Genomic DNA, 72,089 nt, shown 5'->3' with positions numbered 1-72,089 from the left:
GTATATAGTAGTATGTACAATACAATTTGGTTTAATATTGTATTGTCAAGCAGTACTGCTTTCCTTGGTTTAATTAGCTTAATTGAGTGATGGTAGGCAGCTTCTTTGTGTGAAAAAAATATGGTCCCTTTCATTTGAGTGATTGTAGGCATCAGGCAGTGCTGTTAAATGCAAAAATAGATGTTAAATCTGCCAAAGTTCATTTAGTTAAGATGATAGTGGTTTAATGTTATTATCTTTTGATTATTCATGTTGGAATTGAGGATGGTTTGCATGGTTGATCAGTAATCTTATTATTCTTTGATTATATCCTTCGAATATGTGAATATAGGAGGTTGCAGCTGAAAAAAAAAAAACAAACTCAACCTGAGCTTGGAGATTCAAATGTATGGTTTGAGGCAACCGGTGGTCTCAAGAAAGGAGGGAACGTTTTTGGATTCGGATCGGACACCCCACACTACTTTCCTGAGGTTGTGAGGCAAAAGAATTCCAAATCTGGGCAATCATCATCTCATGTAGCTTGTGAGGAAAAAATTAATCAACTACAAGAAGAGAACAAGCAGTTGAAGGATAGATTTGCATTGATGGAAGCTCAAATTGCTGCACTTTGTGGTTCAAATCAGTTGTGTTTCCAATCTATAGATCCAGTCGGTAGCCATGAAAGTAGTGGTGTTGGGCTAGATGATCTTGGAATGAATGATGGCATGCAATCTCCTATGCAAGAACAATAGGTCAAGATTCTAACTTGTTTTTTATGCTACTTGTGATGTAGGAAATATTTTGATTTGTAAAGTAGCATTTTAGAATTGGAAACTAACTTGTTTTTTATGCTACTTGTGATGTAGGAAATATTTTGATTTGTAAAGTAGCATTTTAGAATTGGAAACTAGTGTTTTGAAAGTGAATGTTAGAATTGAAACATTATGTGTAACTAAATTTGTTATTTAAATATATAATATTTGTAGTGTTATGAATTTATTACTTGTTTTAAAATTGGTAAACCAGTGAAAAAATTGTAGAAAAAAAAAAATAAATGTATATTTCTAAAAAAAATATTTACTGGTTGCTGGAAAAACAAATTCTTGGTTCCAAATTTCCGACCATGGGGTGGACGGAAATTTGGAACACAATCTTGGATCCGGATTTTTCGACCACCACGGTGGTCGGAAATCACAGGGATCTGTCCAATTCCAAGCTCGTCGTTGTGTTCCGACGACTCTATATAAGATGGTCTCTACTTCCGACCACTAAACAAGGTGGTCGGAAGTACCGACAAGGCATTTTCCGAACCCCCCAAATGATCGGAAAAGTGGTCGGAAGAGACATTTTCGACCGGATTTAGTCTATTTCCGACCACTTTCGGGTGGTCGGAATTTTGTTGTTTTCCAGCAGTGTATGATGATATTAATCACCATGATCTTTGAGAGAATGAATATTTGGAATGTCAAAACCAATGTATTTTAGGAAATGCCTCCTAAACATAATGAGTAATAAAGAAGGAAGGGCGAAATCCCAGATAAAAAGGCAAAAATAAGGACATTCTTATTACTCATTATGTTTTTTTTTTTTTTTTTTATTACTCATTATGTAAAAAAACATAATGACTAATAAGAATGTCCTTAAGGGTATAAACTAATCATGAAAAAGTCTTCTTTCCAATTAAATGTCATCCATCATCGAATTGCAGCCATTATCAAGTTGAAAGGAAACGGAACACGTTCACATCACACAGCTAGAGGGATAATTGGTGGCGGCAATAATAGTACCATGAGGAGATGTGGAGATGTATTTGCCACAAAAATTCCCTTATTGAGTGGAATTATATTGGATCATTTCAAATTTGCATTTTTTATTTATTTATAAATTATAAGCAAAGGCCATACTTGTTTCAAATTTTAAGTTAGAGATATGATCTTTTTTTTTTCTTTTTTTTTTAGAGATGAGAAAAACTCGCAGATTTGGATAAATATCGTCTTATGATCCTATCCAACAAAGAACTACATGGAGATAAACCAACTTAGGGTGTGTTTGGTTGATGAGTTTTGCCCATAGGAATGGGTATGAAAGTGATTGTTATTCTTTGGTTGATAGATTTTTAGAACACTATTATGGGTTTCGAATACCCCATGAATTGAAAAACTCATACCCAAATAAAATAAGGGTTTCATTCCCTTATTCATTCTCAAGCACTACTATTAGTAACTATTCCCATTCCACCCTACTACCAAATATGTTAAATACTTTCACCAAAACCCATTACCATTACCAAGTATTTAATATTCATTCCGACTCCGATTCCCATGTGCGAACCAAACACACCCTTAGATTGTTTATAAATGACTTACTCAAACCAAGAAGGCCAATAATTCACTTTGAAAGTCAACTTATAACCCAAGCTAATAGTAGGTTAGTTGCCCTCATCATATCATCTCTTTTAGCTAACTCATCATAAATTGTATTATTGTAATACGTACAAGTCACACTTTTAATTGTTTCTTTAACAATTTTGTTAAAATATATCATTCTTCTCCCTAAATCATATCTTAATTCTATGATTTAATGGTTTGAAATGCATAAAGTTAAAAAAAAAAAAAAAAAGAAACTTTGTGATATAACGGCACCAAGTTACTCTCCGATATGAGAGATTGTGGGTTTGAGCCTCAAATGGAGGTGGTATTGGTTTTTTATGGTTCAATAGGTTGAGAAAGTAGTTATGAGTAAATACAATATTGTAACAAAGTCAACAATACTAAAAAAAAAAAACAAAAAAGTAGACTTTTGACCTTCAATTACATTGATGTTTTATTAAAGAAAAAAAAAAGTATAATGGACGATATTTGTTTTTGTTTCTAACTATTAGGTCATGAGGTTGAGGAGCAATTTAAAGGAAAAAAAGAGAAATAGAAACTAAAATTAAAACACACATTCTGTAAAGTTTAATAGAATTTGACACAATAAAATGCAAACAATTATTAGTTATTAGTTTACACAATAAAAGGCAAAGAACAATCAATCTCTTAACATTTGGTTAAAGATGGATGAATCCACCTTTCCTACACAGATTCACATTACACCTATGTAGGTATGATGCTATTATTATATTACTTAAATACAATACAATCCTTTCACTGATACGATGCAGTGACACCACCTTATTTAACATAACATATATATATATATATATATATATATATATATATATATATATATATATATATATATATAACACCAATTTATTCTCACCGGCCATAAACATCATTTGACACGGTGCAGACAGAATTGCTAGAACTTGATAAGAAGCTTTACACAATCAGCTTGCTTTGTCAGTTCATATGCTTTGTTCATTTCACTCAATGAAATTTCATGAGTTATCAACTCATCCAGCTTGATTTTCTATACACAAGACAAAAAAAAAAAAAAAAAAAAAAAAAAAAAAAAAAAAAAAAAAAAAATTAGAATGTCATTCCAACTTACGTTTTTGCCTAGTTATATATTATATTGCATAGGCGTTTAGACAAGAAATTTTAAGATATGAGATGTAATTAGAATTTTAGATCTCAGTTCAGACAAGAAATCTTAAGTATATTAACTCGACTACGTGAATGCTGTTTAATCAAATTAAATAACAAAATTATGCGTACGTACCTTGTCTATGCATTTTTCGAAAACTGACGAAAGATCTGACCGAATTCTTACTCCACCATAGAAACTGCCTTTTACTGTTCGACCAAAAAGGAGAGCACCATAGTTGATTTCCACATTAATTTGTGTTCCTAACCCAAGAATCACTGCCGTGCCAAGACCCTAATTAACAATGCATCAACACTTATATTACAAATTGTAATCTTAAAAATCTATATTCAAGAAACATTTTAACATACTTTACAATAACGTTATATATAATACTAGTAATTCAACCGCGCGATGCACGGAAAAAAATTATGTTATTATAAATATAAATAAAAAATAGAAAAACTAAAATATTTTAAATTATTTAATATAATAATATTTTTGAGCTTCCATTGGTCAAGTATTTATTATTTTTATAGAATACAAAATTACAATTAAAATTAAAATTATAATTATAATTTTGTATGGTTAATATAATCTCTAATTATGTGTATATTCAAATAAACTTATAGAGATAATTTACATAATTACATTGATTTATTCTTAATTGTATTTCATCTATATTATAATTTTCACAATACAAATAATAACTAAGATAATTACATTTGGAAAGCAAATTTCAAATTTTGTATGTGTAAATTTAAACTCTAATTGAACACATTTTTATATGATTATATAATATATAGCTATTTTACTTTTCAAAAGTATATTTTTTATATGATTATATAATATATAGCTATTTTATTTTGTAAATGTTGTGTTTTTTTTTTTTTTATATAATAAAGGAGGTTGTGGCATTAATTGTAACATTAATTATTTCCCAAACCATATAGCTTTATTATATAAAGGATATGCAATAAGACATTTTAATGTTGTTCTTGTAAACCCCAGAAAAAAAGGATAACCCCAGCAAAGATATCAAAAGATGCACACTTGTAACCACAAGGTCACAAGTTCTATGGATAACTAGGCTGGTTTATTTCCTTGTGGTCCTTTGCTGGCTAGGGTCCACAAGGCGAAATTTACCTACACCTGAAAGGGTTGTGGGGTTTCCCTCGTCATCCAAAATTAAGAAGTGATGGAAAAAAAAAAAAAAAAAAAAGGTTTAAATGTGATAAGGATAGTTTTGTTAGAATCTTCATTTCTCAAGACTTACAATTTTAGTGGATTCAATGGCTTCATTAACAAAAGCTGTAACTCCAGTACATTCGAAAACATAGTCGGCTCCTAGTCCTCCTGTCGCATCTTTAACCAATTCAGAAATTGATTTATGGGATGCTTTGGAAGGATTTATGAAATCAGTCATTCCAAAGGCTTCTCCTTTTTCACGTTTAAAATCGTTGATATCAATCCCTATTATTTTAGCTGCTCCTTGCTCTCGAGCTCCCACAATAGCCTGGAATTTTAAACAAATTAAAACTAGTAAAAGCTAGCTTTGTTAGAATTATAAATATAGAAATTGTTACAATGTTATTTAAATGACAATAGTACTTTTTGTATCAAGTATAAGTATATATGTTTTTATGTTATATCAAGTACTACAAATACTTGTTTTCACAATATCCGCGCAACCACACATAATGATCTTGTTTGGTAAAATAGTTAGCTTTTTAATCAATTTTGGCTTATTTGACCACTATTAATTGCTTGACTTGGTTAAAAAGCAATATAAGTGTTTGGTTAATTAGCTGTTTGTAATTCCAAAATGCTAAAATTCAAAAGGCTGCTCAAAGCAACTTTTTCAATTAACTTTTTGAGAAAAGAAATTATACCAAACAGCTATCAGCTAACAGCTAATATACCAAATATCTTTCTACTATCAGCTAATTTTATCAGCTAGTTATGCCCTCTAATTAACCCAACCAGCTAACAACAATTTACCAAACAAAGTCATTATGCATCCACACAAAAGGATGGATGAGTCATAGACACCCAACACCACCCCCACGTTTTAAATTTTAACATAATCATTAACACCAGAACTAGTGCAACTCTTCTAATTAAAAATAAAGTTAATGAACAATTTGGTCCCTCAATTATTAGCGAATTGTCAATGTAGTCCCTCAATTGCTTATTCATCAATTTGGTCCTCGAAAGCAATTATTCTTAGTCGATTTAGTCCCTCAGGTCATCTTCCGTCGATGGCCGGAGGGACTAAAAATAATTGTTTTCGGGGACCAAATCGACTGCAAAGACAAACATTGAAAATAGATGGCAAAGACAAACATTGAAAAAAATGGATCATTGACATAAATAAGGATTATAATAAAAGACTTACTCCCAATCCAACAGCACCAAGACCTAGGACAACAACAACCGACCCTTTCTCTACCTCAGCTGTCTTGAAGGTTGCTCCAAACCCAGTGGTAAACCCACAACAAAGCAAGCTAGCGTGCGGAAGAGGTAGTCGGTGGTCGACTTTAACGACGTAATTGGCATCGACGACGGCATATTCCGACCAAGTGGAGGTGGTGATGTTGTGGTATACTGTTTTTCCTCTTATAGACATTCTTGATGTGCCATCACACATTAGGCCAGTGTTGGAGATAGTGTAGTTGTGGCATAAGTTGGACTTTCCTGATTTGCAATTCAAGCATTCTCCGCATTCTCCCAAATATAGTGGCATCACTGTGTCTCCTACTTTAAGGTCAGTTACATTTTCGCCTACACTCTCTATCACACTACAATAGCAAAACAAAATATATTATTAGATATTAACAGACACCTGAAAATTATGGAATTTCCGACCACCTGAAAATGATCTTAAATCGAGTCGAAAACCTTGTTCCGACCATTTTTGGTATCCGGAAAAACCTTTGTTGCTATTTCCGACCACTTTTTGCTTTTGACTTGATTTAAGAGATGGTCGGAAATTATATTCCATAATTTCCAGTAGTTAAATTTCTTTATATTGAAAAATATTTGATTTCAAAAACACCAAAACGATTGCATGTTTATTATGTTGAAACTCATTCAAACCTTGTATGTAAAAAATAGACTTTTACTAACATATTTTATATTTTATACACCTCTGAAAATTATGGAATTTTCCGACCAACTGAAAGTGATCTCAAATCAAGTCGAAAGCAAAAAGTGGTCGGAAATAGCAACAAAGGTTTCTCCGGATACCAAAAGTGGTCGGAACAAAACTTTCGACTTGAAGATCACTCTCAGGGTGTCGGAAATTCCATAATTTCCAGCAGTGATTAAAAATGAAAACATTTATGAATATTGCTACTTTCCCCTCCGAACATGGCTTATATTTATTAGGTGCTTATGAATTGGTTGACTCAAACGGCTTTTAATCAAATATTAAAGAATCTAATCAAATAGTGTTACATTAAGAGGGAAGATCAGAAAACTTTAGAGCAGTGTGAAACATTACTGAATATTTATATATTAGTCTACACATGAAAAAAATGATGTCTATCTTTATTTAGGAGAATTCCAATCCACTTTGATTTTGATTACCATCGTTAGTAGGGACCACTTAAAATAATGTTTGAAATCGCTAACTAAATAACTTAATTTCTTTTAATTCTTTTTTCAAAGAAATAATTATTAGCTAGCTTGCAAAACTCGCAAGGCATGCTTCTTTGCGTATAAAAATATTTTCACTTTCCAATCCTAGCGTATCCCATCACAGGGTTTGACATAACCCTAATTACATGTTGACGCGAATAGTATTTGATTATTTATTTATGTGAGCAAAATGAAAAGAAAAAAAAATAGTTAAATAATGGGATAAGACTGAGATATTGAGTGGTCAATTTATTATAACGTGTGAACCATAAACAATCTGGACCCAAAAAGGACAACAACTACTTTAACATGTTTTATATTGAGATACATGATTAGATTAAGGGTGAAAAGATGGAGAAATTGACTTACCCAACTCCCTCATGTCCCAGAACTCGTGGAAATAAAGCCTGAAGATTAAATAATTGTATTATATTAATTAATTATTAATAACATAAAGAAAACAAGTGGATCAACAGAAGTAATAAGCCAGATCAAATTAATAAACCAAATAAATAATTAATTAAGAGATGAAGCTAGGAAACTATACTAACAACTGGAAAGCCAGAATGGCATAGGGTATCAGTGTGGCATAAACTGGCATACAACATCTTTATACGAACTTCACAACCCTTTGGTGGGTCCACTTCTATCTCTTCCACCTTCAACTCCTCTCCCTCTCCCCATGCCACAGCAGCTTCAAAACCATATATATAAAAATGTTATCCAAAGTAATAATTCATTATATATATTATTGTTTAATTTAATTTGCCCAAAATTCTTAACAGAAGCCAAACCCTGATCGAATGAAAAAAAACCATGATATATATGCATATTACCTTTGCAAGTGATGACCTTTGGATCCATCTGTATTCAATTATATTCTCAGTTTCTATTTCTTGATTAGCTTTGTGGGAGTTGAAGGGAAAAGCTAAAGGATAGGAATTGATTGTGTTTGTGTTTGTATATGTGAATGCAGAGATGACCCTTTGGCCATTGCATACAACTAGCGTTTTATAGACTCAACTTTCTTGTTCAATTCATCCTTTAATTTGACTATTATATTTTCATTTTTAATTTGGTTCCTTAACTCTAAAATTCATGATGTTGTTGTTGTCGGTATAATAGTCAATATAGAGTGTTTCTGTTTTTTTGAATGTTTATTCAATATGGATTATTTTTTTTTGAAATATGGCGTACCAATATATTAATTCAAAAATTGAATGATAGAGTCAGGAGGGATTAAATCCCAGTACATAGAATGATCCTGATCATGGGCTAATCTAGCAAGAGTATGCGCATGTGAATTTAAAGTTCTTGGAATAAAACTAAGCGAACAATTAACGAAACTACTAATAGCTATCCTGCACTGCTCAACCAGAATTCCAGTATACGATAAGTTCGGTGTAGTTACTGCATGAACCGCATTCTTTAAGACAAGACAATCCGTAAGAATATCCACCTCGTTCTCGTTTCGGTCTTTAAGCCAGGACAAGGCTTCCTTGCATGCTAGTGCTTCTGCCATAAGAGGAGTTAAACACCCCGGGAGTTTTCCGCTTGCCGCTGCTTTGAACAAACCATTCGGATCGAGCAAGACCACCCCATAGGTTGCATTTCCCGTTCCCGGATCGTATCGGCGTCGACGTAGCACGCCGTCCGCCCGGCTGCCACTGTCCGCACCCCGCCGGCCGGTGCCGCCGCTGGGCGAGAATGAAGTGCCGTGTAGCTCGCCTCCCCCGCAGCTGCACGGCGCCACACCACCTCCGGTCTCCGTACCGCATGGTCCCAGACCGCCTCTTTTCTGGCCCTCCATAAAAAATAGAGGACCCCCACAGCGCGTCTGACCTGTTCACCTGTGAGCATATCCATAACAGTCATAAGCCAGTTCGGGAAAGATGTTGAAAAAATATTCATAATAGGCAATCCCGAAATATTCCATACGGCTCTAGAATAATCACATAAAACTAATGAGTGCATAACATTCTCATTTGTAAGACCACACAACATGCATGTTGGGTTCACATCTACCCTCTTTATAATCAAATTTGTTGTGGTTGGGAGTATATCACACACCGCTCTCCATAAAAAAGTTTTCCACTTGGGGGGGACTTTCAACTCCCACAATGTAATCCATTTATCAAATTCTCCCAAGGTGTGATTAAATTCTCCCATTAGACGCCTATAAGCATCCTTTACAGTTTAGCAACCATTCGCATCATTATGCCAATACCATGTGTCTTTATAGCCTGGGCTTACAGGTATTCTCAATATACGATCCACATCCTCTGGTTCAAATAAATCTGTTAAAATATGGGGGTCCCATGTTTTTGTTTGCTGATCTATTAAACCTGCAACAACTGCATCCCTTAATGGTTCAGGCATTACTGTTTGAACCAATGGACTAGGATTATCCTGCAACCACGGATGACCCCATATCAAAGTCTCCTGGCCATTTCCAATTCTCCTGCGGACGTGGGCAATAACAAAATCATGAGCAGCCATAATACTTCGCCAACAAAAGCTGGGATTATTTAAATCAAACAAAATTTATAATACAATTCTTATGAAGCGTTTGGTTGGAGAGATGGAATTAGGTGGGAAAAGAATTGCAATTCCATAGAGAGGAATAATGTGGAATAAAGTGATAATTAAATTTGGGAAGAGAATTTCATTATCCTGAGTCTTAAATAAGGTGGGAAAAGAATTGCATCCACATTAGTTGGGAAGAATATGGGGATAATGTAAGAGTGATTAGGAGAAAGAAAAGAAAAAAGGGCTGATGTGCGCGTTTCGCACAGCAGCCCGCCCACACGGGCGCGTCAGGCACATTCCACTCGTTTGGCAGAGCTTATAGCTTGTTTTAACCTACTAATAAGCTATAAGTTCTGTTTGGTAATGTTTCAAAAATAAGCTCGAAACTTAAAATAAGAGCGTAACGGTCCCTTAGGTAGGATTTTAAAATAAGCTAGTAGCTTCCTAACTTTTTTTTTTTTCTATCTTTGTCCTTATTATTTTAAAGAAATGACATCATTTACCCTTCCCAATTAAAATGTTTTTCTTTTCGCCTTTATCCGCAACTTTCACCGCAATTATTATTATTATTATTATTATTATTATTATTATTATTATTATTATTATTATTATTATTATTATTATTATTATTATTATTATGAGATGAAGGAGATTCGTAACAATATTGATAATTCATTATGGGATGCTAGATCATGATTATGCTAATAATTTTATTTAAAAATGTTAATTTTTTTTAAACAAAATGTTAAATTTTAATATGTAAACAAACTAATTTAAATTTTCTGAAGATGTCCTTTTTTGTCTTTTTACATTTATCAACTTATCAAAAAGCTTATTTTACCAAACACTTTCAATCATAACAGCTCTTCAGTTTTCAGCTCTTTTATTATAGCTTTTTAGCTTTCAGTTCCTTTTTAAGCTTTCAACTGCCTTTTCAGCTAGGTTTGCCAAACATAGCCATTACTAGTATTCCTTCTGTTATGAAAAATTCTTCATTTTCACCAAGCACATGAATTTAGAAGATTATATTTAATATATTTGTTGAATGATATATCTATTATTTTACATTTATATAAATGCTAGTTACAAACACGCATAATTCGTGATATAAAAAAAAATACCCAGTGAACAAGAACAATGGTATGAAATAGAAAATAAGCACGTACTATGTACAAGTTATTACATTTAATCGTGTTACTTAATGATGTTAACAACTGTGCGGGAGGGGGCGGGGGTGAAGAGAAAGAAGAAAGGAAAAATTAAAAAGAATTTGTAAGCACAATATATGAGTTAATACTGTTTCTAATTACATCAATACATTTTTATTTTCCGGCGACTGGAGAAAGCGATCAACTTGGTCTCTTTCCCTTAAAGCGACCAGCGACCGGGGAACGGTCGCCAATGTTTGTCGTCGGAAATTGGTCGAAGATTTACCGGAGTTGGTTAGAGGATCGCGGAAACCCTAATGACTTGCAATCGCAGGTCACCAACCGATTTCAAGGTTTCATTACTCTAAAATAATATGTTTATGGGTTTGATTGCAACTTTTTAAAGTTTAAGAGCGTAATTGATTTTTTGAGTAAATTTCAGGAGCCTATTTGATCATTTTCCCTTCTTATTAAACAATTATCATCATTGACTTGTATTATATTTTACAAGTATTTTGTACGGGAGATGCATAAAATTTCATGTTCAGTATTAAAATATTGATAAACAAAAATTATTAAAACAATTTAGTTCAAAGTATATTTTACGATTCTTAAAATTAAGTGAAATTTTAATTATCATATTTGATAAATATAGAGAAAAAAAAAAAAAGAGAAAGAATTTCAAATTTTAGTTTAATAATAATATAAAAATTTTCATAAATTTTATAGTTACAAACAAACGAAAATTATATAAAAATATCTATAATATATACCAAGCTAAATAATCTATAATACTAAGCCACACCCACATGTATTGGTATATATAAACAAATAATGTATGTATTATAGCCACACACATTACACATATGGTTTAACATCCATAAATATTTAATTAACATATAATTAATAATTAAAATAATTGCTATATAAATATTTTAATAAAATGATAACTAAATAATATGAAAATAATATGGTAGATGTATGTGTACGATAATAGTGATTGAATTATCAATGTTAGAATTTATTAAATAATAACGGAGTTATAATGGTGTAAGAAAATTATTGGAAAAGATAGCATAAAATGGTAGAAATGACATTTTAAGTGGTTATTTTGTGGTACAATTATTAGAGGGGTCTACTTCTGATTTGGGTCGGGTCAAAGTTGATTCGGATTCTTCGTAGTGAGACGAAGAGATTGATATATTGTACGCTCAAAACGGATAATGGGTGAATGAGATATTGATTCTCAAAGTAGACCGGTTTGAGTTGTAAAAGTGAAGGGAAAAAGGTTGGAAGAAACTTTTGTCCCACATTGGTTTGGGAAGTGGGTTTGCACCACTATTTATACAAGAGTCTTTCTAAAATTTATTGAATTGTATAGCATAGAGTCTCTCTCTTGTGTGCAAGTCACTCATTTTCTTAGCCTACTGTGATCTCTAAAGTTCAGGTGCTCAAATGTTGAACCGTTTTCTTAGCCTACTGTGATCTCTAAAGTTTAGGTGCTCAAATGTTGAACCGTTTTCTTAGCCTACTGTGATCTCTAAAGTTTAGGTGCTCAAATGTTGAAACGTAGCACGTCTTTATCCTGGAAAATCTAGGCTATAGGCTATAACGCTCCTATCACTTGTGTGAGAGGTCTCTAAAGTTTAGGTGCTCAAATGTTGAACCGTAGCACGTCTTTATCCTGGAAAATCTAGGCTATAGGCTATAACGCTCCTATCACTTGTGTGAGAGGTATCAAATAAGATTTTAAGGAAAGAGTGATTCGCTCAGGCTATAACACTCCTATCACTTGTGTGAGAGGTATCAAATAATATTTTAAGGAAAGAGTGATTCGCTCGACTCGTGCTAACCACCTACACCAACTCAAGCCATATACCTTCATCCTTTCCTTCCCAAGATTTTCATAAAATAATAATCTTTTCGTAAGATTATTATTGGGTTTTGACCAACATATATCCAACAAGTACTTTTGTCTAAGAAAAATTCATTAAGCTAAGGATAATTTTTTAAAATAAAAAAATATATAGAGTAAATACCCAAAATGGTCCCTCGACTATAGCTAAATTCACAAATTGGTCCTCGACTTTCAATTTCAACCAATTAAGTCCTTAACTTTGTAATTTTGACACGATTTGGTTCTCCATCTATTTGACCGTTTGTTGACCGTGATCGACGATCTCTAGAAGAAACTTCAGCTCTCGTCAGAGCACGTGGAGGCCTCCAGGATGACGTTGCACTGGTTCGGAAACACGTCTTCTTCTTCGCTCTGGTACGAACTCAACTACATTGAATCCGAAGGGGGGATGAAGAAAGGCGACCGGATTTGGTAGATTGCTTTCGACAGTGGATTCAAATGTAACTGTGCGGTCTGAAATGCAACCAGAACCTTAAAAAACCGACGATGGACCATGAAATTACATATATATCCTCAAAAATCACAGTCAACAAATGGTCAAATAGACAGAGGACCAAATTGTGTTAAAATTACAAAGTTAAAGACTTAATTGGTTGAAATTGAAAGTTGAGAACCAATTTGTGAATTTAGCTATAGTCGAGGGACTATTTTGGATATTTACTCAAATATAAATACAACATTTAAAGTATAATATATACCTTTATTAACACAAAAAAAAAAAAAAAAAAAAAAAAAAAAAAAAAAAAAGAGAATAAAAATAACAATATAACTTAGATTGACACATATATTTATAGAGGATATAAGCCCATCCACAAAAATTGCAGTCGTTATATCATAGACCGCGGTGCACACATGCACCACGGTCAAAAACGGCGCCGTTTCTTTAAGTAAAGAAACGGCCCGCCGTTATAGTTAACGGAGTCCGCTTGTTTGGTGTATTAAATACCAACTGACACTACAGTATATCTAAACCGACACTGCAGTTATATCAAAATGATATTGTAGTTATAGTGAAATGAAACTGCATTGTATATAAAATGAAACTGAATAACATTTCACATATTTGAGTGTATATTGTACAATGAAGCTGTAATTATATCAAAATGATCATGCAGTTGTGTTTTAATGAAACTATAGTGTATATAAAATAAAATTAAATAACATTTTCACATATTTGAGTCTATAAATATCGAATGAAACTATAGTTATATCGAAATGAAACTGTAGTTGTGTTGAACTGAAACTGCAGTGTATACAAAATGACACTGAAGAGCAGGGTTGCTTTTTGCAAAAGGGTGCGAAACGGCGGAAAACAAACACCGTTTCTTTTCATTTAACAAAAGGACGCGCGGTGCATGATATAATTTGCGCAAAAATTGAACTTTTTTTTTTTTCGTGATTTTTTACAGAGAAAAAAACTTAGGGTGGATTTTTTAACAAATGGGGCGAGGGGGAGGGGGGGGGGGGGGGTTAATTGGTTTTTATTCTTACAAATAATTTTTTTTTTTTTTTTTTTTTTTTTTTTGGTGAAACTCGCACCAGAAAAAAAACTCCAAAAAAGAAGGGCAACTTGCGCGTAGCCAGCGTAGGTAGAAACTGCAACACGTGCCAACTAGGTGCATACCATTTCTTTTCTTCTCTCTTAACTTCTCTCTCTTTTTACATGTCCCTACAAAAACTTAAAAATTAACATTAATGAGGTCGTTCAAAGCCTAACATTACTTTATTATTTGACCTTTTTTTTGTTTGATGTTTTTGATAAATGAAGTTCAAATATTGACCAGTGTACGTTAGTAATGAGTGGATGAAATGATGTTAGAAGATTGATCCTTTTCAGTCAACAAAGGATGGCTTTGAAGTTGCGCAAGATAGGAAATCAGATCAGTTTTGTTTCCGTTGGGGGTATGAATGATCGAATGCATAGTACCGCTGTGTTTTTTAGACTTCATTTTATTTGTGATCTTTTTGGCTATAGTATATTTTCAGTTTTGGTTCTTTTAAAGCTAAAAGTAATACATCATGATCTATACTGCTATGTGGATTATGGTTGTCAAATATAACTGTAATATAATTAAAATGATACGTACTTTAGTGCTGCTGAAATGAAACTAGTGTGTGTGAAAAATGAAACTAAAAACATAATATATTCAATAACATATATTGTCAAATGAAATTGCAGTATAATTAAAATGATACTTTAATATTGTTAAAATGAAACTAGTGTGTGCGAAAAATGAAATTAAAATTCAAAACCATACAATAACATATATTGTCAAATGAACGTGCAGTTTTATTAAAATAATACTTTAACATTATTATAATTAAATTATTGTGTGTGGAAAATGAAACTACAAAATAGAGCTCATACAATAATGTATATTGTCAAATTAAATTGTATTCGAATTAAAATAATACTTTAGTATTGCTATAATATAATGAAACTAGTGAGTACGGAAAATGAAATTGAAAAACGGAGCGATATTGTCAAATGAAACTAAAGTGTAATTAGAATAATATTACTTTATTCTTCCAAAGGTTGAACCCCAACCCTAAGGGCCCCCCACACTACGACCCAATTGAAAAACAGAGCAATATTGTCAAATGAAACTAAAGTGTAATTAGAATAATATTACTTTATTCTTTGAACCCCAACCCTAAGGGCCCCCCACACTCAGACCCAACGTGTAATTAGAATAATATTACTTTATTCTTCCAAAGGTTGAACCCCAACCCGACAGAGCATTTGGGAGGATGTAAATCATGGTAACTCAACTGAACATAAACCACTGCCGCTAGTGAGACTCGATCACTGGTCATTCTTCCAAAGTTTCACCTCTATGACCAGTTAAGCTGCCCATGCGGATAATGATATTACTTTATGGACCACACTACTACATGTAGCATTGTCCACAGTAAAATTTGCCAAAAGTAATTACTCCATACTTTTCAAAATAAATTCACAGCTTTTTAACTTTTTTCATTTTTTTTTTATCTTATTAATTTACAAAAATAACACCATTTACCCTTTATTAATCAAAATCTTAATATTTTAATTTATCACTATGATGATACTCGTGCGATCCACGGCCTATAAATTTGTAGTAGTTAATGTTAATTTTTTTTTTTTTTTTACATTGTTAAAGTATATTATGTATATTGTAAATAATGGAATTGACAGTTACATACGTTCATATAGAAATAATTATTATATAAATAAATATACTGCCTTTTAATAGACTATTTTTTATATATGGTAATTAATTTCATAATTACAAATAAAATTTCTTAATTGCAGGGAGACTTTTGCGACATTTCAATCTGTCAAATAATTTTAAAATAATTTATTACATCATTTCAAATCTTTTAATAGGTTACTTTTAAATTAATATATATATATATATATATATATATATATATATAATTAAATTATTCTCCCCAATTATATATATCATTCCTAAATACGATTCTAATAACTCTATATGATGTACGATATATATGTATATAATAATATATAAATATAATAATATCCTATTATACCTATAAGTAATATTAATATCATGGTTGCAAAAAATCGCGCCTAGGCGCTAGGCGGTAGGAGGCCGCCGCGAGGAATGGCCTCGGCGGCCTCCTACGCGGCCGGCCGGTTCGGCGGTTCGGCGAATTTTTTTTTTTTTTTTTTTTTTAGTGTCGGAAAAGTTTCGGAAGGTATAACTTTTGACTCGGTTGTCCGATTCGGACAATTTTTTTTTTCAAATCGCGTATTTTTTCGTTTTGGTCCACTAATTTCTCAAAAAAAATGCTTCTTTAGCTCTTAATTTTAGTTTTTTATGTATTTAGATGGTTTAAACAATCTTTTGAACAATTTTACAACCACTTTTGTAAATAGTTTCTAAGAAATAACTATGAAAACCTTATGTTTTAGTACTAAATTTTGAAAATTTTTAATTTTTAATTTTTTTTAATTAAAAAAAAAAAATCGGCGCCTAGGGGGCGCCTAACGTTTTTTGCAACATTGATTAATATTAATACTCATAATAATAATATTAACAAAAGATTATTTAAATGTATATATCATTTAAATATTAAAACAATGAGCATATTAAATAATTATGCTTATTTTTTATAATTGTGTTATTTACTAGAATCTTTATATGTGATTAGTCTTTTTGAGAAATATCATTCTATTTAGAAATTTACTCATTGCCAAAAACTCTCATAAAAAATATCTTTGATGTTACCATGACTCCTAGCTCTATTTTGTGATTAGATGAATACATTTTCCCATTAATAACAAAATGTCATGCATTGTGCATGTTAAAGCTTAACAATATTATTCCATAGAATACAATGTCCTACACTATTCTATCATAACATTTTTTTTTTATTTTGTAGGAAAAAAAACTACTTTTTGTGTCTTCATGCATGATATATGTGCCCTTGAAATTGGTTGTTTAACACTGTTTGCCATGGTCCTCTCATTTGTTGTGTGATGTGTTCTTGTATATGTACTCCAAAACCTGCAAAATAGAAACCCAAAGCTAAAAGGAAGCACTATTTGTTACCTAATTCTAATTGGTAAATAACGAATTAGGAATAACTTAGAGATCCACCTTGAAATTTAGATATGGATAATAAAATTCTATCATCTCTTGGAGTCCTCTCATTTGCTATGTGTGATGTGTTCTTGTATATGTACTTCTAAACCTGCAAAATAGAGATCCACCTTGAAATATAGATAAGGATAATAAAATTCTATCATCTTTTGGAGTCCTCTCATTTGCTATGTGTGATGTGTTCTTGTATATGTACTTCTAAACCTGCAAAATATTATGAAATAGCACAGAAAGCACGGTTGGTACCTTATTCTAAATAGTAATAAGGATTTAGGAATAACTTAGACAAATCCATCATAAAATATAGAAAAACATAATAAAATGTCTTATCAGATTCGAAGTAGGAATGACATCTCATCCCCCCCCCCCCCCCACCCCATTGAAATGCCTTAATACAAAAAATGTTTATCTGTTCATTGTTCAGCACAAAATTAAAAACCAAAACCACCATCATTCAATTGTTTAAAATTTAAAATTCAGCCACACAAAGATCTCATCCTGATGTTCACAATTCCTTCCTTCAGTTTCTCAGTTTTCATAGAATAGAGCTTTTAACATGGTCTCGTATAAATTGATTGATGTAGCCTGATTTGAATTGAGATTTGTAAAAGAACTTACCTGCTAGAAGACAACTTCCTTAGATTTGATTATGGAAGACGATTTTCTCTCGGGGATTTCATACGCTATCACAACTTCCTTGATAGTGTTTGTATTGCAGAGGATGTGAAATATATATATATATATATGTTTAGATATCTTAGTAATTGATTTGATTGGCTTAAACTTAGTAATTGATTTTGATTGGATGTCTTAAACTTAGTAATTGATTTTGATTGGCATAAACTTAGTATTGGATTGGGCAGGAACTTTTTACAGTATCTCATTTTGCTTTAATGTATATAGAGATAGAGATTTTATATCTTTTTACACTTATCAACTAATTCAACAATTAATTTTACCAAACACTTTAATTTCAATTAGTTAGCTAGCTTATTAGCTACTAGCTTTTTAGCTTTCAACTTCAGCTAGCTTTTCAGCTAAACGTGCCAAACAAAGCATGTAGAGCTTATATTTAGAACTCATAGCTTATTTTAAGTTATAAATAAGTTATAGCTCTGTTTGGTAAAAAAAAAAAAAAAAAAAAAAAAAAAAAAAAAAAAAAAAAAAGAGTTTTAAATAATAGCTTATTTTGAAAGGCTCATCTAAATAGCGTTTCAAAATAAGCTGCATGCTTTTAACATTTTTTCCCTTTTTTATCCTTATTAATTTATAAAAATGATATCATTTATCTTTTTAAATCAAAACCCTAATATCTAAATTTTTTTTTTTTCTTTCTAAACACTCTTCTCCTCTCAGTTCTTTACCATACGTGCATTTTCTCTAAACATTTTTTCCTCTCAATTCTTTACTGTACGTGTTCATCCTTGCGTTGTAATCATCCAAGGTAATCAAGCTCTCTTTTTATTATTATCACAATATATATATCACTATTTAAATTTGAATATATAAATTTATAAAAATGTCCTTTTATGTCTTTTTTTACTTATCATCTTATTCAACAACTAATTTTACCAAACATTTTAATTTCAATTAGTTAGCTTATTAGCTACTATCTTTTCAGCTTTAGCTACTAGCTTTTCAGCGTTCAACATTTCAGCTAAGCGTACCAAACAGAGCCTAATCATATTGTAGTTGTAGGTTTTTCGTGTCACTTAAAAATTTGCTACAAATAGGTTGTTCGTAGCAAAATAAACAAGAGAAATTCTTTTATGGTAAACACATATATGAACAAAAATTTTGTAATAATAGATGACAAGTTTGTCTGGTTCGGGGAGAAATTTGTAGAGAAAGTTGAAAAGTTTGAAGTTAGATAGTCGGATTTCAACTATTTATATTTGAGAGAAAAAAGTTTATAGAAATCCTAATTTGATAGAGTATATATAAAAGTAAAAAGTCTTTGAATAGTAATCGACTTTTAACAACTCTTTAAAAGTCTAAATCGAATACGTACTCTTTGAAATCATCCCTCAAACCCGATATTTCTAAATTTTCTTTGTACCAACTTTAAATATTTTCTTTCTTTATCTAAACTCTATTTTCTCCCTTATTTATACTCTACAAACGTTACACATAAATTCAACAGATTATTTTTTCTTCATTATCATACATTTTCTTCATGCCTAAACTCTAACAACTTTTTCCCTCATATAAACTTTACAAATTTTTTTCTTCCTATAAAATTTTTTATAGATTATTTTTTCCATTATTGTTTGTCTTCCCAACAGAGGACACTAATAGTTAAAAACACAATTAAGCATTATGTTTTGAGTATTATAATTTTTCTTGTAATATGATAAACTTCGTTGGGGTGAATATCTCCCTTATTCAAAGCATCATCAACATTCTTTGCCCCAACCCTTGCTATACAAGCTTTCAAGCAAACACAATCAATGAAAGTTAGTGTGGCATATGTTCAATCACAAGAAAGAGTGCAAATTAAAAGAGTAACTAAGTACCCCTCTATGTACAATGTTTTTGCTTCTTTTTTTTTTTTTTTTCAAAAGTAAAAGCTAGAAATCCTTGGAGTGTCCCAAGAGCACCACGTTTAACGTCTTTAGCCTAACTTGAATGAAAATGGAGAAACTAAAAACAAAATGCAACAAATATCAAATGAAAAAAGTGATTAAAGTTTTAAAACAAGAAGTACTAAAATGTAAAATAGTGCGGGAAATTAAACCATGAAAGTAAAGAACATAAATAAAAGATAGAGGAGCACCTCATCAAACATTTCTCCTTGAGCTCGTAGCTCATCAATCGCCTCTCTTTACCCACGAAGCTCAGCCATGTTCTCCAAATGAAGCTGATATTGAAACGCTTGCATGGATTTACAATTGTTAACAATGGTGTAATGTGGAGGGATCTCAGTGATGATAGGTGGTGGTGGCATGCCTGGCTCATCCCCCTCATCAACCGGGGTAAACCTAGCACGGTCTAGCTTAGCTCTCGTGAGTGGTGCCATGCATCCCTTTAATCTTTCCCTCACGCCTCAACTTACTCTCCAATCCTAGTGTAACACCCCACTTTTCTAAATCTAAATCCCAATTACTTTAACTTAACCAAGATAAATAAGTAAGATTAAATAACTTAAAACCAACCAATCCAACAAAAACGGGTGTCACCGCCACAGTCACCCCTCACGGTGACTGCACAGCTACAAAAAGGATAACTAACTAGAGTCAAGCTCATCAAAACAACATTAATAACTTGGGGAACAAACCCCGGTGTCCAAGCACCAACAAAAGGATCAGTCAACAATATCTAATCATCAAACATCTAAAGTAGAATCTAATCTAGAATCTACCACCTCATAACTAAGCACTAAACTATCTCGTGCGCTCTCAAACACTGGGCCCACCTGAAAGGGGTTATAAAAACAAGTAGAAAAATAAACCTGTTAGCAAAGTAATGCTAAGTATAAAACCACTCAACCCTGTAAAGTACTATAGATATAGATTTGGAAAACATTTGGCATTCACACATAAACTCAAGTACTTACAACACTTAAACAACAATCTCATTACATACTCATAAACAACTCTATATGCTTGTAACCTATACATCATATACACATGCTTTATTCAAATACTCAACTTAAACACATTCCCATGCTTTGAACAGATATCTCTAATCATAGCTCATCATGCAATACTCATGCTCAAACTGATAGATAAAGAGATACTTTAAACTCAACAAGCAAGCTTATGCTATCATGTCAACTCATAAGCAACAACAAAGTACTGTACTTCTCATCATACTCTAAATAATGCAATTCATACAAGTCATGCAACAAGAAAAGTCATGATGCTATAAGTATAAATATACTCTCGCTTTTATATAAAATAACAATTTTTGTGGAGGTTTCTGTTGAGTCACATAGACTCGCTTTTCTCTACTTTCTTTCTTTCTTTCTTTCTGTACTCATGGGTGAGGTAGGAACTTCACCAATTTGTGAACGAACCTATCTGGATTCGGAATCTAGCCAGCCTAATACTCATCTCGCCCACAGAACCACTCTCTTGGTTCTTATCTCAATCTCTGTGGAATCGGGTATTGTACTTGTCAGTGTGCACACCCCCTAACCAAGATTCCAAGCCCGGCGGGTAGTATCCAACCTAGCAACTCAGGAATATCGACCAAGTTACTTCATAAAATCTGTCGGTCCTCTTTGACCGTTTCTTTCTTTTCTCAAACTTTCTTTCTTTCTCTTTTCTTCCGAAAGGACATAGTCCTAACGGACCTCCAAAACTCTATTTTCCTCACAATAGATAGCATATAGATATATCTCATGCAACTTCTTTCTCATGCAACAAACTCTAACTTATGCAAGCCTTGCTATGCACATAAATCTCAACAACTTCTCTTTCTCACATTTTGGAAATCAAAAATCATGCAATCTTCTCAATGCAAATAGTTAGTGATTTTCCAAAATAGATATTGGTTTTTGAAATAGAACTTAGGCTTTACTTAGAGCCATTATTGCACTTTGCTCAAAGAAATATGCTCAAAACTCATTCACCGTAAACAATGAAATAATGCACTGCTCATGCAAAACTCTCAACACTTAGCAAATCTTCTCAATAAATACTATCAAGTATTTAGACATGCTTCTCAATCAATTAACAATACTCAAAAGCCATAATTCTCCTTCATGAACTTAGTTCACAGACAACAAACAACAGAGCATTCATTCTTTCAAATTTTCTATCTGTTAACATGTTTTCAAACTCCAAATCAAACGAAACTAACTTCTACTAGTGCGTCGTAACGAGCCCGAGTGTCCGAGCCTCAAGGGCCCACGAATCCCGGTCCGAACGACACGTAGCTGAGCCACAGAGGGCCCGGCCAGAACCAACTTGCTCCGCCAAGCAACAGTCCTGGGCAACGGATCCAACTGGGATCCGTTGCCTTGGTCCGCTTCTCTACGAATCTAGCCAACGAACTACGCCTAGGTCCGTTGGTTAGGTCCATTGGGTTTACTGGTGCACCATCTGTGTGCACCAGGTCCCTTCTTCTTCACCTGTAGGCAACTCAGATCAAAATAACACTTTCAAACCTCAATAAATAAATCATAGATCATCAACAACACACAAATAGTTCATCAACAAATATTATCTAGCATTTCTAAACATCTATTTCACACTTCTAACATTTACCAGAGCCAAAAACTAGTTTGGGAGTCCATGGTTTATACCTTGAGCTTCTTCTTCTTGTGTGGATCCCCCATTCCTCTCTACTCAACTACTACCTCCTTCACCACCTATTTGCCTCAACAAACAACACAAAACAAAGCTTAAGGAGAGTATCTTAGAGTTTTGAAGGCAAAGGATGGAAGAACTAGAAGGGAAGATGAAATGAATGGATGAGAATGGTAGTTAGAATTCTTACTGTGATGTTCTTCTTCAATCTATAGAGCTCAAGGAGTGGAGAGGCCAAAAGAAAGGGATCAGATGAAGGCAATGGAATAGTGGAGATTTTATAGGGTCCAAAACCCTAGGTAGAACTCAAATGATTGGTTGAGGGCAAGGAAGTAATTTGGCTTGTTCTAAAACATCATACAAGGTTTTTTGCTTGTAGAAATATCAAGGTTCACCTTGTAACATGGACCAAGGTCTTAAAAATGATTTTAGACAACTTGGGTCAAAAATAGATTTTCTGAAAATAGTTTCTAGTTAAAACACTTGGTTCAGGTTTCTCAGGTTTCACTCAGATTAACTTTTTGTGTCAAAACTTGATACACAAATGTTCCCGAAACATAGGATTTTCAAAATAGGATAACTCTTGGTGTTGAATTTATTTAAAAACTCGATTAAAAATATTTAATTCGTACACCGTTTTTCAAAATAATTTTTTGGAAGAGTAAAAAGAAATATTTTGGAATTTTGTAAAATAGAATTTAGGAAAATTATTATTGGGTTGTCACACCTAGTCCCTCACAAAGCCAAGTGAGGAGTGGTCGAATGAAAATCGCGGGTGTGTTATCCTGGCTCTGAGTTAGGAGCCACTTCTCGCAGACTAGCCCCATATTCACCAGGTCATTGCGGTACACCTTGTGGAGGTTTGAGACTCTCCCACTAAATGTAGCCGCTAAGACATTCCTTATTGCCTTAATATCGTTCCTCACAATGAATCTTTCATGAGTCTTTGTTGCATCCCAAGCCATTGTGCCATTGCATAATCTCATCCAATAGTTGGTGACCTCTCTGTTTGTATAGAAATCTACCCTGGAGTTTAAGTAATCGTAGGTCCTTTGTTCTACGTCCGAGTGCAATCCCAAATATATTCCCAACTCGTTCACCGATAAATGGTACTCTTTATTGAAAATGGTGAACGAGACACAAGGCTGGTTAGACTCCTTTAATTTCACTCCAAACTCTTAATGTGGCAACAAACTCATAGACTACTGGGGCATATGTCATTCCCCTCCAAGCAAACACCTTGGACCACTGTGGATGAGAAATCAAGTGGGTAACCCCTTCACGGCACCCGTAAGAATCCAACAATGGCATGTCAAAGTAATAGCCTCCCGGCCAACACATTCTTGCCCCTTAGTTCGGACACTTTGGCCAACTCAATTGGTCCCAACTTCAACCTCCTATTTCCAGCAATTGGCACTTGAGGTTCCTCCTCCGAGGAATTTTCTTCTTCATCACTCATCCTTTGTTGTTCAACCAGCCTCATGCTAGAACTACCTTGGTCATGTTTTCTTTTCTTAGCAAGTTCCTTTCTCCTTGGCATTTTGATCCTGCAAGCTTATGAACAAGAAATTCCATTCTAGCATGGGCAAAGCAATATAAAGCATTATAGCACCATAAATCAACAATCTCACTCATTCATACCAACTCACAACACTCAGCAATGCATTTTTTTCTTCTTATTCTTTTCTCACCTCCGTTCGAATTTCCCTTCTTTTTTCTTGATTTTCTCTCTCTCTCTCTCTCTCTCTCTCTCTCTCTCTCTCTCTCTCTTTCAACCAAATCATGCTACAAGAGCTCAATCCCAACATTCAATATCACTCAACCAACATTCATACACTCAAAAGAATCAACAAAACTTTCTATTCACATTCAATGGTCAATTCTAGTCAACAATGTCAACAAAGTTCTTTAATAGTCAACACTTCTCCCTTTTAATTTCCCATTGAATTGCAATTCATATGTGGGAGGGTATGGATGACAACTCAACAAAATGAGGAATTGCAATTTAGTGGAATTGCAATTCACTCCAACCAAACACTGTAATTACTAAAGAATTAGGCTGTAATTAAATTACAACTACATCCAACCAAACAACCCATAAATGTCCAACATACTGGATAGAGTTAATTCCAGCAATGGTCCCCTGAGTATGGTAATTTTCCACAATTATTGGTCCTGGACTTTTAATTTGGATAATTTAACCACCCGACTATTAAAATCTTTCCAATTGTAGTCCTTCCGTTAAATTGGAGTTAAGTGAAAGTTAATTTAAGGGGTAAAAGAGTCATTTCCCCTGAATTCATCTTCATCACCGCACGATGTTCTGTCACTTCTGTCCAGCACGCAGCGAGGAGAGGGGAAGGCGGCGACGGCGAGGGAATCCGGCGGGTTCTCGACTTTCTTTCCTCTTTCCACTCTCCTGCTTGTCTTCGTTCATGCGTTCCTTCACAAGCGTAGAAACAATTTTCAGTGTTGTTCTCACATCTCTAGCCACCTAAGACCTGGGAATATGTCTGAAATGTTTGGAGTGCCAAACCACTGTGCGACGCCTGTTAAGGCATCGAAAAACTTTGAAGCTTTATCTGACATAAGATCTACCAAATCGTGAGAGAGAAATAGGTTTCCCAACAAGTTAAATGTTGCGAGGAAAGAAAAGTGTGATACATGAACCCCACTTCCTCCCTGCATGGAATTCGCTTGGAAGCAGCTGCTTGGCGTCTGACTGGATAGATTCCCCTGCGGAATCGCGTCGGAAGCTGCTTGCATGGGAGTTTGAGTGATTGGAGTAGCGGCTTGTGCTTCCTGATTAGTGTTGCCGACGCCGGAGAGTGCGGCGGCGTAGGTGCTGTGTCTGTGCTCTAATACCATGATGGATTGAGCTATGGAAGGTGTGAAAGGAAGCAATGATGTGTGGTGTTATTCATTGAAACAGAATGTCCAGAACCTTACTCATACAAAGAGAATACAGCCAATATATACAAGAAGGAATGAGGGAAAAAGGGCAGTTATAACAAATCAGATATGAACATTTACATTACTTCCCTCTACGTGTTTTGCCTTGGTGTTGCTTGGCTCTGTTATTTCTATCCATTGGAGCATGTCACCAATGCATTTTCTCCATACAGGCACTGTTTCATTAATCCTCTTATGCACGAACAATTCCACCGTGCATATCCTCCTTAATTCTGATGACTGAATTGGGAACTGAGGCAACTTGTCGGAGTAACTGACTCGGTAGAGTTTACGGCGTCGCGGTCCTTCCACGACTACTTTCTGGATCATCTCAATGACGGTGCAACTGTGCGACCAGACGTCGGATTCCGGTCCCTAATACTCCTCGCGGATGACCTCCGGTGCCATCCACAGTGAACTCCCATGTGGCGGCACAGCCTTATCCCGCCGTTGGAACCAAAATCCGTCAGCTTGGCAAGGTCGACCGGCAGCGAGCGCGCGGTGATGATGATTTTCACGTATACAGACACGTGAATGAAAGATGAAATATACCTGAGTAAGGGAAATGACACTTTTGCCCCTCAAATTAACATTCACTTAACTCCAATCTAACGGAAGGACCACAATTGGAAAGATTTTAATAGTCGGGTGGTTAAATTGTCCAAATTAAAAGTCGAGGACCAATTTTGGAAAATCACCATACTCAGGGGACCATTGCTGGAATGAACTCTACTGGATATAATAAAGTCCACATAATAGGTTTGAGGCATAAATAAATAAATAAATAAATAAATAAATAAATAAATAATAATAATAATAATAATAATAATAATAATAATAATAATAATAATAATAATAATAATAATAATAATAAATCACTGCTGAAAATTATGTAATTTCCGACCACCTGAAAGTGATCTTAAATCAAGTCGAAAGTAAAAAGTGGTCGGAAATAGCAACAAAGGTTTTTCCGGATACCAAAAGTGGTCGGAACAAGGCTTTCGACTTGATTTAAGATCACTTTCAGGTAATCGGAAATTTCAAAATTTCCATCCGTTAATACTAGTCTGCACATTGCACCGAGCTATATATGTGTAGGTTGATACATTAATATTCAAATATTACCTTAAAATAAACCACCTTAAAACCTTTGTATTCTCATCATAAAGCATCGATCTATCATTATTAGACATGGTACGGTGCAGGCACAAACATTATTGCACACAAATTGCACTTAATTGTGTCATCCCTAAGATATATTATATATAAGCAGATGGAGGAGTGCTGTTACTGAAACTTGATAAGAAGCTTGAGATAATCAGCTTGCTTTGTCAACTCAAACGCCTTGTTCATTTCACTCAATGAAATTGTATGAGTTATCAACTCATCCAGCTTTATTTTCTATACACATGGACCCCCAAAAAAAAAAAAAAAAAAAAAGATTAATTAAGAGCCATTTCAATTTTTCTCTTAATTAGGTGCTATTCAACTTGGTTGTTCCATAGCTCACTTTCAATAAATAATATGACATGTAAATACAATGTATAAAGTGTGCTCGAGTTTCAGATCTCAATTTATATAAAAGAAATTTCAAATGTCAACTTGGCTATGTAAACGTTAATAAAATTTATTCAGTATTAAAGTTATAATTAGATTAAATAAGAGTTTGGACATACCTTGTCTATGCATTTTTCAAAAATAGAAGAAAGATCTGACCGAATCCTTACTCCACCAAGTAAGCAACCTTTAACTATCGGACCGTAAAGAATAGCATCATAATTAATTTCTAGCTTGCTCCGAGACCCTGCCCCAAGAATCACCATCGTGCCAAGACCCTATTTATGCACCAACCTTCATATTACGAACTGTAATCTCCAAAACATAGTAAAAAATTTTACTTGCTTTACAACAGTATATATAAACCATAAAGACATTTTAAATGTTTTTTTTTTAATGTATTATGGTAGCTTTTTAGAAGCTTCATTTTTCTAGACATAGGCTAACTTTTCTCAAAAAAAAAAAAAAAAAAAAAAAAAAAAAAAAAAAAGACATAGGCTAACTCCATCCTGCTCTCAAAAAAAAAAAAAGGCTAACTCTATACCTGAAGTTTTAGAGCTTTCAAGGTGAAGTGACATGCTTTTGTGTAAAATATTTATTTATTTTATTTACATGTCTTGTGAAGGACATAAAAATCTGACAAATGTCAGCTTTTACTGCCATCTGCAGCTTTCCTGTACTACTTATTATTATTATTATTATTATTATTATTATTATTATTATATATTTACGTATTTATTTATTGAAAGTGAGGGCGCTTTTGAAATAGAGAGAATATTGTAGATATAAAGATAGCCTTACAACTTTAGTAGATTCAAGGGCTTCATTAATCAAATCACTAACTCCAGTGCACTCAAAAACATAGTCGGCTCCTAGTCCTCCTGTTGCATTTTTAACCAATTCACTAATGGGTATATCGGATGCTTTGATAGGATTTATGAAATCAGTCATTCCAAAGACTTCTCCTTTTTCACGTTTAAAATCGTTGATATCAATCCCTATTATTTTAGCTGCTCCTTGCTCTCGAGCTCCACTAATAGCCTGCAATTTTAAGATAAATTAGTAATTATAACTGATGGATGGTAGACCGCAAATTATGCTGTGGACTCGTGTCCACAATGCATTGTGGACACGAGTTTAAAACGACGTCGTTTTTAGGGAAAACGCGATTTTTCAGTTTAAAAAAAAAAATAATTTTGTCTCGGCGTTAACGGCGTTATTCGTTTGTGGCATTATAAATGTACAGTTATGGAATTATGAATGTAAGTTATGGAATTATGAACACAGAGCTCTGACATTATGAACTTACAATTATGAACATATAGTGATAAAATTATGAACATAGACCAATAAAATTGTGAACATAGAGCTTCGAAAATTATGAATTTTCAGTTATTGAATTATGAATGTGCAGTTATTGAATTATGAATGTACAGTTACGGAATTATGAATGTACAGTTATGCAATTATAAATGTACAGTTATGGAATTATGAACACAGAGCTTTGAAATTTGGAACTTACAATTATGAACATATAGTAATAAAATTATGAACATATGCTCCTATAACAAATTAAGTGGTCTGAAATTTTTTTTAAAAAAAATGGTGGAAGATAACGGTGTTATTAACGGCACCGTTACCGTGTCTACAATGCATGCTGAACACAGGTCCATATAGCATAACGATTGATGGTAGACTAACTGGATCGGTCGGACCACTCTCAAGGGTACCGCAATGGTTATGCTGTGGAATCGTGCCCAGCGTGCATCATGGGCACGGTAACGGTGCCGTCAGGCACCGTTATCTTCCTCTTTTTTTTTTTTTTAATTTAATTTCAGACCGCTTCGTTATAGGAGCATATATTCACAGCTTTGTGTTCATAATTTCATAACTGTACATTCATAATTTCATAACTGTACATTCATAATTCCATAACTGTACATTCATAATTCCGTAACTGTACATTCATAATTCAATAACTGTAAATTCATAATTTTCGAAGCTCTATGTTCATAATTGTAAGTTCATAATGTCAGAGTTCTATGTTCATAATTTCATAACTGTACATTCATAATTCCATAACTGTATATTCATAATTCCATAACTGTACATTCATAATTCCATACTGTATATTCATAATTCCATACCAAACATTCATAATTTTCGAAGCTCTATGTTCATAATTGTAAGTTCATAATTCCATAACTGTACATTCATAATTCTATAACTGTACATTCATAATGTCATAACTGTATATTCATAATTTCATAACGAATATGCCGTTAACGCCATTAACGGCGTTTCGAACAATTTTTTTTTTTTTTTTAGTTAAAACAGCGTCGTTTTCACTGAAAACGACGCCGTTTTAGCTGCGCATAGCATAATTTGCCAGGGTACCGGTTGGACTAATTGAATAAAGGGCCTAGATCGCATGATCTAACCCAAAGAAATATATGGTTGGACCAAGAAAGCTCAAGAAGAATATTCAGTACGAAGTCAATTAGGGGATTGTTCACAGTGCACTATGGACACTGGACGTATATAACGTTGTTTTTTAACTTTAATTTTGACGTCAATCATTTGGTGTTCAATTTACGTTATATTTTGTTAACTATAAACTATGTGGGTGTGTCTTGTGTTGTGAATTTTTGTGTCTTGTGTTGTGAATTTTTGTGTTTTAAAAGTATGAATTCTATGCCTAGAACAAATTTATAATTGTGTAACACACAACATATTGTGTATCAGATGTTATAAATTTATGGCTTGTGTTGTGAAATTCTATACCTATAGAACAAATATTTTCTACCTAAATCGGATTAGAAAATAAGTAAATATATAACATGTGTATGTGTTTTGTGTTGTGAGTTTTTGTGTCTTGTGTTATGGAATTTCATACTTTAAGAGTATAGTCAGTATCATTCAAAAAATATAACATGTGTCTTGTGTTATGAAATTTTGTACCTTAAGAGTACGAATTTTGTACCTGAAATAAATTAGTAGCTGTGTAGAGACATGAATAATGCGAAAATTGTAAAATCCGTTAAAATCTAAATATCAAAATGACGTTGTTTCGATCCAGGGTCCACAACATTGTGTGGATCATAGTCCACGATATAAATTTTCGAGATTAGGGGGTTAGTGTTATTTGTAGTTTAGTAGGATCGAGCTAGTTATCCCCAATGTAATAGGACTCTAAATATGAGGCAATCTAAAATTTTTATTCCTTATAGAGCTCCTTTCAAAATATGTATAAATAGCCCTCTCCCATATATGACCAAGGACAAGCAACTATCATTAATACAAAATATTGATTCTCTATATATTTATCACATACTCGTTATTTTAACGGTAGTGTTGGCCCGTCGTTGTTTGCCAAAAGCCATATATAAAACCAACAATAGCTTTGTCAAATGTTATGTCGTGGAACCGTGTCTACCTTGCAAGATAGACACGATTTTATGTTCATAATTACTGAACTCTATGTTCATAATTATAAACTTCTATGTTTATATTTTTTAACTTCATATTCACAATTATTGAACTCTATATTCACAATTACAGAATTCTATGTTCATAATTATAAAACTCTATGTTCATAACTCTATGTTCATAATTATAAAACTTTATATTCATAAGTTTTGAACTTTATATTCATAAGAGTAAATACCACCTATGGTCCCTCGAGTTTGGTGGCATCGCCATCAACGGTCCCTAACTTCCGTAATTACCATCCGTCATCCTCCGAGTTGTCAAAAGTTACCTTCTAGCGTCCTTCCATTACTTCCTCCCGTCTCAGCCGTCAAAATGGAGGGTAATATTGTCATTTGACTTATACGAAAAGAGTTAATACCAGCCAAGGTCCCTCGAGTTTGGTGATTTGGCCATCTTTAGTCTCAAGTTTCCATATTCCATTATTTTCATTCTTTCATATTCTCTTCTTCAAATGTATTATTATTACTATTATTTATAGTTATTATTAAATTCTTATTATTATTACTATTATTTAAAGTTATTATTGTTATTATTAAATTATTATTATTATTATTGTTATTGTTATTATTATATTATTAGCATTAAATTATTATTATTATTATTATTATTATTATTATTATTATTATAATATTCATATTCATATTATTATTATTATTATTATTATTATTATTATTATTGTTATTGTTATTATTAAATTATTATTATTATTATTATTATTATTTATTGTTATTATTATTTTTTTAAATTATTATTACTATTATTATTATTATTATTATTATTGTTATTGTTGTTATTATTGTTATTGTTGTTGTTGTTTTTGTTGTTGTAGAAATGTACAAATGCTATTATTATTATTATTATTATTATTATTATTATTATTATATTATTATTATTGTTATTGTTATTTTTATTGTTATTATTATTATTATTAAATTCTTATTATTATTACTATTATTTATTGTTATTATTATTATTATTAAATTATTAAATTATTATTATTATTGTTTTTGTTGTTGTAGAAATGTGCAAATGCTATATAGGATGAGTGTATTTAATAAAATCAGAAAATTAGAGAAATAAAAATCTGGAGGAATGGAAAAATGGAAAACTGAAAAAATGGAGAAGGAAAACTGGAAAAATAGAGAAAGAAAACTGGAGAAATGGAGAAATGAAAAACTGGAAATGGAAAAACAGATAAATGAAGTAAACGACCCCTATACATTTGTAAATTTTCTTTAATATTGTATAGGAGAAGAGGGGGTTCGAGTTGAAAGTTGAGAAACCACCAACTTTCTTTAATAATGTTTGGCCAAGTTTGGGACTAAAGATGGCCAATAATAATAATAATAATAATAATAATAATAATAATTTAATAATAACAATAACAATAATAATCATAATAATAATAATAATAATAATAATAATAATAATAATATGAATATGAATATTATAATAATAATAATAATAATAATAATAATAACAACAATAATAATAATAATAATTTAATGCTAATAATATAATAATAACAATAACAATAACAATAACAATAATAATAATAATTTAATAATAACAATAATAACTTAATAACTTTAAATAATAGTAATAACAATAAGAATTTAATAATAACTATAAATAATAGTAATAATAATACATTTGAAGAAGAGAATATGAAAGAAGGAAAATAATGAAATATGGAATCTTGGGACTAAAGATGGCCAAACCACCAAACTCGAGGGACCTTGGCTGGTATTAACTCTTTTTGTATAAGTCAAATGACAATATTACCCTTCATTTTGACGGCTGAGACGGGAGGAAGTAACGGAAGGACGCTAGAAGGTAACTTTTGACAACTCGGAGGATGACGGATGGTAATTACGGAAGTTAGGGACCATTGATGGCGATGCCACCAAACTCGAGGGACCATAGGTGGTATTTACTCTATTCATAATTATGACAGTTTTAAAACCGTGTCCACATTGCAAGGTGTTTCACAGCATAATTTGTTTGCCTAGCTTTGTTATAAGTGATGCAATAACCGAAAAAAATTCCAAAAAAAAATAATAATAATACAAAAAAAAAAAGATAAAACATTGTAGAAAGTGATTTAAATAAGATTTGTAATAATAAAAAGACTTACCCCCAATCCAACAGCACCAAGACCAATGACCACAACAACCGAGTCCTTCTCCACCTCAGTTGCTTTGAAGGTTGCTCCAAACCCAGTAGTAAACCCACAACAAAGCAAGCTAGCATGTGGAAGAGGTAGTCGACGGTCAACTTTAACAACGTAGTTAGCATCGACAACGGTATACTCTGACCACGTGGAGTTGCTGAAGAAGTGGTATAGTGGTTTTCCTCTAGCGGACATTCTTGATGTGCCATCACGCATTAGACCAGTTATGGGCAGAGGGTAGTTATGGCATATGTTGGACTTTCCTGATTTACAATTCAAGCATTCTCCACATTCACCTAAGTATAGTGGCATCACTGTGTCTCCTATTGTAAGGTTTGTCACATTGTCACCTATACTCTCTATCACACTGCAGTAACATAAGGAAATATAGTAAATATATCAGCCCGGTTTGATAAAATAGTTAGTTTATAAGTCAATTTTGGCTTATTTGACCACTGTTAGCGGTTTGATTTGGTTAAAAAATTAATATAAGTGTTTGGTTAATTAGTTTTTTGTAACTCCAAAATGCTAAAATTCAAAAGGCTACTCAAAAGCAACTTTTTCATCAATTAGCTTTTTGAGAAAAGAAATTATATCAAACAGCTATCAGCTAACAACTAATTTACCAAACACCTTTCTGCAATCAGCTAATGTTATCAACTAGTTATACCCTCAAATTAACCCAACTGGCTAACAGCTAAGAGCCATTTACCAAACAAGGCCATCATCTTTTCTTAAATTTACACTTCCTAATATTCTTCCCAAACTTCACCCCTATTTATTCATATTATGACATGATGACACTATGTAATTGGATCTTTTATAGATTTAATTACTAAGTAGATTATATTTATTTTTTAACTAGTTATGTGACCAATTTATTAATAGTTAATGAATATAAAATTTTTTAGAGGCATCTAAACACTTGAAGTAAATTCAGAATGAAACTACAAAATAACATCTCTCAAAAAGAATAAGGTTCAAATTGACCACTGAACGTAACCTGAAAATGCAATTAAGTCACTGAACGAAAAAAAAAAAAGTGCAATTACGCCACTAAACACTCCAAAAATGTGCAATTAAGCCACTGAACACTCCAAATGTATGCAACTTCACCGGATAACAGGTTACCATCAATTTTAGCAGGTTACCTGCTTACGTGGCAGCTGAATTGGCATTTTAAATAATTATTAAATAATGTTTAATAAATTTTAATAATAAAATTTTCAAAAATTAAATATAAAAAAAAAAAAAACTGGAGATGAAGAAGGGGGGAAAGGGGTGGCCGGCGGCCGCCTCGTCGTTTTTTTTTTCAATTTTTTAAAAATTTATTATTAAGATTTATTAAAATTTATTTAAAAATTATTAAAAATGCCAACTCAGCTGCCATGTAAACATGTAACCTGCTAAAATTGATGATAACCTGTTATCAGGTGAAATTGCATATATTTGGAGTGTTCAGTGACCTAAGTGCACTTTTTTTTCTTAAAAGTTACATATATATATATATATATATATATATATATATATATATATATATATATATATATATATATATATAAACTGGATCTAGCTTAGTGGCATTCAAGTCCATGCCTAGATAACATAAAAATATTTAAATAATGACAAAAAATTGTGTGAGACTGTCTCACCGTGAGACAGGTCGGATCAAGATAAAAATGTAATACTTATACCCACAAATGTCATATTTATATGCTCAAATGTAATACTAATCATGGATAAATTTTTTGTTACTTATAAGGGTAAATGTAATACTTTTAAGGGAAAATGTAATACTTTTACATTTCGATTTAAAAGTATTACATTTTTTCTCAAAAGTATTATATTTTTCCTTATAAGAGACACTTGCCAACATTACTTATTATGGAAAATGTAATACTTTTACATCAAATGCAAAAGTATTACATTTTTCCTTATAAATAACAAAATTTTTATTCTTGATTAGTATTACATTTGAACGTATAAGTATGATATATATTTGTATGTTGATTTGACCCGACTCGATTCGTCTCACACAAGTGTGACCCTTAAATAATCGCAAATTATGCTGTGCAACCGAATGCACCATGCGCATGGTGCATTCGATGCAAAACGACGTCATTTTGGTTATAAAAAAAAAACGTGCGTCCCACTTAAAGAAAAAATCAGGTTCGATTCCCGACAATAGCATTTTTATATATCCATAAATTCATAACTATATATCCACAGTGAATGAATGAAGTAAATATCTACAATGAATGAACTAAATATCCACAATGAATGAACTAAATATCCATAAATTCATAACTATATATCCACAAATTCATAACTATATATCCACAATAATGCTATTGCCGAGAATCGAACCTGAATTTATTTTTTTTTAAGTGGGACGCGCGTTTTTAGTCAAAACGACATCGTTTTGCATGGTATGCACCATGTAAACGATAAGCAATTGGGGCCCAAAAAAGGAGAAAACCTTTGTACTAATTTCTTCAACACGTTTTTATGTACGGAGTAACTATTAAGGGTGAGAGAGAGAGAGAGTTAGGGATTGACTTACCCAACTCCTTCATGTCCAAGAACTCGTGGAAATAGAGGCTGAAAATTATATATTATATTAATAAACACAATAATTAAGTGGATTGATGATGGGTCATCAACAGAACAAACACTACTGGAAATTATGAAATTTCAGACCACCTGAAAGTGATCTTAAATCAAGTCAAAAGCCTTATTCCGACCACTTTTAGTATCCGGAGTTGTTATTTCCGACTACTTTTTGGTATCAACTTAATATAAGATCACTTTCAGGTGGTCGGAAATTCCATAATTTCCACTAATGAAAATACCCACAATTAATATAATAATAAAGAAAAAAAAAGTGTACGTAATTAAAGAAGAGAGAAAATGGAAACTAACTACTGGAAAGCCAGAATGGTATAGGGTATCAGTGTGGCATAAACTGGCGTACAACATCTTTATACGAACTTCACAACCCTTTGGTGGATCCACTTCTATCTCTTCCACCTTCAACTCCTCTCCCTTTCCCCATGCCACAGCAGCTACAACCATACATACAACACCACAACTCTATCAATGTTTGCGCGTGTAACCATAAATGATAACAGATCTGTCATCACACTATATAGTAGTTGACTAAATATTTTTGTTTTTTCTTTTTCTTTTTTTTTCTTTTCGGATACAAGGGAAACCCTATAACCCTTTCGGGTGGAGGTAAACCCCGTCTTGTGATCTTAGCCGTTAATGACTAAAGGATATAAACTAGCCTAGGTTACGCACAGCTGACTAGCTCAAATCTAACGGGGCAGGGTAAGGATTCAAACTTGTAAACTTGTGGTTACAAGTGTAGATCTCTCGTCATCAAGGATATGATCGATGGGAGTTGGGAAGGGAAGCATGAAAGAAAACATTATCAATTCAAGCTAGATTGTATATATATATATATATATATATATATATATATATATATGCACATTACCTTTGCATGTGATGACCTTCGGATCCATTTGTATTCTCAGTTCCTTTCTCTCAGCTGGGAATAGTCAGCGAGCTAAGGGCGGCTGCGGGAAGGAAGGAGGAGGTTTTTGGGTGGAATAATTTGATTATATGTGTTAAGACTGTTTGGCAGAACTACTACGTGTAGTATAGAGCTAATTTTAGTGTTGATCCCTTGATATTATTATATTTTCACTTTGGTCCTTTAAGTCTAAAATTAATCATACTAGTGTAGTATACCTGAAGGATACTCAAATATATTTTTAATTAACCTTGTTCTCTAGTGGCACCAAGTTACTCTCTTATATATAAAAGGGTGTGGGTTCGGGCCTCTATAATTAAATAAATAATAGATAAAAGTGTCAAATAGGTCCATTTACTACGGCGAAGTGCACAATTCCTACCATGAACTAAATTTTACTAACAGGTTGCCTATTCAATTATTAAAAAAAAAAAATGAAGGGTGTGGGTTCGAGCCTCTATAATTAAATAAATAATAGATAAAAGTGTCAAATAGGCCCATTTACTACGACGAAGTGCTCAATTCCTACCATGAACTAAATTTTACTAACAGGTTGCCTATTCAATTATTAAAAAAAAAAAAATAGTTGCGTATTTCACAGACAGCCAGACAGTCCTAGCAGCCACGGCTGTCAAACATGAGATCCAGATCTGGCCTGATAGCCACAGCTGTCAAACATGAGGTCCAGATCTGGCCGAATAGCCACGGCTGTCAGACATGAGGTCCAGATCTGGCCGGATAGCCACGGCTGTCAAACATGAGGTCCAGATCTGGACCTCACCCCCGGCCTGGAACGAGGGCTATCCGGTAGCCACGGCTGTCAGACATGAGGTCCAGATCTGGCCGGATAGCCACGACTGTCAAACATGAGGTCCAAATCTGGACCTCACCCCCGGCCTGGAACGAGGGCTGTCCAGCGAGGACAACCGGACAGCCACGGCTGTCAAACATGAGGTCCAAATCTGGACCTCACCTCAAACGGCCTTGGAACGAGGGCTGTCCGGCGCAGACAACGATGGCTGAAATTCCTTTTATTTATTTATTTATTTTATATTTTTTAATAATTGAATAGGCAACTTGTAAAAAAGTCAATCGAACAAATTTTGCTGGTAGATGGGCCTATTTGACACTTAATTTAGTTCGTGGTGAGAATTGAGCACTTCGCAGTAGTAGATGTGCTTATTTGACATTTCTGCCTAAATAATATTATATGAGAATTGACATGTATATATTTTTCTTTTTGATCATACATGTAGGAATTTTTAGTAAAAAGATAGTGTTACCTATAATATTTTTATAGCGCATTGTAACAGAGTCAGTAATACTAAAAAACTCAGTTATAAACTCTAAAATCCAAACCAACGAAAGATTTAGCGACGCTATAAAAAACGTTGTGACAGTACCTAGAATTCAACCTTAATACCTTAAAGTCTTACTCTTAAAGGCACTAACCTAGGTTCAAACCTATACTCTGATACCAACTGTAACACCCCCGATTTTTACACAACAACTAAGCAATTAAAGGCTTAAAGATGAAGATAAAACTAACATTAAGATATAAAGAGTGCGGAAGCTAAACTTGTCAATCAGAAGATGTCACGTCACATCTAACTACAAGGCTAGATGCACAGGCTAAAAGTCAAAACTTAGACATCCAAAACCATAACATCGAATTCACAAGTTCAATTCTACAGGCACACATGCCTCAACAATTAGCTAAGGAACCAAAAGGGAGATACGTTAAACTAATCCGTCTTCTATCACGCTCGAAGAAACTACTCAGCACCTGTAAAACATAAGGGTAGCACCCGTTAGCGAATAATGCTAAGTAACCAACCACTACGCGTAGAGTACTTATAATATACATATAGGAAAATCACTTTTGAGACTTGGAATACATAGTATATAATCTTTTAAAACGAGGAGTAGGAACAACATAAGACTCATCAGAATCACTCTTAATCAAATGACCAACATCATACGGTTACTCAAGGTATCAACAAGAACGACAAGAACAAACGAGTAATCCACATGATATGATAAGCAATATCAATTAAGAGATAACATCAAACATACTCATAAGCAATAGAAAGTCAAAGATCGCAACCAATGACTAGTTCTAACCTTATGCCTGGTTCCAACCTTATGTCACCATGCCGACCTTATTTCAGTTCCAACCTGTACCTCCGAGTGCCACCCTGTACACCAAGTCCAACCTTTTCCCTCCTGGAGCCATTGCTCCCCGCCAATCAATTATCACCGATCTCATAGACATACACAATGTCATTAATAATATAATAATACTTATCACGTGATAGTATCCCGCCAATCAAGTGAGCAAAGCTCATTACCACCAATCTCATAACAATCACATAGTCATTGACATAGAAGATTGAGGCTCATCAATAGCCCAATCAAGGATCAACAATAGAGTACAACATATGTACAAGGTTACAACAAGAGATTCAGTAGAAAGACTTCAAGGAGAGACATGAAAGGAACATTCAAAACAATAGCACAATAGTAATAGGCTTCAATCCAAAGATTACCTTGATTGGTGAACACAAGTTACCAATCTTCATAGAGAACGAATGAACAAGCACATACTAGTACCAACAACATCGTAACTAGCATGCAAATCAATAGAATAATCATAACGGTTCAAACGAACATCAATAACTTCACATTAATCCAACAAATCACAAAGTTAGACCTTAAGCATGATTCAAGACTCATAAACCGATCAAGGTTACTTAGGACACCATTCTAGACGTACGAAACATCAAAGGAGACACACAGTTGCACAAGAATTCAACAAAGCGGAGGCCAAAACACAACGTACCAGTGGGCGAAACGGTCGGTGGACAACCCCCGCCACTCCCCTACACATGTACCAGCGAGTGGAACCATGGGTGGGCAACCACCCGCGGCTCCTCCCGCCACCATCCGCCTACGTTTCCCACGAGTGGAACGGCGGTAGGCTGCCTGCTCGCCATTCTGCCCGCGGGTACCCCTGAACCAAAAATAATTCCCTTTCGGGGGAAAACACCAACAACGCCAAGTTCAAGTCCAAAACACCCAAAACCTCACATTCAACAATAAAGGAACTTGAACAAATGAAAAGCTCAAAGAATAGCATTTATGAACCCTAGATACAAGCTCTAAACATGCATAAACACAAGGTTATGCATCATTTCACTCATGAACATCAAGAATAGCAAGAAATTCATATTATCAAGCATAAAATAGATTTTGTAGCACATGGTTACCTCTTGTAGCCTAAGAACACCTTTTTCAACCTCTACTCATCCTCTTGGAACTCTTCTTCCACAAGGTCTTCCCAACACAAACCAAAAACCACACAACTATCCAAAACTTAGATAAAGTCAAGGAGAAACTAGATAAAAACACTACCCAAGACTAGGCATTACATTTCCTAAGGTCTTGGTGGAAGAAAGTTGGAATCTTGGGGAGTTCTTGGCAAGATTGAGAAAGGGTTTTGGTTGGCTTGGGGAAGAAGCTAGGATTTTAGAGAGAAGGTGGTGAGAAAGGTAGATAGAGATGGAAAAGTTGGAATGATTGGAGATTCTCTTGGTTGGGGTAGGATCTTTAGGCTAAAATCTGAAAAGTTGCAAGGTCCCCTTTGAATCAATTTAAGGCTAGGAAGGAATTAAAAACTAGGTACAAGGCATAAGGCACCGTGTACAACTTATTGGCTAATGATTTAAGTCAATTTTAGGTCCTCCGACTATTTTAATAAGGAATTAAGGAGAGTTTTACAAGGAAAGCTTAGAATTAATTAAATAATTAATTCCGTTTAAGGGATAGATTTTCGGGGTGTCACAATAAACACATCAATAAGCTTTGAGAAGGCACACACCAAAACCACTCGATTACATCTTCATCATCTCGTGGTCCTTCTATGTCCTTTTTATCATAAGCTCCGTCTAAGCACTGAGTCAGGTTCACCTACGCTATAGCTGGTGCGAACTTAGTGTAGTTAGTCTGTGTAGCCTGTCGAAAGCGTGTCAGGGTTCTGACTGCACCGTTATCGGGCAAATAACGCTTTTAAGGTAATGTTATTATAACACGGCACACACTTCCTTTCAGTCATACACTCGTAGTGTCCGTGTTTCTTAAAAGGTTTCCAGCCCGTGCGTTGACGTTGCGAATATTTTTCAACAATTAAAAGCGTTATTTTAGCAACAGTCAACTACTCAAATCGTGGAGCAAATTATATAAATTTTTTGGTGACATGATGGTGTAGCAACAACAGAGATTAACAGTGGAAGGCAGGAGTTTGATACAGAATAGTACTGGTGAAGCACACTGCTTCGACTTATGTGTAACCTTTAAGCAAGGGAGTACAACATAAATAATTATTGGGTTCATATCGGAGCTTTAACCATACTCTGATGAGGTTTGTCTCCTCATATTTTAATATGACACATGCATATTTATATGATAATAGACTATCATATGCAAATGATTATTTTGAGCACAAGTAGTCATATATTATTGTGCATTGACCATATTCCCTTAAAACTATCATAATGGCATAATTTAGAAGATGGTTTGCCTATACCTTTGCATCCATTTGATTATTATGTTTTGAGAGCATTTGAAACGTGAAATATATACTGTGACAAGTATTTTAGAAATCACCATTTCATATTTTATATGGTGAGTGCTTTGAATATTATAGAGAATATTAACAGTGGTGCACACAAGGATAGGTGAATTGTTATTATTCAATTCACATGGATGACCTTTATGATTTTGTTGTGTTAGAAGCAAGGTTGCAAAAACGTTAGGCGCCGTTTTATTATTATTATTTTTATTTTTAAAAAAAAATTAAAAATTAAAAATTATAAAATTCACTCATAAAACATAAGGTTCCTCTAGATTTTTCTTACAAATTATTTACGTAAGTGGTTGTAAAATCGTTTTGAATATTATTGAGACCATCTAAATACATAAAAATTTAAAATTAAGAGCAAAAGAAGCATTTTTGAAGAAATTAGAGGGCCAAACTGCCTTTGGTTATTTGTGGTGTACAGATCTCAAAAAAATACGCGATTTGAAAAAAAAAATTGTTCAAAACGGACAACCGAGTCAAAAGTTATGTCTTCCCGAACTTTTAACACTTTACAACGCAAAAAAAAAAAAAAAAGTTATGCCTTCCCGAACCGGCCGACCATGGAGGAGGCCGGAATCGCGGCAGCAGGCGGCCGCCTAGTGCCTAGCGCCTAGGCGCCTATTAAATCATCAATATGATATAAAGCTTATAAATTGTGTACTTATGCACATATCGAATTTATAACATTATGTGTTATATTGTGGATATGTTACAAATATTGCACTATTTGATGAGATACATATATGCTTTACAATCACTTAATCTTAAATGTCTGAATTGTGTACCGAGACTAAATTCCAAGGCTTTACTTACATTGTGGTGGTAGCATGAAAAAGTCATCATTCTTGAATACTCTGTCTAGGAAGATGGTTTTTAAGTAAACTTCGGTTTCACCACTCGACCTGGGAGTTTTTAAGAAGTAGGGTGTTGATCATGCAGGTTAGTTAGAGCGCTACTTCATCTACCATATCAGAAACTGCAGTTGAATCAAAATGATATTTTAGTTGTGCTATAATGAAACTAACAATGCATATAAAATGAAACTGAATAACAGGTTTCACATATTCAAGTGTATATTGTCCTATGAAATCGTAGTTGAATCAAAATTATACTTTAGTGGTGTTGTAATAAAACTACAGTGTGTATAAAATGAAATTTAATAACAGGTCTCACATATTGAGTGTATATTGTCAAATGAAACTGTAGTTGAATCAAAATGATACTTTAGTTGTGCTATAATAAAATTACAGTGTATATAAAATGAACCGAATACTTCATAAAAACAAAATTAGTTTGACGAAACGGGTGCCGTTTTGTGTGGACCATGGTCCACAGTAAAATTTGCCACAAGGTGAACCATGGTTCATGGTATCATGATTGCTTTGAACCAATCATTATACCATGGACCATGATCCACCTTGTAAGGTAGAACAGTGACATAAGGCTCAATTTTACTAGGAAAAATTATAATTTATGTCTCTCCATAATATGCCAATTATTAATGTCACCCCTGAATTATTAGTGGTGTAAATGTTGCCCTTCATTTTTTAAAACGGTACATATATTGCCCCTCCCGTACCGTACGGGAGGGGCAATATATGTACTGTTTTGAAAAATGAGGGGGAACATTTACACTATGGGAGGGCACTATATGTACCGTTTTGAAAATTGAGGGGCAACTTTTACACCACTAATAATTCAGTGGGGACATTGACAATTGGCATATTATAGAGGAGCATAAATTACAATTTTCACTTTGTACTATACTGAAGGTTTATTATTTAGTATATTATCTAAAAATAAACCTTTAGTACATTAATAATGAGCTTTTAGTATATTAAAAATGAACATTTGTCAGTATTTTCAATTGCACGGTGGATGATCAATTATTATTGCGTGGACCATGGTTTACATAGCTGTGTGGACCATAGTTCAATAACACATAAAATACATTATTCTTTTCCAAAAAAAAAATACATTATTCTAACTCACAAAATACATTATTCTAACACATAAAGTACATTATTCTAATTCATAAAATACATTATCTTACCCTTAAAAATTTATTATTCTAACATATAAAGTACATTATATATTATTCTAACTCTTAAAATACATTTTTTTTTTGGATATACCCACGATTTTCACCGTCGGACACAATGACTAATCCACTCGCTGAATTGTAGGCACCTCTTTTGGGTGGGACAGCTGGCCTGGAGATTTAACTCTTAAAATACATTATTTTAACATATAAAATGCATTATTCTAACTCATAAAATACATTATCTTATCTAAATTTTTTTATTATTTTAACACATATAATATACATTATTCTACCACATAAAGTACATACAGTACATTATTTAACTTATAAAATACATTATCTTACCCTAAAATGCTCATTATTCTAATACGTGCGCGGAGCAAGGAGTTTTTGACATAAAAATAACATCGTTTTAGACCGTGGTCCCCACAATAATTTGCCGTGGATGATGATCCATTATATTTTCAATCATTATTGTATGGACCACCATATTTTCTATACTATAAAATATGTTCATTTAATACACAAATAATGTATTTTTATTATATTAAAAATGTATTTTGTATTCACGAAAATTACATTATTTAAATATTAAAAGTACATTATTTTATATAATATATATTCAATACACTAATACTATATTTTTAGTACATTAAAAATGTACTTTCTTTTATGGTCCATACAATACTACGTGGCAATAAATTGTCATATATAATTTCTAGTGAGCTAAAAATCTTCTGTTTTCAAAAAGAAAAAAGAAAAAAAAAAACTTCTAAAAACTTATTGGCCCAATTGTGTGGGCTTAGTGCTCTCAAATTCGGTCCAATCTATCTGCTCTCCTTAGGGCAAAGTCACCCAATATTCCCGGCCTTTGCTTCATTATCGTCTTCCTCGGTAAACCCTAGTCTCGCAGGGAGAAAAGGAAATCCTGTGCGAATCAGACCTCAACGTCTTTATAGATAAACCCTTGTCTCGGAGAAAGCAAAAACAGGAGCCTCTCTGCGAATCAGACGTCAACAATGGCGACTTCATACGACTACGAAGATGGCAGCTACTCGACCAAACAGCAGCACTCGGACTCTTCACTCGAGTCGTATGACCCGAACTACGTCCCAGACCCGGTGAAGTCGTTCGTCGGCCATCTTTACAGGCACATTAGGGAGAAGAATGTGTACGAGATCCACCAGATGTACGAGACTTCGTTCCAGAGCCTCAGCGAGCGCATGTTCAAGGACACTCCCTGGCCTTCTGTTGACGCAGTCGCACCTTACGTCGACAACGACCATGTCTTCTGCTTGCTTTACCGGGAGATGTGGTTTCGCCACCTCTATGCTCGCCTCTCCCCGACTCTCAAGCAGCGTATTGATTCGTGGGACAATTACTGCAACTTATTCCAGGTTTAGCTCTTTTTGGATAGCTAATATTCTTCTATTTACCTCCTTTTTCCTCTAAAAGTCTGTGTTTTTTTATTTTGTTATTTCAATATCTGTTTATTTATTTATTTTTTGCTGGTTTCTTGACCGGATTATTTATACAGTATGCGTTTTACAAATTTCACAGTATTAGCTGTCAGAACAATAATGACGTCTCACCATTTGATCTCCCTCTTATCGAGTGTTTTCTTTAGTATAATTTTGGCTTGTACATGAAGAATTGCACGGAGTTGCTTATTAGCTTATATTTGTGCTTGTGTTTTTAAAAAGGTTGAGTTTTGAGGGGGAGAATATATCAAGCTTGTGGGTACAGTAGTCAGGTTGAATTGGATGTTTTCAAACCTATTACTGTATTGCATAATCTGGCTATTTGTATGTAGCTCAGTGCTGGAGTAAAAGTGAGCAGTATATTTGTTTATATGAGTGCATTAAGCTTATGATTTTGGTTCTCAAAGGCATTCTATAACCTTCTTGGAGAATTTGTGAATTTTGCTGTAGTTTTACAGTTAGCTCACACATAAATTATATTTGTTTCCTTTCAGTGGTGACTTTTAATTTCTCCATGGATTGAACCCATTAAAATGCTGTTCTTTTATAAATTGCCTATAGTAGGAAAAGGCCACGATCTAACACATGTAGGCTTCTAAAAAAACATCGTTTTGCTGGTAAAGCAATGAAGTAATTGTTGGTGTATTGCTCTCCTCTTTGCCGAGGTGCTGAAATGTACTAAACCAGACTGAAGCGATTGCTTTGGTCTGAAGAGAGCAATGTGTAAAGCACAACCCTTAGCATACCTTAAATAAGGTCAACACAGTCAACACTCAAAACACCTCATTTCAGCTGCAACAGCACAATCAAACTTGAGAATTGCCTTCAATCATACTCCAATGCCTCCAATTAAACATTTTGGTGACCAATAGTTTCACAGTTTGGCTGAATTGCCTCACATCCTTCGCTGATCTCTTAAGTCTACAAATTGCAATTATGCTTTTCTTATTCTTTTGCCAAATCACTTATTACTACTACCTCTTTTTTGGGGTGGGTGGGGAAGAAGAAGCCAACTGCAATAAGGGACGAAGATGATGACAACAATATTGTTTGAACTCTTCATCTTTAAGCATATTGCATACCCTCTCACATGCTCTCTTCTCTTTGTTAGCTAAGCAAGATCCTTTTTTTTTTTTCCTCTAAAAGTCTAATAGTTAATAATATTCCATATATTTGATTTGTTTTTAATTAATTTATTTGGGTAGTGGGCATTGGGAAGTGGGGCTCTCCAAACTCCATTTTAAAAATAAATTTAACCTTAATTAATTGCAATGTTGTAAAAATTTCTAGGTGCCCATTGAGTGTTTGATTGGCGCCTAGTGCCTAGGTGCACAACTAAACAAAACTGGTTTTTTTTTTTGGGTTGCATATGGAGTCTTGGATTTTTAGACTTCTAGCAAGTATTCCTTTGATACAATATAAATGTTCAATAGAACATAATACATTAATACTCTAACCATAACATATACAAACGAAAAAACAAAATTTACAAAAAAAGGGCTGCCTTGTTGGCTGACCTTGTAGAAGATCAATTTTGGCATTCTTCCATTTGGCCTACGGGCCAATTTTCACCACACTGATTAATTGATGTACTCAATTGTTTCATATTTTAATGTAATCCTTAATTTATGCATTCAATTTGTTGTTTTTAGAAAATATGGATTACGCATTGTGCTTCGTTGATATATAGTATTTAATATGATGCTTCTGTTTAGATAAAAATTAATGATTGATGAATAATGAAATATTAAGATAATATGATTATATATATATATATATATATATATATATATATATATTATGTTAATGGTAGAATTTTGTTCACTTTTCAAAAGTAGCCATTTTGACATGTAATGAAAATATACATCAATGATTAAGGTCTTAAGGATACAATATGCTTGTATTGTTATATCATGATGCCAATTATAAATTTATAATATTTGTGTTAAAAGTTGCATTATAAATCATTTATATATGATTCTAGATTGTGAAATTTAATTTTGCCACTTTGCATTGCTATATTATATGCAAAACAAAAGCAACAGTTTGCTTTGTGCTTTAAAAAACTTTGTAGTGCTCTGTCATGCTGTTGCACTGTTTGCATTAAAAAACTCTGCATGTATATAATCTGTGTCTATGGTGCATGTTAATCAGCTCATTAACATGTGACTGATGGTGTGAACTTCTTTTACATCAAGAAATTTGTGTTTTGACAAGAATGTCCTCTCATGTAGTAGTGGGTAGACACTAAGAACAGCCACATTGCATGAATGCAGAGTTTTAGTTATATCTACCAATCTACCATTTTTACTTTGCATATATTTTATTTTATTACACTAAATTGTTTATGGGTTTCAATTGTTCTGTTGAGACAAAATGATACTTAGCTATTGTGATTTGCTGCAGGTGGTTCTACATGGGGTGGTAAACATGCAATTGCCAAACCAGTGGTTGTGGGATATGATTGACGAATTTGTTTACCAATTTCAGTCATTCTGCCAATACCGTGCCAAGATGAAGAACAAGACTGAACAGGAGATTACATTGCTGAAGCAGTTTAATCAGGTATTGTTGTTTACAAATAATGTATTGTCTTGGACTGAGATTTTACTCTTATATTTCTTGAAGAGTACATTTAATTGTAAAATGTCTTCATTTTCATTTGTGTTCAACTTTTTTTGCTTTGTGATGAGTAGAGGATATGAAGGTTCCTTTAATATTTTTTGGATGATTAACCAGCTGTTCATAGTTGCAAAACCCAGTATCTTTGTGTTATTTTTGTGCCAAAGAAATTTAGGACAATTAGTTGGGGATTTGATGTGTAAGTCTAATTTTCCTCGACCGTGGTGGGATTTTTACCTTTAGTTTCTAGCGAGGGAGTGGTGAAGAAGTTAAACATTTCTTTAATTCATATATCTTTGTTATGCTGACATCTAGCTTATAATTTCAAATTTTTATTCTAGCTGTAGAGTAATGTGTTGCTGACTTGTTGGTTTTCTCCCCCTACAATTTTGTAAGGCATGGAATGTGTATGGTGTTCTCAACTATTTGCAAGCACTTGTTGAGAAATCTCAGATTATCCAAATCTTGGGAGAAGGAGAAAGAGGGCCTTGAGGAATTCACTTCTACTGATGGATATGATTACAGTGGTGGAAGTAACGTCTTGAAAGTTTTGGGCTATTTCAGTATGATTGGCTTGCTTAGGGTTCATTGTTTGTTGGGTGATTATCATACTGGCCTCAAGTGCTCCACGGCTGTCAAACATGAGATCCAGATCTGGCCTGATAGCCACAGCTGTCAAACATGAGGTCCAGATCTGGCCGAATAGCCACGCTGTCAGACATGAGCAGATCTGGCCGGATAGCCACGGCTGTCAAACATGAGGTCCAGATCTGGACCTCACCCCCGGCCTGGAACGAGGGCTATCCGGTAGCCACGGCTGTCAGACATGAGGTCCAGATCTGGCGGATAGCCACGACTGTCAAACATGAGGTCCAAATCTGGACCTCACCCCGGCCTGGAACGAGGGCTGTCCAGCGAGGACAACCGGACAGCCACGGCTGTCAAACATGAGGTCCAAATCTGGACCTCACCTCAAACGGCCTTGGAACGAGGGCTGTCCGGCGCAGACAACGATGGCTGAAATTCCTTTTATTTATTTATTTATTTTATATTTTTAATAATTGAATAGGCAACTTGTAAAAAAGTCAATCGAACAAATTTTGCTGGTAGATGGGCCTATTTGACACTTAATTTAGTTCGTGGTGAGAATTGAGCACTTCGCAGTAGTAGATGTGCTTATTTGACATTTCTGCCTAAATAATATTATATGAGAATTGACATGTATATATTTTCTTTTTGATCATACATGTAGGAATTTTTAGTAAAAAGATAGTGTTACCTATAATATTTTTATAGCGCATTGTAACAGAGTCAGTAATACTAAAAAACTCAGTTATAAACTCTAAAATCCAAACCAACGAAAGATTTAGCGACGCTATAAAAAACGTTGTGACAGTACTAGAATTCAACCTTAATACCTTAAAGTCTTACTCTTAAAGGCACTAACCTAGGTTCAAACCTATACTCTGATACCAACTGTAACACCCCGATTTTTACACAACAACTAAGCAATTAAAGGCTTAAAGATGAAGATAAAACTAACATTAAGATATAAAGAGTGCGGAAGCTAAACTTGTCAATCAGAAGATGTCACGTCACATCTAACTACAAGGCTAGATGCACAGGCTAAAAGTCAAAACTTAGACATCCAAAACCATAACATCGAATTCACAAGTTCAATTCTACAGGCACACATGCCTCAACAATTAGCTAAGGAACCAAAAGGGAGATACGTTAAACTAATCCGTCTTCTATCACGCTCGAAGAAACTACTCAGCACCTGTAAAACATAAGGGGTAGCACCCGTTAGCGAATAATGCTAAGTAACCAACACTACGCGTAGAGTACTTATAATATACATATAGGAAAATCACTTTTGAGACTTGGAATACATAGTATATAATCTTTTAAAACGAGGAGTAGGAACAACATAAGACTCATCAGAATCACTCTTAATCAAATGACCAACATCATACGGTTACTCAAGGTATCAACAAGAACGACAAGAACAAACGAGTAATCCACATGATATGATAAGCAATATCAATTAAGAGATAACATCAAACATACTCATAAGCAATAGAAAGTCAAAGATCGCAAGCAATGACTAGTTCTAACCTTATGCCTGGTTCCAACCTTATGTCACCATGCCCGACCTTATTTCAGTTCCAACCTGTACCTCCGAGTGCCACCCTGTACACCAAGTCCAACCTTTTCCCTCCTGGAGCCATTGCTCCCCGCCAAATCAATTATCACCGATCTCATAGACATACACAATGTCATTAATAATATAATAATACTTATCACCGTGATAGTATCCGCCAATCAAGTGAGCAAAGCTCATTACCACCAATCTCATAACAATCACATAGTCATTGACATAGAAGATTGAGGCTCATCAATAGCCCAATCAAGGATCAACAATAGAGTACAACATATGTACAAGGTTACAACAAGAGATTCAGTAGAAAGACTTCAAGGAGAGACATGAAAGGAACATTCAAAACAATAGCACAATAGTAATAGGCTTCAATCCAAAGATTACCTTGATTGGTGAACCACAAGTTACCAATCTTCATAGAGAACGAATGAACAAGCACATACTAGTACCAACAACATCGTAACTAGCATGCAAATCAATAGAATAATCATAACGGTTCAAACGAACATCAATAACTTCACATTAATCAACCAAATCACAAAGTTAGACCTTTAAGCATGATTCAAGACTCATAAACCGATCAAGGTTACTTAGGACACCATTCTAGACGTACGAAACATCAAAAGGAGACACACCAGTTGCACAAGAATTCAACAAAGCGGAGGCCAAAACACAACGTACCAGTGGGCGAAATACGGTCGGTTGGACAACCCCCGCCACTCCCCCTACACATGTACCAGCGAGTGGAACCATGGGTGGGCAACCACCCGCGGCTCCTCCCGCCACCATCCGCCTACGTTTCCCACGAGTGGAACCGGCGGTAGGCTGCCTGCTCGCCATTCTGCCGCGGGTACCCCTGAACCAAAAATAAATTCCCTTTCGGGGAAAAACACCAACAACGCCAAGTTCAAGTCCAAAACACCCAAAACCTCACATTCAACAATAAAGGAACTTGAACAAATGAAAAGCTCAAAGAATAGCATTTATGAACCCTAGATACAAGCTCTAAACATGCATAAACACAAGGTTATGCATCATTTCACTCATGAACATCAAGAATAGCAAGAAATTCATATTATCAAGCATAAAATAGATTTTGTAGCACATGGTTACCTCTTGTAGCCTAAGAACACCTTTTTCAACCTCTACTCATCCTCTTTGGAACTCTTCTTCCACAAGGTCTTCCCAACACAAACCAAAAACCACACAACTATCCAAAACTTAGATAAAGTCAAGGAGAAACTAGATAAAAACACTACCCAAGACTAGGCATTACATTTCCTAAGGTCTTGGTGGAAGAAAGTTGGAATCTTGGGGAGTTCTTGGCAAGATTGAGAAAGGGTTTTGGTTGGCTTGGGGAAGAAGCTAGGATTTTAGAGAGAAGGTGGTGAGAAAGGTAGATAGAGATGGAAAGTTGGAATGATTGGAGATTCTCTTGGTTGGGGTAGGATCTTTAGGCTAAAATCTGAAAAGTTGCAAGGTCCCCTTTGAATCAATTTAAGGCTAGGAAGGAATTAAAAACTAGGTACAAGGCATAAGGCACCGTGTACAACTTATTGGCTAATGATTTAAGTCAATTTTAGGTCCTCCGACTATTTTAATAAGGAATTAAGGAGAGTTTTACAAGGAAAGCTTAGAATTAATTAAATAATTAATTCCGTTTAAGGGATAGATTTTCGGGGTGTCACAATAAACACATCAATAAGCTTTGAGAAGGCACACACCAAAACCACTCGATTACATCTTCATCATCTCGTGGTCCTTCTATGTCCTTTTTATCATAAGCTCCGTCTAAGCACTGAGTCAGGTTCACCTACGCTATAGCTGGTGCGAACTTAGTGTAGTTAGTCCTGTGTAGCCTGTCGAAAGCGTGTCAGGGTTCTGACTGCACCGTTATCGGGCAAATAACGCTTTTAAGGTAATGTTATTATAACACGGCACACACTTCCTTTCAGTCATACACTCGTAGTGTCCGTGTTTCTTAAAAGGTTTCCAGCCCGTGCGTTGACGTTGCGAATATTTTTCAACAATTAAAAGCGTTATTTTAGCAACAGTCAACTACTCAAATCGTGGAGCAAATTATATAAATTTTTTTGGTGACATGATGGTGTAGCAACAACAGAGATTAACAGTGGAAGGCAGGAGTTTGATACAGAATAGTACTGGTGAAGCACACTGCTTCGACTTATGTGTAACCTTTAAGCAAGGGAGTACAACATAAATAATTATTGGGTTCATATCGGAGCTTTAACCATACTCTGATGAGGTTTGTCTCCTCATATTTTAATATGACACATGCATATTTATATGATAATAGACTATCATATGCAAATGATTATTTTGAGCACAAGTAGTCATATATTATTGTGCATTGACCATATTCCCTTAAAACTATCATAATGGCATAATTTAGAAGATGGTTTGCCTATACCTTTGCATCCATTTGATTATTATGTTTTGAGAGCATTTGAAACGTGAAATATATACTGTGACAAGTATTTTAGAAATCACCATTTCATATTTTATATGGTGAGTGCTTTGAATATTATAGAGAATATTAACAGTGGTGCACACAAGGATAGGTGAATTGTTATTATTCAATTCACATGGATGACCTTTATGATTTTGTTGTGTTAGAAGCAAGGTTGCAAAAACGTTAGGCGCCGTTTTATTATTATTATTTTTATTTTTTAAAAAAAATTAAAAATTAAAAATTATAAAATTCACTCATAAAACATAAGGTTCCTCTAGATTTTTCTTACAAATTATTTACGTAAGTGGTTGTAAAATCGTTTTGAATATTATTGAGACCATCTAAATACATAAAAATTTAAAATTAAGAGCAAAAGAAGCATTTTTTGAAGAATTAGAGGGCCAAACTGCCTTTGGTTATTTGTGGTGTACAGATCTCAAAAAAATACGCGATTTGAAAAAAAAAATTGTTCAAAACGGACAACCGAGTCAAAAGTTATGTCTTCCCGAACTTTTAACACTTTACAACGCAAAAAAAAAAAAAAAAGTTATGCCTTCCCGAACCGGCCGACCATGGAGGAGGCCGGAATCGCGGCAGCAGGCGGCCGCCTAGTGCCTAGCGCCTAGGCGCTATTAAATCATCAATATGATATAAAGCTTATAAATTGTGTACTTATGCACATATCGAATTTATAACATTATGTGTTATATTGTGGATATGTTACAAATATTGCACTATTTGATGAGATACATATATGCTTTACAATCACTTAATCTTAAATGTCTGAATTGTGTACCGAGACTAAATTCCAAGGCTTTACTTACATTGTGGTGGTAGCATGAAAAAGTCATCATTCTTGAATACTCTGTCTAGGAAGATGGTTTTTAAGTAAACTTCGGTTTCACCACTCGACCTGGGAGTTTTTAAGAAGTAGGGTGTTGATCATGCAGGTTAGTTAGAGCGCTACTTCATCTACCATATCAGAAACTGCAGTTGAATCAAAATGATATTTTAGTTGTGCTATAATGAAACTAACAATGCATATAAAATGAAACTGAATAACAGGTTTCACATATTCAAGTGTATATTGTCCTATGAAATCGTAGTTGAATCAAAATTATACTTTAGTGGTGTTGTAATAAAACTACAGTGTGTATAAAATGAAATTTAATAACAGGTCTCACATATTGAGTGTATATTGTCAAATGAAACTGTAGTTGAATCAAAATGATACTTTAGTTGTGCTATAATAAAATTACAGTGTATATAAAATGAACCGAATACTTCATAAAAACAAAATTAGTTTGACGAAACGGGTGCCGTTTTGTGTGGACCATGGTCCACAGTAAAATTTGCCACAAGGTGAACCATGGTTCATGGTATCATGATTGCTTTGAACCAATCATTATACCATGGACCATGATCCACCTTGTAAGGTAGAACAGTGACATAAGGCTCAATTTTACTAGGAAAAATTATAATTTATGTCTCTCCATAATATGCCAATTATTAATGTCACCCCTGAATTATTAGTGGTGTAAATGTTGCCCTTCATTTTTTAAAACGGTACATATATTGCCCTCCCGTACCGTACGGGAGGGCAATATATGTACTGTTTTGAAAAATGAGGGGGAACATTTACACTATGGAGGGCACTATATGTACCGTTTTGAAAATTGAGGGGCAACTTTTACACCACTAATAATTCAGTGGGGACATTGACAATTGGCATATTATAGAGGAGCATAAATTACAATTTTCACTTTGTACTATACTGAAGGTTTATTATTTAGTATATTATCTAAAAATAAACCTTTAGTACATTAATAATGAGCTTTTAGTATATTAAAAATGAACATTTGTCAGTATTTTCAATTGCACGGTGGATGATCAATTATTATTGCGTGGACCATGGTTTACATAGCTGTGTGGACCATAGTTCAATAACACATAAAATACATTATTCTTTTCCAAAAAAAAATACATTATTCTAACTCACAAAATACATTATTCTAACACATAAAGTACATTATTCTAATTCATAAAATACATTATCTTACCCTTAAAAATTTATTATTCTAACATATAAAGTACATTATATATTATTCTAACTCTTAAAATACATTTTTTTTTTGGATATACCCACGATTTTCACCGTCGGACACAATGACTAATCCACTCGCTGAATTGTAGGCACCTCTTTTGGGTGGGACAGCTGGCCTGGAGATTTAACTCTTAAAATACATTATTTTAACATATAAAATGCATTATTCTAACTCATAAAATACATTATCTTATCTAAATTTTTTTATTATTTTAACACATATAATATACATTATTCTACCACATAAAGTACATACAGTACATTATTTAACTTATAAAATACATTATCTTACCCTAAAATGCTCATTATTCTAATACGTGCGCGGAGCAAGGAGTTTTTGACATAAAAATAACATCGTTTTAGACCGTGGTCCCCACAATAATTTGCCGTGGATGATGATCCATTATATTTTCAATCATTATTGTATGGACCACCATATTTTCTATACTATAAAATATGTTCATTTAATACACAAATAATGTATTTTTATTATATTAAAAATGTATTTTGTATTCACGAAAATTACATTATTTAAATATTAAAAGTACATTATTTTATATAATATATATTCAATACACTAATACTATATTTTTAGTACATTAAAAATGTACTTTCTTTTATGGTCCATACAATACTACGTGGCAATAAATTGTCATATATAATTTCTAGTGAGCTAAAAATCTTCTGTTTTCAAAAAGAAAAAAGAAAAAAAAAACTTCTAAAAACTTATTGGGCCCAATTGTGTGGGCTTAGTGCTCTCAAATTCGGTCCAATCTATCTGCTCTCCTTAGGGCAAAGTCACCCAATATTCCCGGCCTTTGCTTCATTATCGTCTTCCTCGGTAAACCCTAGTCTCGCAGGGAGAAAAGGAAATCCTGTGCGAATCAGACCTCAACGTCTTTATAGATAAACCCTTGTCTCGGAGAAAGCAAAAACAGGAGCCTCTCTGCGAATCAGACGTCAACAATGGCGACTTCATACGACTACGAAGATGGCAGCTACTCGACCAAACAGCAGCACTCGGACTCTTCACTCGAGTCGTATGACCCGAACTACGTCCCAGACCCGGTGAAGTCGTTCGTCGGCCATCTTTACAGGCACATTAGGGAGAAGAATGTGTACGAGATCCACCAGATGTACGAGACTTCGTTCCAGAGCCTCAGCGAGCGCATGTTCAAGGACACTCCCTGGCCTTCTGTTGACGCAGTCGCACCTTACGTCGACAACGACCATGTCTTCTGCTTGCTTTACCGGGAGATGTGGTTTCGCCACCTCTATGCTCGCCTCTCCCCGACTCTCAAGCAGCGTATTGATTCGTGGGACAATTACTGCAACTTATTCCAGGTTTAGCTCTTTTTGGATAGCTAATATTCTTCTATTTACCTCCTTTTTCCTCTAAAAGTCTGTGTTTTTTTATTTTGTTATTTCAATATCTGTTTATTTATTTATTTTTTGCTGGTTTCTTGACCGGATTATTTATACAGTATGCGTTTTACAAATTTCACAGTATTAGCTGTCAGAACAATAATGACGTCTCACCATTTGATCTCCCTCTTATCGAGTGTTTTCTTTAGTATAATTTTGGCTTGTACATGAAGAATTGCACGGAGTTGCTTATTAGCTTATATTTGTGCTTGTGTTTTTAAAAAGGTTGAGTTTTGAGGGGGAGAATATATCAAGCTTGTGGGTACAGTAGTCAGGTTGAATTGGATGTTTTCAAACCTATTACTGTATTGCATAATCTGGCTATTTGTATGTAGCTCAGTGCTGGAGTAAAAGTGAGCAGTATATTTGTTTATATGAGTGCATTAAGCTTATGATTTTGGTTCTCAAAGGCATTCTATAACCTTCTTGGAGAATTTGTGAATTTTGCTGTAGTTTTACAGTTAGCTCACACATAAATTATATTTGTTTCCTTTCAGTGGTGACTTTTAATTTCTCCATGGATTGAACCCATTAAAATGCTGTTCTTTTATAAATTGCCTATAGTAGGAAAAGGCCACGATCTAACACATGTAGGCTTCTAAAAAAACATCGTTTTGCTGGTAAAGCAATGAAGTAATTGTTGGTGTATTGCTCTCCTCTTTGCCGAGGTGCTGAAATGTACTAAACCAGACTGAAGCGATTGCTTTGGTCTGAAGAGAGCAATGTGTAAAGCACAACCCTTAGCATACCTTAAATAAGGTCAACACAGTCAACACTCAAAACACCTCATTTCAGCTGCAACAGCACAATCAAACTTGAGAATTGCCTTCAATCATACTCCAATGCCTCCAATTAAACATTTTGGTGACCAATAGTTTCACAGTTTGGCTGAATTGCCTCACATCCTTCGCTGATCTCTTAAGTCTACAAATTGCAATTATGCTTTTCTTATTCTTTTGCCAAATCACTTATTACTACTACCTCTTTTTTGGGTGGGTGGGGAAGAAGAAGCCAACTGCAATAAGGGACGAAGATGATGACAACAATATTGTTTGAACTCTTCATCTTTAAGCATATTGCATACCCTCTCACATGCTCTCTTCTCTTTGTTAGCTAAGCAAGATCCTTTTTTTTTTTTCCTCTAAAAGTCTAATAGTTAATAATATTCCATATATTTGATTTGTTTTTAATTAATTTATTTGGGTAGTGGGCATTGGGAAGTGGGGCTCTCCAAACTCCATTTTAAAAATAAATTTAACCTTAATTAATTGCAATGTTGTAAAAATTTCTAGGTGCCCATTGAGTGTTTGATTGGCGCCTAGTGCCTAGGTGCACAACTAAACAAAACTGGTTTTTTTTTTTGGGTTGCATATGGAGTCTTGGATTTTTAGACTTCTAGCAAGTATTCCTTTGATACAATATAAATGTTCAATAGAACATAATACATTAATACTCTAACCATAACATATACAAACGAAAAAACAAAATTTACAAAAAAAGGGCTGCCTTGTTGGCTGACCTTGTAGAAGATCAATTTTGGCATTCTTCCATTTGGCCTACGGGCCAATTTTCACCACACTGATTAATTGATGTACTCAATTGTTTCATATTTTAATGTAATCCTTAATTTATGCATTCAATTTGTTGTTTTTAGAAAATATGGATTACGCATTGTGCTTCGTTGATATATAGTATTTAATATGATGCTTCTGTTTAGATAAAAATTAATGATTGATGAATAATGAAATATTAAGATAATATGATTATATATATATATATATATATATATATATATATATATTATGTTAATGGTAGAATTTTGTTCACTTTTCAAAAGTAGCCATTTTGACATGTAATGAAAATATACATCAATGATTAAGGTCTTAAGGATACAATATGCTTGTATTGTTATATCATGATGCCAATTATAAATTTATAATATTTGTGTTAAAAGTTGCATTATAAATCATTTATATATGATTCTAGATTGTGAAATTTAATTTTGCCACTTTGCATTGCTATATTATATGCAAAACAAAAGCAACAGTTTGCTTTGTGCTTTAAAAAACTTTGTAGTGCTCTGTCATGCTGTTGCACTGTTTGCATTAAAAAACTCTGCATGTATATAATCTGTGTCTATGGTGCATGTTAATCAGCTCATTAACATGTGACTGATGGTGTGAACTTCTTTTACATCAAGAAATTTGTGTTTTGACAAGAATGTCCTCTCATGTAGTAGTGGGTAGACACTAAGAACAGCCACATTGCATGAATGCAGAGTTTTAGTTATATCTACCAATCTACCATTTTTACTTTGCATATATTTTATTTTATTACACTAAATTGTTTATGGGTTTCAATTGTTCTGTTGAGACAAAATGATACTTAGCTATTGTGATTTGCTGCAGGTGGTTCTACATGGGGTGGTAAACATGCAATTGCCAAACCAGTGGTTGTGGGATATGATTGACGAATTTGTTTACCAATTTCAGTCATTCTGCCAATACCGTGCCAAGATGAAGAACAAGACTGAACAGGAGATTACATTGCTGAAGCAGTTTAATCAGGTATTGTTGTTTACAAATAATGTATTGTCTTGGACTGAGATTTTACTCTTATATTTCTTGAAGAGTACATTTAATTGTAAAATGTCTTCATTTTCATTTGTGTTCAACTTTTTTTGCTTTGTGATGAGTAGAGGATATGAAGGTTCCTTTAATATTTTTTGGATGATTAACCAGCTGTTCATAGTTGCAAAACCCAGTATCTTTGTGTTATTTTTGTGCCAAAGAAATTTAGGACAATTAGTTGGGGATTTGATGTGTAAGTCTAATTTTCCTCGACCGTGGTGGGATTTTTACCTTTAGTTTCTAGCGAGGGAGTGGTGAAGAAGTTAAACATTTCTTTAATTCATATATCTTTGTTATGCTGACATCTAGCTTATAATTTCAAATTTTTATTCTAGCTGTAGAGTAATGTGTTGCTGACTTGTTGGTTTTCTCCCCCTACAATTTTGTAAGGCATGGAATGTGTATGGTGTTCTCAACTATTTGCAAGCACTTGTTGAGAAATCTCAGATTATCCAAATCTTGGAGAAGGAGAAAGAGGGCCTTGAGGAATTCACTTCTACTGATGGATATGATTACAGTGGTGGAAGTAACGTCTTGAAAGTTTTGGGCTATTTCAGTATGATTGGCTTGCTTAGGGTTCATTGTTTGTTGGGTGATTATCATACTGGCCTCAAGTGCTTACGCCCGATTGACATAACTCAACAAGGTGTATACACCAGTGTAATTGGGAGCCACATTACTACGATATACCATTATGGTTTTGCCAATCTTATGCTGAGGAGGTATGCCGTTCAATTATTTTTGTGGTTATTGTAAATAATTACCTAAACTGTTGGTTTACTTACCAAAACAGATTTGTCAATCCTGCATCATAAGCCATTTTTGCCTGCAGGTATGTGGATGCTATTCAAGAATTTAACAAGATCCTTTTGTATATTTACAAAACTAAGCAATATCACCAGAAATCTCCTCAGTATGAGCAGATACTAAAGAAGAATGAGCAGATGTATGCCTTACTAGCAGTCAGTTTGTGTCTGTGCCCTCAAGTGAAGCTTGTTGAGGAGACTGTCAACTCTCAATTAAGGGAGAAATATGGTGACAAGATGTTGAAGATGCAAAGATATGATGATGAGTCATTTACTCTCTATGATGAACTCTTCTCATATGCATGCCCTAAATTTATTACTCCGTCTGCCCCAAGTTTTGAGGAGCCGCTTGTAAATTACAACCAGGTATTGTGGCATATTGATTAAAATGGTAGTATTTCCATGTAGTACAATTCCATTCTACTACTATACTAATTTGGAAGGCACCACTAACCCACACCTTCTTGTGTGATGTTCTAAAGTCCAATGTTGTAAGTTCGATAGTTTGGCAAATCTTTGTTACCTAAATCTTCCTTAAATCTTTCATCCATTGAGTTCTTTGATGAGATGATTTTATAGATTTGGTCAATACTATACAGAAATTAAAATGGTTGTATTTAAAGATGGGGTAAGGTGGGAAAGCCATGTTATTAAGATTGAGCTGTATTTATTTACAAAGACAATAACAACTTGGAGGTAATGACTACCCAGTATCTTTTTGAAAATTGGAACTGGATTCTCAATATTGAAAGAAGTTAATAATGTCCAATATGGAAACATTGAAGTTTTATGTAGTTCTCTTAATTATGTGGTTTAAACGGCCTTTGTAACACTTTTCTCCTATATATATTTTTTGGCTTTTTGGGAGTTGCAAGTTTTCATTCCTCATCAAAGAATGTGTATCTAATTGTACTCATCTTTTAGTAGACCCATAATAACTGAATATAGGAGGGATATGACTCGTTCTTTTGAATGTGACATTTCTACAATTTACCATTCTTGTGACAGGATGCTTATAGGCTGCAGTTGAAGTTGTTCCTTTATGAAGTGAAGCAGCAACAATTATTATCTGGTGTTAGGACCTACTTGAAAGTGTATTCAACTATTTCCCTGGGAAAACTTGCAAATTACTTGCAAGTGGATGAACCTACTTTGAGGTTAGAAAATAATAGAAGTGGAGTTGATTTAATTCATCCAATTTGCTTTTGATATATGATGTTTTGAGCTGTGTTCTGGGTTATACTTAGGACGATTCTGATGACATACAAACACAAGACACATTCTGTTGATTCCGATGGAAAAATATTCTCCAATGCCGATGTGGATTTCTTTATCGATGATGTGAGTATACTGTTTGCTGTTTATGTCTCCAAAATGACAAGTCATTTACATTATAATATCATTTTTATAGAATTTTAAAATAATTTGAAAAGAGGTGCCATTTGTTTTCATGGTCCAAGGGGACTTTGAAAACAGAGTTGAGATTTTTACAAAAGTATCCATCCAAACATCATATTTCTCCCAGAAGCTGTTTTGTTAACGAAGTCCATTTTGCCATTGTCTGCTACTAATATCTTATTTATATTTCTAAAGCACTTCATAATTCTCTTGTCATGGTGTTGTCTGATTCACCTTATTTTCAACTTCTATACCAGGAAATGATTCATGTTGTAGAATCCAAACCATCTAAGCGATATGGTGATTACTTTCTGCGTCAAATAGTCAAGGTATGCCTTTTGATGGTATTTGTTACCATTTCACCATATCTGTCTCTTACCTTTGTTTTTTTGTCTATTGCACTATAAGCTGTGATGTATATACTTTCTATCCTTATCTGTGATGTATATACTTTCTATCCTTATCTGTGCTGTATATACTTTCTATCCTTATCTGTGCTGTATATACTTTCTATCCTTATCTGTGCTGTATATACTTTCTATCCTTATCTGTGCTGTATATACTTTCTATCCTTATCTGTGATGTATATACTTTCTATCCTTATCTGTGATGTATATACTTTCTATCCTTATCTGTGATGTATATTTGGTCAAATCTATCACAGGCTGATGGATACGATGGTACCATGTACTCGTAACACTGTTAGGATCAAGCGCTTACCGCTATACCAAAAGTTATAGCTATTAGCGAAGGCATAACATTATTTCCTTATACTACCACACATTTTTGAGACACTGGGTGTTGGACTTGGCCCTTTACCGGCCTCTGCCCAACCATCCCCTAGCCACCGGGTGCTAGACTTGGCCTTTACCGGCTTCCGCCCAACAATCACCAATTCTGTTGAGGCAATTGTTTGACGACATACCACATAGACATTGACATTGTACAATTCCGCCCAAAAAATCATCTTCCTATTGCAATTTCTGATCGTAATTAATATATTCTGCAGCTTGAAGGTGTGATGACTGACGTTGATAGGATAAAGCTGGAGTAATATACTTGGGGTCTTTACCCCTCTGCACTAGAGCATTTTTGTTTTGACTCATTCACGAAGTAGAGTTGGAGCCTTGTTTCTAAAACTCAAAGAAAAATCCAAAGTTGGGATTGAACGTAGAGTGGTTCGTCCAGTAGTAGCGCTTCCCATTGTCATTCTCTTCATAAATGATATACTTGATTATATTTATCTGTATCAACCTTTGTTTTTCCAATTTGCAGAATGTGTATTGTTATCAGATTCTTTTGAGTTCCGTTTTGTGCTTATATTGCATTTCCTGTATTTCTCTTTTTTTTTTTTTTTTTTTTTTTTTTAATGTTACCTTTTCTTTTTCTTTTTTTTTTTTTTTGGTTTTGGTCGAGAGTGTTTTTAAATTTGTTTTTGGAATAAGAGTTTCAAATAGGCTATCTATTATTTTTATTATTAATAATTTTATTCCATTGTTTAGTTCTAACATCTTTTAAACCTTAAAAGAGGTGGAGTTACTAATTTTATTTATACTCTTAAGAATTTTACAAAGCAAATAACATAATAAAATCAAACACCATTATTTTTAAAAATTTCTATAATCTCCTATCAATTTCTAAACAACATACATTTTCAAATATTACGCCTTAGATTTATCAAACATGCCTTGTTTGGTAAAAAAAATCAATTTTAATTTATTTGACCACTATTAATTGTTTGATTTAGTTAAAATATCAATATAAGTGTTTGGTTCATTAGCTCAAGCAACTTTTTTAGAAAAGAAATTCTACCAAACAGCTATTAACTAACAGCTAATTTACCAAATATTTTTTTACAACAGCTAATGTTATTAATTAGTTATACTCTCTCATTAACACAATTAGCTAACAACCATTTACCAAACAGGGCCATAATTTTTTTCGACTCATACATTATATAGACATCTTAGGGATTGTTCAACTTTTTTTGTCATTCTGCTCGACTGTTCACTTAACTCTCTTTCACGGGTCTTCCTAATAATTTACACTATACTAGTTTTAACCAATAATTGTAATAATTTTTCTATTGCTTTTCTCTTTTTGGGTAATATGTTTATACTCTTAATAGTTCGTTATAAAAGAGAGGGATTTTGAAAAACTATGTAAATAACATAAGAAAATTTTCTGATAGATCTGGTAATTTTATTCAAGGGATAACTATAAAGTTACATCAAAAGCCTTCAAAGTAGTATAAACTAGTACACAAAAATAAGCTTAGAGCATCTACATCAATGGTGAAATGGGAGTTAATGTCAGATCATTTAACTTGGTGGGGTTAATAGCAAATGTGGGATGAGGTTATTTTAGAAAAGAATTCTCCTGCAAACACCCAATTAATGTCAAAAAAAAAAAAAAAAAAAAAAAAAAAAAGCTGTGCGCGTTTGCGCACAACCAAATGTCACACAGGCGCGTGCACTGCACGCGCCCGTGTGGCGCGTCAGGCGCGCTGACAGTGCGCCTGACGCATTAATTTTTTTATTTTTTTATTTATAAAACTAGTATTTGTGCCCGTGCGATGCACGGAATGAATTTGTTATAATATATTAAAGGGGGTGTATTCAATCATGAGTTTCATAAAGTTTTAAAGACTTTTATGAACTTTAATTTAAAAGTTTGGAGGTATTCAATTCAAACTTTTAGAGAGTTTTTAAAAGTTAGGCGGTATTCAATCAAGATTTTTAAATAGTCTTTAAAAATCATGTAGTATTCGATTAAGACTTTTAAAGAGTCTTTAAAACTCATGTGGTATTCAAAAAGTTATAAACTTTTGTAGACTTTTTAATTTTAAGATTTTGTAGACTTTTCCTTCTCAAATATAAATAGTTGAAATCCAACCATCAATTCCAAGATTTCAAAATTTTCTTTCTAACACCTTTGAACGTTTTCTCTCTCTATTTAAACTCAAGTTTTTCTCCATATTTAAAGTTTATAAACCTATCTAAATTCAATAAAATTATTTTTTTCTTCATTATCCTATATTTTCCTCATATCTAAACTCTACTAATTTTTCTCTCTCCTAAACTTTACAATCTTCATCTAAAAATTCGAAATAATATTATTTTTACTTCATTATTGCTTGTTTATATTGATTTTTATTTTTTCTATGAAATTTTTATCCCTAACTTTCTCTAATTCTCCATAAATACATAAACAAAGTAAATTTTTCATCGTCAAATTTTAGTATATGGTTCATAATATTCATATAAATACTTATATATTTTGATTTTTATTCTTTTTATGTTTATATTCGTAATATATATATATATATATTTTTAACAACAGATTACTACGAATAGAGAACTACTGTTCGCAACAACAATTTGGGGTTGCAAACAATAGCACCTTGTTGATTCTCAAATTGCTATTGCAAATAATAGTACTTTGTGTGATGCCTAGCAATATATCAAGTATAATTTTTTTTATATATATTATTAATATTAGATTTTTATTTTTATTTTATGCAACTTGTAATTATATTTTTAAATATTTTATTTGATCAATTCTTTTATTATAAATTTTATTGTTCAATATTGTTATGAATTTCTAATGAAATTGTTTTTTTTTTGTTGATGTTTAATAATATATATATATATATATATATATATATATATATATATATATATATATATATATATATATATATATATAAAAGTAATTAACATTTTTTTTGAAGAATACGTAATTAGCATAGAAATCTCAGCATACTATGGATAAAAATAATAATGTTGATAATGCTGATTTGAGTGAAGAACTATATAATAAGAAGAATTTTATGATATATTATAAATATTTTGTAAGAAAATTATAAATGATAAGAATCAAAATCATTGAAAGTTTTTAAGGATGTATTCAATTTAGAATTTCAATGACTTTTGTAGACTTTTTAAAATAAAAAGTTGATAAAGGTCTATAAATATTTTTTATATAAACTTTTATAGAGTCTTATAAAGTTTTAAAAAGTTTTGAACGACTCTATGAAAGTCAATCAAAGTTTATTAAAATCTATAATTTTAAAAGTCTTTAAAACTCTACAAAAGTTATGATTGAATACACCACCCTAAGAATATTTGGATTGATATATAATTATTTAAATTAAAACATCAAATATTACATAGTGCAATTGAAAATATGATTTGAATCGTTTATATGTTTTGATGTTATCATTGCTTGAATTTGTGCAAATAATTGCTCAAATTAATAGCTAATGTGTAGATGTACGCATGCGGTGCTGTAACTTTGAAGATTTTATTTATCATTGCTATCATAATTCATTTGTATGGAAAATATATATATTTTCTAGATATATAGCAATTTTGTCATTTAAAAGAACATAATATCACTGATTGTATTTACACATTATTGAAATCTCGTTGTATACGACATTGGTAGTAGCAAATGCACGAGTCAATTGTAGTTTAGCATGCAAAGCAAGTGTCGAACCCACAAGAAATTGATACGATGCAGTTTATAAAGATGAAAATAATTGAAGGAAATAATTTTGAAGAGTATAAAATGAAGTTTCAGTTGCATCGTATCAATTCCATGTGTGTGCGACCATTGCTTTGCACGCTAAACTACAATTGATTCTTGCACTTGCGAAGATAATATTAAAATTGTCCATCAATTTTTGGCGTCGTTGTCGGGCTGTTGGAAAATTCTACTGCTAACCATTGAATTAATGCTCCCAAAATTGAGCGATGCTCGCTTGAAAATTGCTACCCTAAAAACAAACTGCTGCCACCGACTGGAATTACCACCATAGAGAACAATTGTGCACGAATGGGAACTATTGCTGTGTCAGAGGGGAATTCTGTTGCGCTAGACTACTGCCGGCGAACGGAACTCACGCCAATCTGCACATTTGGAAATTCTTCGGTGCAGAGATTGATGAATCCCCCCCCCCCCCCCCCCCCCCTCCTCTTTCAAACACACCTCGTTTTATACTCCTCGGCATCAGCCTCTCTTCTGAGCTTCCTCTCTAAAATTGCTCCGTTCATTGGAGATTCTTCAGTAGTAGTTAAAGAGATAAGTAACCAGACAGTAGTGGGTTTCACCACTAAGATGAATGTGTCAAAGAAATGATGTCCAGGTACTTGATTAAATCATTTAGCCACTAACCTTACTTTGTGTCTTTCAATTGAACCATCTGCTTTCCTTTATGTGTGGAATACACACTTGCAACTAATAGCATTCATGTTTGATGTAGATGGAACAAGGCACCATGTCTCATTTTGAAGAAGAGCATTGAACTCTTGATCCATTACCTTACGCCATTCTGGATATTTAACCGCCTGAGTGTAGCATGTAGGTTAAGTGAGACAAACTTGTGCAGTCAGAACTATAGGTGGAGCTTGTGACCGACTCCGTGTGGCCATGGCATGTAATCGAACCGTGGGACGAGTGGACCGCCCACGCGGTCAGCCGCGAGGACGAGCAACGGGTGCAACTGTCGATGCAGTGGGTGCAACCGGTGAAGCAGGCGATTCGAGCTGATTAGCCTGTTCTGGTTCGGTTGGAACTGGCTGAGTCGGCACGGGCTGGTCAGGCCGAACATGAGTAGAAGCCGTGGGACGAGGTTGAAGGATGGACTCAGCCCACGGCTGGTTCTACTTAGTCGATGGTTCCTGCAAAATATTTTTAGAGGCGAAGGGAAAGATCAGATCCCTTCATCAAACCAAACATGTCTGCACACATAAACCTTGTTAGTCTGTAAGTCCATGCATCTATAACCCCGAAAAGACTCTGGATAACCTAAGAAGACACAAAGAGAAGACCTGTAGGACATTTTATGACGATTGTAAAGTCTTAAATGGGGATAACATAGACATCTAAAGACACGAAGAAAAGAGTAGAATGGAAGATATTTATGTAACATAAGATGGGAACTGGAGTTATTTAACACAATAGAATGCATTCTATTTATCAAATAAACAGAGTCTCTAAGAACCAACTGGTTACAATTGGGCATAAATCCCAGAATTTGTGTGGAACAGAGGCATGAGCCAAGAGAGTCAAGCCAGTTTCAAAAATATGTCTATGTTTCTTTCGACACGACCATTTTGTTCATGAGTGTAAGCACATGATTGTCTGTGATTAATTCCTAGCTAGACAAATAAAGTGTGTAATTTTTTGTACTCAGCCCCTAAATAAGATTGAATGGCTTTAATCTTGCGATTAAACGACCGCTCAATCAGGACACAAAATTTATCAAAGATAACATAGATGTCAGATTTTTGTTAAATGATTACATCACAATATTTATATTGTGTTTTTATTTACCCAATTATTTAAAAAAAAAAAATTGGTAACGTAGATGATTTTTTTGGCTGGTAGATATTTGTGACCATTCAGGATGCTCTTGCATATTATTGGTTCAATGTTTGAGTATGAAAACCTGTCTCAAAAATCAATTAAACACAATTTAATACGTTGCATCAGTTAGTGATCATTCCAGAAAAGATTAGCAGAAACGTTTGTATATCAACTATCTAACAACCCTGGCCTGACAAGCAAGAATATAATTTTTCTCAGCTAACTTTTTACAGCTTTGAAACTCTATATCTGAATGAATTAATCTTATGGTCTCTTCAATCCTGCATTATGGATCAGTCGTATGAACAACTATACAACTGTCAACTGACGCCTTCCATACACTAGGTCCAACCCTGCAGTGTTCCAAGTTGGGAAAATTGATGGCACATCACATTTCTCGTTGGCACTTTGTTGGTTTGGAAAGAAGGCTTCAATAAGATGTAAGAAGATTTGAGGATGACACTACACTCTTTGACGGCTAGAATTGGTTCGAGATAAAGTTGATACTTCCATATAGTTGTCAGATTCATCTTCCTCATCGGAGGACAAAAAAGATGGACCCATCCATGCCTTAAAACCTTCATTTATGCGTCTCTCCATCTCTGGAGTGACTTCAACGGGATTTGCTTCAAGCATTTCTACTCCAAGATTGTGTCCGGTGAAGTCACTTTCATCAAGAATTACAGCAGCCTTTCTTCTCAAGAAGAAGGCAGTTCCTCCATATAGAATTACCAGCCCCCATGATGCGATTTCATAGCACCAAAACAGGGGCACAGAACAGCTGCTTCCAAGAGTGAGCAGGGTTGAACCAAGAAACAGTGCTAAAAGTCCGAAAATGATAGCAAAAACAATGTTGAGAATTGATAGACATCGCACTCCTCCTGTGAATAACAACATCAATTATTAAAAACAAACTAGTACAAGAAATACCTACACATTCATGCTAATAACATGTTATGTTTTGGTTTCTTAATAATTGTAAAGAGGAAAGCTTCATGAGTATTTATCATTGAGTTTGTACTGAAGGAGTTTTTCCACATTTGATCCTCAACTTTATAATTGTTCACATTTAGTTCTGGAATATTGAAAATTTGCCAGATTCAGTCTTCTGTTACCAAATCCTTGACCGACTTCAAATTCAAGGTAAAGTTGCAATTTTCATAGGTGGGTGTTTTGAAACCTTCATTAGTTAGTTCAAAGAAATCAAAATTCCAATATTTATAGTCAAAATTAGACTCCACAAGTGGTACGAAAGGGGAAGTATAGTTTTCAATAGCGCATGGAGTCTGGTTTTAACTCTCAATTTGGGGATTTTAACTACTTGAGATTAACAGATAAGGTTCAACTATTCAAGGGAACCACATAAGGAAATTGTTGAAGGCCGGATAACGGATTTGGTGACGGAAGAGTGGAAGACTAAATCTAACAAATTCTCAATAGTTGAGGACTAAATGGTTGATATTGAAGTTGCAGACTAAATGTGAAAAAATTCAATACTTGAGAAACCTTTAGTGGAAAAAATGCTTATCATTTTCAACCAGGATTGCATGCTCAAGTACAAGTAGCCATTTTTGAGTGAAACAATTAGATATTACAACCACAATAGGGCTAAAAGAAACACTAAAGAGTAGATGAAGCAACTATTACAACAGTCCCACATAAGAGTAAAGAATATTAGTATAAAATTAATGGTATCTAGGCATTTAACTGAACTAAGACTTGAATCTGAAACGACGTAAAGTCTTGTAACTACACCCCATAACCTACATAGATAAGGCTTTAACTGCATATGAACCCATTTAATAGATGGATAAAATTACTTTAAAAAAAAAAAAAAAAAAAAAAAAAAAAAAAAAAAACTTGCAATGTTCCAGTTGTTTTAGAACCTAATAATGAATATGTAACTCTTTCTATGGAAAACTTTTGAGACTATGTTAAATCCATTTAAAAACAAATTCACTACAAAGAATGATATAGGACTTTATAGGAACACATCAGAAACCATCTTTGCAAGGCAGGAACTGCAAATTGTAAAATTATTGTCTCATAAGTGATAACAATGATTAGCCAGGTAGGTCATTAAAGAATCATCCAGTGAGAATATTATTTAGGCATTCAAGCATAATGAACAAAATATGAATTCAAGAAGCATACCTCTTCTAGAAGCACAGTAGTTATTCTCAACTACCTTCAAACATCCATGCCTTGAAGGAGCAGTATATGCAACAACAATTCCTGCAATATAGATAAATCCAATATATATGAGAAAGCAAAACAGTAACTATCAATTATCCAAAAACAGATAATTGGGAACGATTTTGACTTTACACTGTTACACCTCAACACATAATAGGTGTTATTTCTAGTTAACAATACTTTCAGAAGCTCTGATAAATATGAAACATTCACTAGTGAGCATATCACCAACTAAACCCCAGCCAGCCCTTGAACATTTAAATACTGTAACATAGCTATATTCCAGGAAATTGAAGTTGATCAGTGTTCACATCCTTCATAGATCTTATGCTAGACTTCATATGCTCACCATTTTCAGCTCCATATCCATATATGTATATATTTTCTTCTAGGTGATATCAATTTATCTAGGAATCATTTATATGGGAGATAATAGCATTTCTCTACATATATTTTTTACCAAGTAGCTACATTTCTACATGTCATAGGCATAACCACTGTTAGATATCTGTTTGAATGATCATCTCTCTTTCTGATAGATGTATACATAACAAGTTGAGAGTTGACTGCACTAAAATTATCTGCAAAATTAACATGTGCTTCATCTCAAAATCTTGACAAAAATAATTTGAAGAATAATTCCCTAACCTATTCTTGACATGGGACCAACATCAGCTAAAGTTGGATACTCTGTTTCTTTTTATGATAAGTACACTGTAATTGACTTAGTATTACAATATACTTATAAAAAATAGAAGTTCTGAAATTCTGCATAGAAATAGAAGATGGAGAGACACAATTAGCACTATTCCTCCATAACTAAGAGAAACCAGAACATGTCTAGCGTGATTTAAACTCCAATTAACTGAAAAATTAACCTGCCCCTCCATCTCAAAATCTTGGCAAGGATTATTGAACAATAATTATCCAATACCTCACAATTGAACCAACACTAGCAAAACTGGAGTGATACTTTTTCTATTAGTCCACCATAACTGTGATAAATGATAAAATGTCCTAATGGAAAATTTATTTTTAAAATGACAATTGGAAACTTTCTTTTGATTTTCAACTGCCACTTCTGTGGAAAGTTATTTTTGCTGTAGGCTGTCCATCTAAATTATAATCAAATCAGGCAACTCAAATACGGAGTAGCTGATTAATGCTACTTCGTATTGAGGTGGAAAAAGTAACAAGCTATGATGGTTACTAAAACTTGAGCATTGCTTCAGAAAATCAATTAATTAGGGCATTTCTTTTGAAATATCATCCACTTAATACCATAGTCATTTAAATGAAAAGATAAAGACCTTCATTGAACAAGAAATTGTCACAACACATCTCAACCAGACAAAATGAGTATAGAAATTGTGAAGTGATTAAATTTGGAGCTTATTTAATATCCATTAACTCCCCGGGCTATTTGCAATTATCAGCTGAACTGCATTAACAATCAAGTCCAAATAACTTCTTTAAGTAAAATTGAGTAGCAACCTCATAATGACGAAGCATCCATACCTGAAATCAGATACACTGCAGAAACGCCGAAAACAACAAACGACGGTATAAACACAACCATCCAATAATAATCCACAGTCTCCTGATTGGTGAGATAAAAAGCCCCAAAATTCCTATCGGAGTCACCACCTCTGCCGGCCCCACCGCTTATAGTCGTCGTCGTTGCCGAGGCGGTGATATTGATAGAAAGTGGTTGAATTCGTACGTCCCCGCAAAAGGGGCGTCGTGCCGGATCTTCCGGGAACACTATGCTGAAGCTAATCAGAGTGGAAAGCAAAACCGCGATCGAAATTAGAGCTACTGAGAACACTACGAAAGGCTTCCGCAGCCGGAGCCAAGCCTTATCCTCTTCCCGCAGGCTCTCGTACTCGTTCTTCGGCATGAACGCCTGTCGAAGCGCATCGCCAATTATCGCCATTCTCTTCAATAACAGTAGTACATGCACATATACGTAGCAATACAAGCTTGAATCTTCTCAGTCAACAAATACTCCCTTCTATCTCTCTCTTTCTCGCTATTAGGGTTAGGGTTTGGGACGATGATTCTGGAAGTGGGAAAATGAACATCAGAGTTCACAGGTTTGGAGGATCTGAATGAAGAATCATCGCCATGGCGCATATATATAAACTGACGTTGCTTTTCTAACTTCAACTGCGTTAATTGCCTTTTAAGATATTGCATATTATTACTTTCAATTATTTCGGTAGCGGAAAGCTATTTATTGCCATATTGGAAAGGAAAATACGATGGACTATTTGGTAACTGGGCCGTTAGCTTTTAATTGATTGAGTTAATTAGAGAGTGATTATTTGATAATATAAAAGTTGTTTTAAATTAAGGGGTCGTTTGGTTCACGGAATGTCAGATTACCTTAAGGAATGTTAAATTGCTGGGAATATTAGATTATTGGGAATGTTAGATTCCTGTGTTTGGTTAAAATTGAGGTATGTAATATAATCATGTTTGATTTAGGGTTATCTTTTATACACACTATAATATCCTTAAGATAACCAAGGTTATCTTACATTACCTAAGATTTTGAAGGGAATCACATTCCCTTCAAAATCCTATGTGGAGGGAATATGACATTCTTTGGGAATGTCAGATTCCCTAAGATAATATGAACCAAACACCGGAATGTGAGCTTTGGAATGTCACATTCCTATGGTTATGTTATATAACCTGAACCAAACGCCCCCTAAGTGGTTTGTGGTTCATTGGTATTGGGCAATTGTTATATCCTATACCACGACGCACATAGCACTGTGCGCCGCGTGCCTCCCAAAACGACGTCGTTTTGGGGTAGTGTTGGGTGGCGCGGTAGGAAGTTGCTGAGATTATGTGTATTTGTTCACAACGTTATATGTATTGGTTCATACAGTTATGTGTATTTTTTATACAATTATGTACATTCTTTTTATACAATTATGTACATCCGAATCAGAAAAGTTGTGTGTATTATGTTAAGAGTTGATGTGTATTATGTTAAAAGTTTATGTTTATTATGTATTATGTTAGATTATGTGTATTATCTTTTAAAAAGAGTATGTATATTTTGTTATATAATTATGTACATTCATGTATAACATTATGTGTATTCTAGTATAACATTATGTACATTCTTGAACAACGGGTTTTTTTTTAAGAAAAAACTACTGCATGGGGCGGGAAATTTCAAAAAAAAAAAAATAATAATTAAAACGACGTCGTTTTGCATCTGGGCGCATAGTGCAACGCGCGCCGTGGTGTAGGATATAAATTGCCGGTATTGGGTTATTCTCTTACGTGGGTATCCCTCTTCCTTTGTAAAAGAATTTTTTTTTTTTTTTTTTTTTAGCATTTTGAAGTTAGTCAAATAAACTAAAATTGACTGATAGGCTAACTATTTTA

The 72,089-nt window shown here is 33.7% G+C and overlaps 5 protein-coding genes across 6 annotated transcripts; 2 read left to right on the top strand and 3 right to left on the bottom strand.

The window, feature by feature from the left end:
* Positions 1-3,222: 3,222 nt before the first annotated feature.
* Positions 3,223-8,167, bottom strand: LOC109190985 (alcohol dehydrogenase-like 6). The gene is made up of 7 exons (XM_019341588.1): positions 7,989-8,167; positions 7,704-7,846; positions 7,522-7,559; positions 5,909-6,311; positions 4,787-5,026; positions 3,646-3,804; positions 3,223-3,393 (listed from the first exon to the last, which is right to left on the bottom strand). Exons 1-7 carry the CDS (start codon positions 8,014-8,016, stop codon positions 3,283-3,285), a joined length of 1,122 nt encoding a protein of 373 aa, XP_019197133.1. The 5' UTR covers positions 8,017-8,167; the 3' UTR covers positions 3,223-3,282.
* Positions 8,168-26,643: 18,476 nt separating this feature from the next.
* On the bottom strand, positions 26,644-36,421 carry LOC109190950 (alcohol dehydrogenase-like 6). The gene is made up of 7 exons (XM_019341547.1): positions 36,292-36,421; positions 35,712-35,854; positions 35,353-35,390; positions 32,754-33,156; positions 27,926-28,165; positions 27,244-27,402; positions 26,644-26,968 (listed from the first exon to the last, which is right to left on the bottom strand). The coding sequence occupies exons 1-7, from the start codon at positions 36,317-36,319 to the stop codon at positions 26,855-26,857; spliced, it is 1,125 nt and encodes a 374-aa protein (XP_019197092.1). The 5' UTR covers positions 36,320-36,421; the 3' UTR covers positions 26,644-26,854.
* A 7,439-nt stretch (positions 36,422-43,860) lies between these two features.
* On the top strand, positions 43,861-47,742 carry LOC109190970 (eukaryotic translation initiation factor 3 subunit L-like). Its single transcript, XM_019341558.1, has 3 exons — positions 43,861-44,410; positions 46,901-47,059; positions 47,513-47,742. Exons 1-3 carry the CDS (start codon positions 44,033-44,035, stop codon positions 47,606-47,608), a joined length of 633 nt encoding a protein of 210 aa, XP_019197103.1. The 5' UTR covers positions 43,861-44,032; the 3' UTR covers positions 47,609-47,742.
* A 6,906-nt stretch (positions 47,743-54,648) lies between these two features.
* LOC109190969 (eukaryotic translation initiation factor 3 subunit L-like) lies at positions 54,649-61,440 on the top strand. The gene is made up of 8 exons (XM_019341557.1): positions 54,649-55,198; positions 57,688-57,846; positions 58,300-58,631; positions 58,742-59,081; positions 59,724-59,872; positions 59,963-60,056; positions 60,371-60,442; positions 61,123-61,440. The coding sequence occupies exons 1-8, from the start codon at positions 54,821-54,823 to the stop codon at positions 61,165-61,167; spliced, it is 1,569 nt and encodes a 522-aa protein (XP_019197102.1). The 5' UTR covers positions 54,649-54,820; the 3' UTR covers positions 61,168-61,440.
* Positions 61,441-66,574: 5,134 nt separating this feature from the next.
* LOC109190987 lies at positions 66,575-70,869 on the bottom strand. 2 transcript variants are annotated; one of them, XM_019341593.1, is made up of 3 exons: positions 70,200-70,869; positions 68,640-68,720; positions 66,575-67,366 (listed from the first exon to the last, which is right to left on the bottom strand). In XM_019341593.1, the coding sequence occupies exons 1-3, from the start codon at positions 70,615-70,617 to the stop codon at positions 66,948-66,950; spliced, it is 918 nt and encodes a 305-aa protein (XP_019197138.1). In that variant the 5' UTR covers positions 70,618-70,869; the 3' UTR covers positions 66,575-66,947. The 2 variants fall into 2 exon arrangements, with proteins under 2 accessions (XP_019197138.1, XP_019197137.1); XM_019341592.1 differs by having other exon boundaries at positions 68,640-68,728; positions 70,208-70,869.
* Between the last annotated feature and the right edge of the window lie 1,220 nt (positions 70,870-72,089).

This window comes from Ipomoea nil, unplaced genomic scaffold (assembly GCF_001879475.1).
Source record: "Ipomoea nil cultivar Tokyo-kokei standard unplaced genomic scaffold, Asagao_1.1 scaffold1596, whole genome shotgun sequence".
Lineage (NCBI taxonomy): Eukaryota > Viridiplantae > Streptophyta > Magnoliopsida > Solanales > Convolvulaceae > Ipomoea > Ipomoea nil.
The sequence above is the reverse complement of the archived record's forward strand: the minus strand, read 5'-3'. Positions and strand labels throughout refer to the sequence as shown.

Bases quoted from the DNA above. Each gene is read 5' to 3' on its own strand.
- LOC109190985 (XM_019341588.1), bottom strand. From the start codon at position 8,016: ATGGATCCAAAGGTCATCACTTGCAAAG. The intron at 7,560-7,703 runs GTTAGTATAGTT...TTTAATCTTCAG, and splicing joins GCCATTCTGGCTTTCCAGTT to GCTTTATTTCCACGAGTTCT. The intron at 6,312-7,521 runs GTAAGTCAATTT...TTGCTATTGTAG, and splicing joins CTGGGACATGAGGGAGTTGG to TGTGATAGAGAGTGTAGGCG.
- LOC109190950 (XM_019341547.1), bottom strand. From the start codon at position 36,319: ATGGATCCGAAGGTCATCACATGCAAAG. The intron at 33,157-35,352 runs GTAAGTCAATCC...ATGTTACTGCAG, and splicing joins CTTGGACATGAAGGAGTTGG to TGTGATAGAGAGTATAGGTG. The intron at 26,969-27,243 runs GTATGTCCAAAC...CCATGTGTATAG, and splicing joins TTGAAAAATGCATAGACAAG to AAAATAAAGCTGGATGAGTT.
- LOC109190970 (XM_019341558.1), top strand. From the start codon at position 44,033: ATGGCGACTTCATACGACTACGAAGATGGCAGCTACTCGACCAAACAG. The intron at 44,411-46,900 runs GTTTAGCTCTTT...GATTTGCTGCAG, and splicing joins ATTACTGCAACTTATTCCAG to GTGGTTCTACATGGGGTGGT. The intron at 47,060-47,512 runs GTATTGTTGTTT...CAATTTTGTAAG, and splicing joins TGCTGAAGCAGTTTAATCAG to GCATGGAATGTGTATGGTGT.
- LOC109190969 (XM_019341557.1), top strand. From the start codon at position 54,821: ATGGCGACTTCATACGACTACGAAGATGGCAGCTACTCGACCAAACAG. The intron at 57,847-58,299 runs GTATTGTTGTTT...CAATTTTGTAAG, and splicing joins TGCTGAAGCAGTTTAATCAG to GCATGGAATGTGTATGGTGT. The intron at 59,873-59,962 runs GTTAGAAAATAA...GGTTATACTTAG, and splicing joins GTGGATGAACCTACTTTGAG to GACGATTCTGATGACATACA.
- LOC109190987 (XM_019341593.1), bottom strand. From the start codon at position 70,617: ATGGCGATAATTGGCGATGCGCTTCGACAGGCGTTCATGCCGAAGAAC. The intron at 68,721-70,199 runs GTATGGATGCTT...TCTATATTGCAG, and splicing joins TGCAGTGTATCTGATTTCAG to GAATTGTTGTTGCATATACT. The intron at 67,367-68,639 runs GTATGCTTCTTG...TGTTATTCACAG, and splicing joins CTACTGTGCTTCTAGAAGAG to GAGGAGTGCGATGTCTATCA.